The sequence below is a fragment of the Zalophus californianus genome, chromosome 7 (assembly GCF_009762305.2).
Source record: "Zalophus californianus isolate mZalCal1 chromosome 7, mZalCal1.pri.v2, whole genome shotgun sequence".
Lineage (NCBI taxonomy): Eukaryota > Metazoa > Chordata > Mammalia > Carnivora > Otariidae > Zalophus > Zalophus californianus.
Genome location: NC_045601.1, coordinates 103,410,457 through 103,482,015, shown reverse-complemented (window position 1 = coordinate 103,482,015; position 71,559 = coordinate 103,410,457). Strand labels below are relative to the sequence as shown.

Below are 71,559 nucleotides of genomic sequence, written 5' to 3'. Positions count from 1 at the left end.
AACAAAGCCGGGGCTGCTGTTTTGTTTTAGGAAGGAAGATACTTGAGCATATTTGAGCGTTAATGGGATGACCTATTGTGGAAGGAGAGATTGATGAGGCAAGAAGTGGGAAATCTAAAGGAATGCCATCCTTGAGAAAGCCTGAGGAGAAGGGATAGAGCTCCTGGGAAGGGACACATTTTGACAGGAAGACAGACACTTCCTCTAACATGATAGGAGGGAAGGAGGAGAAAGTGGGAGTGCCTGCAGGATGGAGGGGGGTGGTGTTTGTGGGGCTGGAGGTGAGAAGTGGACAGAGTTCTCATCTGATGGGTTCTATTTTCTCTGTAAATGTGAAGTAAGGATGGTAATATGAGGGGTGGGGGGAAGTTACATCAGTGGTTTGAAGAGAACAAATGTACTGTCATTTGTCATCCAGGATTATGGAAAAAAGGAGCTTGCCAGTGAATCACAGCAGGATTGACCCACTGCATGGACGGGCTGTGGGATTCTGTATTCATTATTTTAAAGTAAAAGTACCATATTTTATATTTTATCAATTCTAAGTTGCACCTCTGAAATTGAGATATATTCTAGTATTGTTCTGTGGGGTTGTATAAAGTTTCAGGACATGAGAGACTCCATTTTGAAACTCCATTTTCCTTTCCCACGAATGAACTCTTAAGCTGGGCCAGAAACAGCAATCGTTTCAAAAGTAGCTGCTCATAAAGTTTCAACAAAGCAACTGGCATTCTGATCAAATGAGGACAGTGAAGTTAACTAATACATAGCAGGGAGAGTTTTGTTTGATAGCACCAATAAATTCATCATTAAGGTAGTAATCAAAAGTGTCTCAACTGGTCGGTACCAAATTAGCAACTCTTTTTCCTCTTCTCTTCTTTATCTAATTCATGTAATTACCCTACCCTTCTTTTTCAGAAAAACCTCATGCTCTTCCCTGCATGAGTGGGACACTTTTCCAGTTACTCTGGAATCTGTGCTCCCCCAAATATAATTCTGAGATGCCAAATAAAGACTTTTTTTTATTCTTTGTCAGTTTTGCCTCCTTTTCTTGGCTGACAGTCCCATAGTCTTATATCATTGTTTAGAGTTTAACTTTGTTTTTTCTTAGTGGGCCATAAAACAATGGGTATCTTACAATCAGTGGCATCTTAGAGTCAGTGACATATGGCAATTCTATCCCTGCCAGGTTCATCTGTTTGTGTGCAGACATGGAGAAGGCATTTCTTTCCGGGTTGGGTTTCAAAGACAAGATGAATAGGTAACAGCATGACCCTAGTTGTCAATCCCGAAGAGCTCACTTGGGGAATGTGATTGCAACGGGACTGTGAGCATTATTTCCTGAGGGACTCCGCTCTTCAGTACTGGAAGTATTTGATCTGAAGTTTGGTCTACAAGGCCAATCTCTAAGATGTTTTGCCAGGTTAAGACTTTATTATAAAATTCTCTTGTAAGCTTAACTATCATAAAACAACAGTCCAGGGGCACCTGGGTGGCTCAGTAGCTTGAGTGTCCAACTCTTGATTTCAGCTCAGGTCAGGACCTCAGAGTTGTGGTATCAAGCCCCACATCTGGCTCTGTGCTCAGCATGGGGTCTGCTTCTCTCCTTCTCCCTCTCCCTCTGTTTCTCCCCCCGCTCTCTCTCTCTTTCTCTCTCTCTCTCTCTCTCTAAAATAAATAAATAAATAATTTTAAAAAAAACACACACACACACACACACACCCCACCAACAACAACAGTCTAGATTTCCTTTACCAAGGTGTCCAATATTGGATGTTCAGCAAATTATATCCTAAGTGGAGGGTGGTTATTCAAGACAGAGTCCAGCGAGCATATGTTGCTATTCATTAAATATTTGTTAATTATCTGCTGTATCTCAAGCAGTCTGTTTTGGGGGAAATAAAAATAAGCAAAATCTGGGTTTCTGATGTAAAGGAGCTCACAGTCTGCTATAAGAGAGAAGAAACAGAGTTGTTACCAGAGGTATTCATTCATCCAATCACTTGGGTAACATATTTTTTGAACTCCTACCAAGTGCCAGGCACCATTCTAGGTGCTAGAAATATAGCAGTGATAAAACTGACAAGGTTCCTGCCCCCACAGTCCTTAGCTTCTAGTGGGGGAAGATAATAAACCAATAGTGTTCTAATAAGCACGATAATGTTGACTGGTGATATATATGAGGAAAATAAATGGAATCTAACAGAGAATGGGGTGCTACTTAAGATAGGGGGTTAGGGGTATCAACTAAATTACTTTGGTTATGAGTAATAGAAAACCTAACAGTGGCATAAGTCTTAGGTGACTTAATTATTTTAAAAAGCCAGATGTTATTAATTTCAGTAATTTAGTGGTGTCATTAAGGACCAAGGCTTTTTCTATCCTTCTATTTCCCCTCCTTAACATGCTGGAATTCTCCTCAGCCTCATAGTTGCAAGATGGCTGCCATAGCTGTAGACATTACATCTTCTTATGGTTCCCAAAGCCAGAGAGAGAAAGAGTTGGGGGAAAGGAGGGAAGATAACTTCCCCCCGCCACCAGAGTATCTCCCTCATTGTATCAGGAGAAAATTCTTCCTAGAACACTGTCATCTCCCAGTGGACTTTCCCTTGAAATCCACTGAACACAGTCACCTGCCCACATTTAATTCAGTGACCAGGAAAGAAGACCTGTATTGCCACAACCTGTTCAAAATAGTTATGAATCATCAAATGTAGATTTTGGGTAAGAAAGAAGACAGAATGACCTTGGGCAGGTAAATAATGACTGCCAGATCAGGGAATGCTTCTCTGAGGAGATGACATGTGAACTGAAACCTACATGATGAAGCGGCACTGGTCTTGTGTACCACAGACCATGGTGGTGCGAAGGAGGGAACTGGGCAGGGATGGTTGGTCATGGAAGGTCCAGCAGTGGAGGAGACATGTGAGGACAAGCGTGAGTCAGCCAGGTGAAGCTGTGGGTGGGGATGGGCGGGGGCCTTTCAGGCTGTAGAAGAGGCCAATGGAATGGAAAATGGATATGAACCAATTTGTAAGCTAGAGCAAGATGAACAAGATGGGCTAGGTCACAACCCTGGTGAAGATGACTTCAGAAGGGAAGATTCAGATTCCAACATTGCAAAATCAGCGATAAAGTGTGTGCAAGAGGAAGGGTACTCAGTTTCACCTCAGGCTCTGGAGGAGACTTCCTCAAGAAAGAGCCAGTGGGGTTGAATCCTGACTGAGGACAAGGAGTTAGCCAGCAACCAGAGGTGGGAAAGTTGTCCTAGGCATGGGACGCAGCTTGCATGGAGGCTTGGACACTTGAAAGAACACAATGAAAACACTCAGTAGGGCATTATCAGCATGTAACATGTGCGTCAGGGCACGACGGGTGAGGAGGCTCTGCTTTATTTAGTTTAGGCCAGTACTTACCTTTTAAAAAGTTGAGAGTCCCAGGTAAGAATGCCCGAGCTGGTTTTCTCAGTTTGCAGTGGGAGGTTGGGCTTGGATGATCTCCAAGAACACTACCAGCTTTTACATTCCTGGTCTCTAGTAGATGCTTGATAAACGTTTACTGAATAAATGAACTATGAACAAGCTTCATTCTTTCCTGCTGCCCAAACTTTGCTCATCCATATAAACGGCTGTGTCCTGGCCCAGCCCTGCAGGATCCATGAAGTGGTCCCGACCACCAGCCTCCATCCACTTTCCCCTGCATTGGACTAACTGTTTCAGCTCCTAACAAAGGAGACCTTGCCCATTTTCACATGTATGTTTCTTCTCTTTCCAAATAGACTGTGAGCTCTGAGAGGTCAGGGTCATATTTCATGTAAATCAACATATCTGCCACTCTACGGTACATTGGGAACATTGTATATATAGAACAAAAATATTGAATTTTCCCATTTGATGGATGGACTTGAGTGGATTTCAGCCTCAAAGGGGATTCTCAAATTTCTTGCCACTCCCTAGAAGATCAAGAACTAGCTAAGAAGCAAAAGAGGATGAAAGAGCGCTGGGATTAAAAATAAGGTGTGTCTGTCACAACGTTATAAGAACTTCTTAGTGAGGGTTTTGAAAAACGCCACTCCATAAATAATCATAAGTGTGGTTTTTGAAACATGGGACTTTTTGGAGAGCTAAAAAGCCCATGAATGCTTAAAAAAAATTTAGAAAGGAATTTCGAGTGTTTCAAAGTTAGAAAAATACTTCACTGCCCATGTTTCCTTCCAAGAGCCTTGGTCCTCGTGTCAGTCAGTAGAGGCTGGGTTATGCTGAGGTAACAAATAGCTCCCAAATTTCAATGACTAAGAACAATAAGGATTAATTTTGGCTCATGCCCATCACAGACCAGCAAGGCCCTCTGCTTCTTACAGTCATTCAGGGATCCAGGCTACCATTTTGAATTGCCGGTCACCATAGCAGAACAGCTTGCATGCCCCCATCCACCCATAGAGAGGTTACGAATTGCAATGCTACCTCGTGCCTGGATGTAGGGACAACCGGGAACGATCAGAGACCCATACTATCATAATCCTAGTGACCCAAAAGCCAGTCAAAGACAGAGCTGCAGGCATAGATACTTGTGTTTTCCATACCCCATTTTCAGGTGTAGGCAGATTCATAAGGGTATTCGTAGGTACGGCCAAGTACCACAGATCCTGTGCCACCACTGTAGTTTTGGCCCCCCTTGCCAGAAAGGGAAGCCTTTGCTATTTGTGAGAGTCTATGTGTGGCTCACCTAGTGCATGACTCATCCATTCTCTGGCACTGGGCCCTTCCCACTGCAGGAGTTACTCCCATGCCGGACTCGTCCGTCGGGCTGCAGCACTCCTGTATGTGGGGCTGGCTGCTGGCATGGGGGCCAGGCCCAGCCTGGATGCCTCAGCTTGAGAATCTGCCGTTCAGGGCTACATTGGCTGCTCAGAGCTACAGGAGCCCAGCCTGCTGATTTGTTGCAAGATACCATGAAGGAGAGCCACTGACACCAGGGACTGTGCTGTCAGCTAGCCACAGTGAGTACTCTCACATCCTCCTTCTCCTTCCAGTGACTTCCTTTGGAGAGGAAATTCAGAGATGAGCAACCCATTATGATTCTACAGTTGCGAGGCTTTGTAATTTGGGGTTTCGTTAATAACATCCACAGTGAATAAATAATGAAAAGGAATTTGGTAATTTGGAGGCACTTTATGTAATTCAGTAAGATCTCTAGCTGGGTATGAAAATATTGTGTTTTTATTACCCTCTGCTCCTCTGATCCCATCCAGGTATCAGAGTCCAGGAAATTGGAATCTTTAAAGAAATGGTTATTTTTTCTGATGACTTAAAAATGATTAAGTGCAAATACAGAAGCAAATTAACTGTTTTTAAATCATTATTTCCCCTCATCAACCTTTGTCATGTTTTATCTATAATTTGGACTTATTATTAGGCATCACCAGCTTTAAAGTCTCCCTGAAAACAGAGGAATATGTTTACACCTTCATAAAAAAAAGTCCTGCACTTCCAACAACTAACCGATGGCATTAAGAATTTGATCCTGAACCTTATTTTCCTCAGATCAGACTTTCTCAGGAGGAACGTAGCCTTTGGGGAGATTTCTCTCGGTTCATAAGCTTGTTGGCATTGTGTCCGTCTTCCCAATGGGGAGAGGATCCCCAAACACTTCTGTTGGCATCGATTTTCACAGCATTCCTTAAAATACTGCTGTGGTGGATGCTTTATTCTTCTTCTTCCTTTCCCTGAAGGATTATTGATCGCTATTTCTTTTTTTTTTTTTTTAAGATTTGATTTATTTATTTGACAGAGAGAAAGAGAGACAGTGAGAGCAGAAACAAGCAGGGGGAGTGGGAGAGGGAGAAGCAGGCTTCCTGTGGAGCAGGGAGCCCAATGCGGGACTCAATTCCAGAACCCTGGGATCATGACTTGAGCCGAAGGCAGCCGCTTAATGACTGAGCTACCCAGGCGCCCTGATCGCTGTTTCTTGAGTGTAAATTTTGAGAGTTTAGTTTTGCTTAAAAACTTTTATCCTGGGGGTGCCTGGGTGGCTCAGTTGTTAAGCATCTGCTTTTGGCTCAGGTCATGGTCCCAGGGTCCTGGGATCGAGTCCCACATCAGGCTCCCTGCTCAGTGGGGAGCCTGCTTCTCCCTCTGCCTGACGCTCCCCTGCTGCGCTCTCTCTCTCTCTGACAAATAAATAAATCAAATCTTAAAAAAAAAAAAAAGCTGATCATTTAGGGGCACCTGGGTGGCTCAGATGGTTAAGCGTCTGCCTTCGGCTCAGGTCATGATCCTGGGGTCCTGGGATCGAGTCCCACATAGGGCTCCCTGCTCCTTGGGAGCCTGCTTCTCCCTGTTTCTCTCTCTCTCTCTGTCTCTCATGAATAAATAAGTAAAATCTTAAAAAAAAAAAAAACACTTTTATCCTGGGGCACCTGGGTGGCTCAGTCGGTTAAGCAGCTGCCTTCGGCTCAGGTCATGATCCTGGGGTCCTGGGATCGCATCCCACATCAGGCTCTCTGCTCAGCGGGGAGCCTGCTTCTCCCCTCCTTCCCCACTCATGCTCTCTGTCGCCATCTCTGTCTCTCTCTCTCAAATCAATCAATCAATCTTAAAAAAAACCAACAAACTTTTATCCTTTGAATTTTGACGAAGTGTGTTTTTCCCCTCCTACAGGAAACTCACAGATGGAAGAGTGAGGCTTGAGTTTATCTCACATTATCTTTGGTTTACTGTATTCAATTTCCTCTTTCAGAGTTCATTTCTATTCTTAGAGTTTGGAAACATCAACTTATTTGTAGCTCAGAGAAATGATTTCGAGTACTTTGCTGAGCAAATAATTAGCCTTAAAAGACTGCAAAATGTGTACTTTATGCCTGGAGGGCTTGTATCCTAAAAGGGTACTAGCCCAAATCCCGTTCCAAATGTATTTGCATGATATAGAGTTAGAGCATCAGTCTTTTTGCAAAATGAATGAAAATTTGTAAATAAAAACCAAGACTCTTATTCAAAGATACTGAGATCAGGGGACAGTGTCAAGCCTGGTGACAGCTTGGTCTTTCTAAAATTGGACCTGGGAGTAGGGACATGGGGTCTGGGGTGGAAGTGGTTTGTCCTGGGTCTGGGCCATAATGGGTTGCAGTGTCTATGGCAAATAATATTTCTAAACGTGTCTAAAAAAATAATAGAACTGACTAAAAGTCACTCTCCCTTTTATGATCTGCATGTTCCAGTGATTCTAAACCACCTCACTGATAAAATACTTAGTTCTCACCCTGGGGCAGAGCACTCCCCCTTCCACCCCCACCAGCCCCTCCTGCCTTGGTACTGCACCTGCATTATGCAAGATTGGACTTCATTCACCAGTGGAAAAACAGTCTGCTTTAGAACACACTGGCTAGTTCCACAAAACCATAGTTTTTTTTTTTTTATTAAAGATTTTTATTTATTTATTTGACAGAGAGAGACACAGTGAGAGAGGGAACACAAGCAGGGGGAGTGGGAGAGGGAGAAGCAGGCTTCCCGCCGAGCAGGGAGCCTGATGTGGGGCTCGATCCCAGGACCCTGGGACCATGACCCGAGCTGAAGGCAGACGCTTAATGACTGAGCCCCCCAGGCGCCCCTCCACAAAACCATAGTTTAGCATGTGGTCTAATTATCTTTAATCCCATAATCTTGGGTATTCATGGTTTCTGTGTATTTTTTAAAAAATGTGTTTCTCTTAACATAATCTTGATCTCTCAAGCCTTCTGTGTGTTTTTTTTTAAAATGTATTTCTCTTAACATAATCTTGATCTCGAAAGCCAATAGACTCTGGTTTTATTTTTAGTTAGGGTTAAGTCTGTAGAATCATGCTGCCTTTGCGTATTATTCTTGAATCTTTTGATTGCAATGAACAAGCTCCTAAATCACATGACCTTAAGTCCCAAAGGTGATTTTATTATAAAGATTCTAGGGTATCTCATAGAACCCAGGGCATGAAATAACAGGGTTCTGAGCATCACCAGGACTCTTTTAAAAAAACTTTTTTCCTTCTTGGTGTATCTGCTTCATTTTGTACTGTCCTTTTCATAGTTGGCTTCTTCTCAGTTACATATCACTGGGCGTTGGTCTCAATTCTGTGTACTAGTATCACCTGGAGAGTTTTTAAAAACTCATTCATCCCTAAATGTTAACAATTAATGCGATCTAGGTGAAGGGGTGTGTGTAGGTGTTCACTGCACAATTCTTTCAACTTTTCAATAGTCATGAAATTATTCAAAATAAAATAAAAAGTTCTTGGAGAAATATTAGTGTCTGACCCTTACTGCCAGAAATTCTGCTTCAATGGGTCTAGACTGGGTTTCAGACATTGGCAATTTTTTTTCAAAGCTCCTTTGGGAATTCAAAGTCAGAAATTCCTGCTATGGGCTGCTATCTTTGTCAGCTTCTCTAGAGGGGAGTGACTCCCATTTCTTTTCTCCTATGGAAGTTTGACAATCCCTGGGGTGAGGACTGGTCAGCCCAGCTGGGGTCAGCTCTGGCCAAGCCCATCCTCAAAACGGCTGCACACACAGTAAACGTGAGAGATGTAAGCAGTTTCCAGACCCACATGGGTGCTGTAGGGGCCAGCTAGGCAAAATTATTAATACTCATAATAGGTGTCCAGTGTACTCTTCCAGAAGATATGCAAATTGAGTTCTGAATGGTTAAATTTGAGAACATCTGGCTATTGAGAAGTCAAAGCCTTTATTTCCTATTATAGCTATTTTTCTTTTTTAAAAAAGATTTATTTATTTACTCGGGGGAGCAGGGACAAAGGAGGAAGGAGAGAGAATCTCAAGCAGACTCTATACTGAGTGTGGAGCCCGACTCAGGTCTCAATCTCACAACCCTGAGTTCATGACCTAAGCAGAAACCAAGACTCAGATTCTTAACCAACTGAGCCACCCAGGTGCCCCTCTATTATAGCTATTTTTTCAAATTATGTCTTTTTTTAAAAGAATGGAATGATGGAGAATGATTCTGTTCTTTTGAAAGCTTTGTATAGTAAAATAAAAATTAAATCCATTTAATAACAAAACAAAAACTCTGTCCATATCAAAGCAGGCCTTATAAGTTGTTATGCTCTAAATAATGTACATGAATAAATACCATTAATGAAGATCCCTTCTAGAAATAATGTTCCACTTGCAGCAAGTATACATTTTCATGTTTCCATAAAGAAATTCTCTAAATCGGTTAGCAGGCTCTGAGTCACACCTCCCTCCACAACTGTTTTGCAGGACATTCTGTCTCAGTCTTGTCTTTGAAGGGGCTGCCTCTTGAAGGGTCCAGCAAGAATTCTGAGAGTCTGAGCAGTCTCAAATTTTCTCGCAGCTGAAAGAGATTGGTGCTATCACTTCCATGCAAGCTTTGGGGTGCAGACCTTTTGTGATGGTCCCTAATGCTGTGGTTCTTGGATTTTAGTGCTCCATGCCCCTGAGTCACCCATGGAAGGTCCTGTCATCTCCAGGGGCATTGGGTTGCTGATGACCAGGGAGTTTGTGCTCTGGGCATGGGGAGGGTGGCAGTAATTGGTGAAGGAAAGCAGGAGATGAACAAAGCTAATGCAAAATGGCTAAATGATGCCATGTTTCCAGCTGCTCCCAAAAAGAAGACTGGGCTTCCTGTAGCAAGAACTGGACTTTAGGGGAGAGAAAGACTCTGATTCTGAAGGAATCAGAGCAGGAAGAGAGAGGAGGAAGAACACATGAAGACAGAGGAGCAGTTCTCCATGTCCCTGGGAAGTTGCAGAGACTGGGCTTGATCTGGGTAGTTTTTGACCATTGAGAAAATAATCAGTGTGATCCCTGTGGACCTGGCTGCCAGAGAAGAGAGTGCAGCACAGATGTTTCAGTGTGGGCAATGCGGGGCTGAACACTGAGGCCCAAAGACCAGCAGTGATTGTCCAGCTCAGCAGAAGCTAGCATGGTTGGAGGCTTATCCTAGCATGCCTTTATTCCAATGCTAGGATATCATCCCTGGGAAGAAAGGAAGAGGAAAAGAAGGAGCAAATAATGAATTGATCAAAAGAGACCCAGTTTAAACTGAAAATCAATGAGTTTACCCTGTATAGGCAAATTTTCCACCATTGGCTCAAATAGGGTTCCAGTGCTGATTAAATTCAGTAATAGTGCAAAACACAGTTACATCTGTGCCAACCTAGTTTCATGACTGCTAAATGTGTGCTGCTACACATAATCATCTCGGTCTTTGTGTACTTGTCCTTCCTCAGTGGATTTATCCAGAAGGTCTTGCTTCCCTCCAAAATGCTGGCTGTGCCCGAGATGCTCTGCCTCATTCAGCTGAGCCCACCGTGTCTTGGTTCTCTTTGTCCACTGCCCTTTTTCCAGTATCTCATCCGTGAAAGCCATTTCAAAACTTACTTGGTGCTAAAGTCTCTTCTGCCCAATGACGGCATTATAAACAAATCCCACTTTGAATAGAAACACTGATACCTGGACTATTTACTCATTCATTGAATCATCCCAAATGAGAATAAAATAAGAATATTTTTAGGCATTCAAAGATTAAGAGAGTTTGCCTTTCAGAGATCTTCATGAAAAGAAGTTTAAAAAGGTACATTCCAGCAAGAAGTAAAGTGAAAAGAAAAGGCACGTAATACAAGAAAGCATGTAAAATATAAGGAACCAAAAGAGAAAGGACTTTTTTCCTAAACATAGAACTGAACCAGGATAAAATATCTTTTCAGGTTTAGGTGTTAAATGGCTCCTGGTTTTCATACTGTTTTTTTTTTTTTAATTTTTATTTTTGAATATCTGCTTAAGGACATTTTTCTTTCTATTTATATTAGAAAATAATTATTCATGACTCTTCCATACATATGAGTTGTGAATAATACTTTCAAATATATGTAATATAAATGAGAGAGTACCAAGTGTCAAATGTGAGGCAACTAAAGAGCACCAACAAATCATGAACCTTTTTCATCTGAGATAACTATTTTCAATGTGAAATAGTAATCTGAAACTCCAACTTGTGATCTGGTTAAAAATATGCATATTTTACTGTAATGTTTAAGGCACTGAGCCAAGGAATCCACATTTTTAATCCCTCTGCTGCCATGTTGATCAGAGTAAGGGTGCTCTTTAAAATTTCTCACTTTAATATTCTCATTTTATGACAAGAAAACGGAATTATTACTCATCCATGAGCATAATCATAGGATTTGTACTATATAAAATTCAAATTTAATACTCTATTATAGACACCCACAGTTCAGAAATCATTCTTAGGTGATGAGACCGTTACACATTTTAATCTTCTAACAGTTATTTTAGTACGATTAATTATTATGCACTTTTATGCTGGGCTTGCTCACTTCTGAGTCTTCACTCATGTGTATACGAGAGCTCGGGGAGGCTTTTGCAGAAGCACAGAGCATTATGGCTCCATGCGTTCCACAGCCGTGAGACTAGCAGGGCTTTTATTGGGGAAAAAAAAAAAAAGTCCCGAAGTCTATTGAAAGCTGAAAGATGATAGAAGTAGGAGAAAATTTGCGTTAATGGAAATACACAAATCTTGAGACAAATTTTTCCCTGTAAGTACTACCTAAATATTTAGCCCAGTTATCTCAATTATTTTGCTCCTCCTATACTTCCTCTTGATTAATGTCATCAAAATTCACCCAGATGCTTAGCCTAGAAACATCAACGTCATGTTTTTCTCTGCTATATTTTTCACATTTGCTTTCTTTCCTAAATTTTACTTACTCTTCTAAACCGAATTTTTAACAGTATTCACTTCTTTGCTCCTTCTTCTTGCTCTTTTGGTCATTGGGTCTTTTGAATCCATCCGAATGCCATTGCCATGGTTCTGGTCTTGACGATTGTTCACCTGGATTAAGGAATGGACTCTCCACTGGCTTCCTGGCCCTCATCTCTGCTTTTGCTCCTATCCTCTGTGCTGTTGGTAGAATAATTTTCTTAAATGAAATTGGATCCTGTCATTAAAGGATTTCATGGCTCTTCATCATCCATGGAAGAATCCCCTTGCTTTACTGGGCTACATAACCCACATCACTTTGGCATCAACGCAGTTTTAGCTGATCAACTACATATATTGCTTTCCCATTGAACACCTGATGTTCCACCGTTGTGACCCTCCTGGTCATCCCGAACACTGATTTATCCTTCCTGCTTCAGACCTGCCATTTCTCTGTCTGGAATACTGTTTTTCCCTGCCTCCCACAAGATCCACACCTAAAGTCACCTTGTTTGTGGTGGTCTCCTAAATTCCCATAGGGAGAGTTTATGACTTTTTGCCATAGTTTATGACTTTTGCCATAAAGCTTATTTTGTATACCTCAAGGGGAATACTTATGACCTTAATTTATAGCATTTATATTTTCTATCTTCCTTAATTACACTTTAGATCCATGAAGACTTTGTCTTGTCTGTCTTCATAACTGTCTCTGGAGCCTAAGTTGTACTTGCACGAAACTGGTCCAAGATAAAAGGTTTCTGAATGAATGAATGAATGAAGAAATGAGACTCAGAAAAGTTAATATCTTGCCAAATTTCATAAAACAAATCATGATAAAATTGGAGGAAGAACATAGATCTTTTGACTTTCAACTTATTTCATGCTCTTTCTGCCACAATGTTAAAAAGTTTATTTTTTCCAATTATAAATCTAATTATTTGTAGAAAATGTATTCTATATGTATGTGTATGTATACTCTATATATAGAGAAAGAAGAGTATGTGGAAAATTATTCTGTCCTTTTTTTGTAGTTGCTAATACTTTGGTGTCCTTCCAGTGTTTTTATTTATGTTTCCTAAAAAAAAAAACCAACTTAGAAATTAGAAAAACTTTGGTAAAGATGAAAGTAAAAAATCATCCACATGCCCATCTCCAGAAACACCTGCTGTTAATATGTTGCTATACTTGGTTCCGGTCTACTCACTCCCTCCTTTTAAACCACTCCTTTGTTTTGGTAAGAATAATATATGCTTATGGTAAAACAATTCAAAGAGAGCAGAAAATTAAAAATGCAGGAAACGATGCCCAATTCTGACACCAGAAAAAGCCATTGTTAATGATTAAATAGTATTCCAGACACCCAACTGGCTGAGCCAGGCACCCCCATGAATTTCTTGATATTTTGATTTTAGGGGTTTTATCTTAATCTGTTATTTTACCATTTCTTTTTTTGTTTTTGTTTTTTTTTTAAGATTTTATTTATTTGACAGAGAGAGACACAGAGAGAGAGGGAACACAAGCAGGGGGAGTGGGAGAGAGAGAAGCAGGTTCCCTGCCGAGCAGGGAGCTCGATGTGGGGCTCGATCCCAGGACCCTCGGATCATGACCTGAGCCGAAGGCAGACGCTCAACGACTGAGCCACCCAGGCGCCCCTTATCATTTCTTTTTGAAGCTGATGTGTAATTAAAAAAATCATAGCTTGAACTGATTGTGTGTGTGTGTGTGTAAGAGAGAGAGGGAGAGAGAGACAAATCCCATCAGTCACAATTTCCCTTCTCCATATATAGTCTATTGCTAACATCCAATTTGAAAATTTCTCCTGTTAAAACAGAAGAAATAAAAGAATTCTCACATTTTGCTTCTCTCTATATTTCTGGGTACTAATGAGATTTCTGAAGATTTTTTTTCCACTCTAGTTTGACTAAAAGGGGAAGAGAAAAGAAAGATAAAGTTTAGGAGCTGTGCTCTGCTTCTACATTCTACTCCATTTCAAAATTTTCTACTTCTTTGAGAGTTTTTGAAGTTGTTCCCTTAAGTTCTGCCCCTTTTCTCATTTTTTTGCAATTAGTGAAGTTTTTGCTATTTTTTCAATATTTTGTCAGCGTTGGGGGAAACATTCTATGATTCATTTCCAATCAAACATCTTAACTGAGAAATCCCACCACTGTTTTTCTATAGATGTGCATATTTTTTTAAAAAAGATTTTATTTATTTTTCAACAGAGAGAGGGACAGCGAGAGAAGGGAACACAAGCAGGGGGAGGTTGAGAGGAAGAAGCTGGCTTCCCGCGGATCAGGGAGCCTGATGCGGGGCTCCATCCCAAGACCCTGGGGTCATGACCTGAGCTGAAGGCAGATGCTTAATGACTGAGCCACCCAGACGCCCTGATGTGCATATTTTTAAGAGAGCACCTTATTGACTAATTTTCCCATTAATATTATATAGTGTTATAATTATAATATTTAATATATTAATAAATATATATGTAATACTGTGACCTCATACTAATATATTATCAAAGCTCTTCATGAATGTTTTTTAATGTTTATATAGATTTATCATATATATAGATTTATCATAGATTTTTATATAATTTCTCATAATTTTATATAGATTTATCACAGATTTATATAAGATTTATCATAATTTCCTATTCCTTTCATTATTGTTTGACATTTACGCTGCTTCCATACTCTTTTTCTGCTGCTATATATACAAATCTGCCATCAGCAAATTTGCATAGCATTTTCCTGTATAAGTTATTTCCATACAATAGAGTCCCAGAAGTGTTGCAGTGCTTATCTGGGATGACTAAATCACAAAACCATTTGTATTCATTTTCACATCACTGCAAGTCAGCTTATCTTATTAATTAACTGTTCCTTCTTGTCAGTCAAATGAATTCTGAAGGACTAAGACCTAGGAAAGGAGGCCCTTGATGTGGGACAGGTTGCTTCAGAGTGAGGAGCTTTGTCCAAGGAGGGAGATTCTAGACTGGAGCCAAAAGTGAGACCTGAACATCTGGGCACAGCAGCGGACATGACTCAGGAAAAAGACAGAAGGAATTCTAAGGGCAATTCTGCTTAGTTAGTTAAGGTTATTTAAATTTTGATCTCTTTCATGTATCTATCTATCTATCTATCTATCTATCTATCTATCTATCTATTTTTCCCCCCTGGAGATGGTGATCAGCCTTTCAGTCTTTTTACATCTTCAGGACAAGGAGAATGGGACAGCATGATGTAGTTAAAAGAACCTGCCCAGCTCATAAAATTTTATGATGTCAAGATGAAAGTTACGCGTGAAACTGTTCTGAAAGAATTAACCCCATACAAAGATCAGCTCTTTAACCTATCAGAAAAGCCATATGACATACCAAAACAAAAAAAAAATCACAGACCTGGGTTCAAATCCCAAATATGCCACTTAGTACCCGTGAAGTTTGGCGGGGTCAATTTTTAGTCCCTTAATTTTGGAACATCGTGAAAGTCACTTCAGTCTCACAGAACTACCTGATGGCATTAAAAGAGTTAATGCGGACATAAGCCCAGACGCAGAGTAAATAGACAATAACTATTTGTTTTATTCTCTTCTTCCCTTCCATGATGTCTGCATTCAGGTGGGAGGGATGGAGTTGTTGATTGACTAGAGGTAAAACAGCCGGGTGGGGAAATGACAGACACAATGGGATCATCCACCCCTGGATACATCCAAAGTGTATTCCCACTGTTTGTTTGGGAACTTTGATAGTATTTTGCAGATCTCACTGGGAGCCTCAGCAATTTGCTACAAAACCCAATTACTAGCTGCAGACTGTCAGCGGACAGAGCTGGGGATTGAAATACTCCTGAGTGGCTGATAAAGTTCTGTCTGGAGTTTTGTTTATTTTGTTTGTGATTGTCATGAATCGTGTTCCAATACTTTTGTGTTTTCCTAATCAAGATTTCAGGGTTCCAGTTGTAGAGTTTTTCTCCAAAATCACCCTATAAAATTGCTCTGGTCTCTCTCGCTTACGTGTGTGAGTGTGTGTTTAAATTAAGCCCTGTTTGTTTCTGATGGGGCCATCCACAGAACACGTCCCAGCATGCAGCTCCCCTGCTTGTTTTCTGCCTGCTTTGTCTTTCATGAGTGAGCTGTGCCTGTTGCCAGTCAACCACGTGGCTTTGGGGTGGAGGAATCTGACATAGAGAGAGGAAGAGCTATGTCGAAATTAAATTGTTAACGAAGATGAGAATCGTTAGGTGAAATCTGGCACTTTGGAATTCTTGCTCTCATGCTGATTTGAGTAGCTTTGACTTCTAGAGTCTGCAGGTCTCTAGGGAGCAAAGTCCATCCAAGTTCCCAGACCCTTGGAGCTGCTTTAGAAGCCTCATTAGGCTGTGGCTTCCCTGAGGTGGTGAGCAGACAGGGAAAGAAGTTATCCTTGTGGTTGTTTAATTTCGAGCTGTTAGGACATCACTTGGAAACTGGGAGCTCATTTTGTGTTTGTTGAATAAACACATACATGAACATCTTAGGCACCTTTTTCAGATTTGGAAAGCAGACAGCAGAGAATGGGAAAACATATTCTAGTTTGGATGTTTGGAAATAGGATGTCTGCAGATCTAGCCACAGTCCCCGTATACTCTACTGTTCACCGCCTCCTTCTTCTTCTTTATAAAGGAGAAGGGACATGGTTTCTTCCCTGAAAATAATTGTAACATTTTGTATTTGGCACATTTTACTTTGTGAAATGTCAGCGCTGATGTAATTGCTTCATGTTTTTTTGGTGTGAGTCGCATGAGGTAACTTTTTTTCAGGTTGTATGTTCTTGAGAGATAAGCCTTTCCTGAAATGGATGTCTGTAATGATTTTTTTTTTTTTTTTGGCTTGGGATACACGAAACCAACATTTTTGAACATTTGTTTGAGAGAGAAGAGTTACACTCTGGCTACCCTTGCATTGCAGAAAGGTGTGGGGTGAGCAGGCAAGGGAGATCTGAACCATTCAAGACCTGAGGCTTTTCAAAAGAAAATGGGAAGGAGGTGGGTGGCGTGGGGGTTGGGGGCGGGGGTCAAAGATTGGACTCCTGCTGCTGTCTTGACACTATACTTTTGGCTTCTTCCAAACTTTTTGCTTTCAAGGGACTGGAGAAAGAACTAATGATTATGGCTTAATGTCAACAAGTCTGGAAGAAAATTGATTTTATTTAAGTCCACTTAAAGAGCAGTTTTATAAGCAAAATACCAACAAAGCCAACTTTAGAAAATGTTTCTTCCAGTTAAAAGAACTAAGAAAAAGTTCAAAACGCACCTAGAGTCCCACTGTTGTTGAAACTTGCACAAAGATAGCATTCCAGAGTTGCGGTCCTCAGTTCGTCTATGACAAGCTAGTCCTAGATAGCAAAGAAGTTGCTAGAAAATTCTGGGCTCCAAAATTTTAATAGTAGCATAACTATCAAAAAAGTCCCTACTGTAAAGTCTGTGAAGGTCATTACCACATAAAGCACAAAGTCCTCATTTTGCCATGCATAAAAAACAATTTTAATAATAATCAAAATGCACTTTGATAAAATTAAAACAACTACGTTTAAAATTTAAAACAACAGGACAATAAAATATTTTTTTCAATATGACACCTTAAACTTTTTAAGCAAACAAAGATTTCATATTGATCCATCCATCTGATCTAATCATTCAACTTCTTCCCAGCCCCTTTTAAAAAATCTATTTGAGGGGCGCCTGGGTGGCTCAGTCGGTTAAGTGACCGCCTTCGGCTCAGGTCATGATCCCAGGGTCCTGGGATCGAGCCCCGTATCGGGCTCCCTGCTCAGCAGAGAGCCTGCTTTTCCCTTTCCCTCTGCTTGCCCCTCTCTCTGCCTACCTGTGTTCTCTATCTGTCAAATAAATAAATAAATAATATTAAAAAAAATCTATTTGAGTATCTGGGCAGAGCAGGGCTAACCCTTCAAAAGTTTGTTGTCTTCTATCATTCCTTAAATCTTTTTTTAAAAGTAGTTTTAAAGAGAAAACATTCTGTATGATGAGAATTTTAATGTAAAATTAATGTAATTCAGAAAAACATGGACTCATGCTCAGATTTTATGAAAATTATGTCAACAAATTCATCAGTGGCTTTAATTTCTAATTTTGATGATTTTACCCAAAGCAGTAACTGCATTGGTGATGATTGTGGTAAGTCACTTTGGTGATTTTCATACTGGATTTTTATCCATTTGAAAGATATAAGTTGGAAACAAGGAAGCCAACGTAACTGAAATATACTTGAAACTGTGTGTCTATCTGGGTTGCTACTAAATACATTTGAAAGTGATGAGCAACAAAGTAATCCTTGTGCTTAAAGAACCATGGACCTCCAGAAAACCCTATTAACAACAGGCTGAAACAGGCAATGTAAAATATTTTAAATAGTCATTGGATTTCAGTGAGGTAAATATTTCACTGCAGGAAATATGGTTAAAAAGACATTTTGCCTAGTCTTTAAAATAATGGTATTGTCTGCTGTAGAATTATGCATGATTGGGAGAAATGCTACTCCTATTTGGCTAAAAATGGTCAAATAGCAAATATCGACCATTGCAAAAGCTCCTGGCCTTTGTTGACGACACCAAGTCCTCTGAACCCTTCCATGTACAAGCAAAGAAACATCAAATACCGTTCAAAGAGGATTTCACTCAAAATGAAAAATATTAAAATTATTAAAATTTAATACTAAAAAATTCAACTTACATGAGACGTCTACAGAGCGTGGACCTGATATAAATCGTCAGCTCTTCCTGACCTCCTCCCCTCCCTCCCTCCTTTCCTCTTTCTATAATGAGCATATTGTGGACCCACCACGTGTCCAGCAATGTTCTAGGTGCCAAGGAACCATTTCAGTTTTGACATCAGTTTGGGCAGAAATCACAATGGCAGGACTTGGCTAAGATCAGTTTTGAAGTTTGCTTCCTACCTATGAAAATACAGCTCCGGTGTCAGGTGGGAGTGAGGATCACGGGCCAAGCCTGGAGCTTACTCTCCTTCCCAAGATGTTTCTGGGCTGAGTTTGCACATAGGAACCCAGCTCACCTTCTACCATAGCCACCCACACGTTTCTCAGGCCTGCCTAGCCCAGGGAGTGAACCATCATTCTGGTTGCCTGAACACGGGCTATTATTCATTGCAGGCAAGCAGGCAGCTTCCTTTAGAGGGATTCCCACAGGAGGTATCCCATTGCCTGCGCTTCCCGGGGCCAACTGTTACTCACACCTGCAGCCTCCCCGTGATCGATGGGAGGCCACAGGGATGCCACCTGCGAGGCAGAGAAGTCTGCGTTGACGAAGGACAGAACCTAGGCTTACAGGTTGACTGGGTCTGCAGGGAGAAGTTTCAAAAAGCTTCAGATTGGAGACACTTTGCTTTTCATTAATTTTTCTAGAAGCAAGAAAGGCAGCTGCGTGGAAGACGATGACTCACTTGCTTTGGCTGTACTGCTTCGTGTTTCTTTTGCCCACAGAGTCTTGCAGGATGTTATGCCAGGTAAGAAAAGGGAGGTGGGAGGAGAAGCCTGGTAGGAAAGCAATGGGAGCGAAAACCCGTCTGTGAGGCAGCTCCTACTTATCTGTGCTCAAGTGCAGGGAGAATGCAGTGGTCCAGCCAGAAGAAGTTGCAACGACAGGTATCCAAAACCCACTTTGGCTAATAGCCTCAAACTACTTTCGCTTTGATTTTTCCCTAAGAGTTCCTGAGATGCGACGAGACTCAAATGATTTGAGGTTGATAAACTCCTTTTTTTTTTCTTCTCATATCCTTTGATGGTGAAGCTTGTCATTGCTCATAACCAGGGGAATGCTACTTCCATGGAGGCACATGAAAATGTGGGGGTGGTGAGGGGGTGTCACAGTGACTGGGAGATACTTAACAGCAGTTAGTGGGCAGGACCTAGGAACCGTCTGGCTCAATGAAGCATTGTCCCACCCAAAATGAGATCTCTTTGAGAATCCTGAGCGTGAACACAATGGATGGGCCGGAAGGAGGAATGAGCCCCTCAGATAGTCAATGGTTAATCAAGGTTTAACTGGGATGAAGTTTGTAGCAATGTACTGGTTGTAAATTTTGTTGGGGCAGTGAGCCCTATGACGCTCTCTAGAATATTTTCCCTCATACCATAAGTCATTTTAATGTCCTTAACAGTTACTTACTTAAAATAAGGTGTGGAGGGTCATTGAGATAGATAGATGGAGAGAGAGACATCAAACTACTTTGATATTCTTGGGAATATCAAATTATTATTATTATTGGACTACAAGATCTGGAAGGGAGCTTTGAGATCAACTGGTGAAGCACCATCTCTTACATGAGAGGGAAACTGAGGCCCATGTCGTGGAATGTGATTTTCTTGAGGTTACATACTGATCCAGCCACAGGACCACCAAGGCAGGACCCCTGTTTCTTTAGATTCTGTTTCTTGTTCTTTCCATTATATTATGTGCCTTCTTGGCAGAAGCCTCCTTAGGAAAGAATGACTTTGGAAATTCTTTGTAGGAGTTTCCAAATGATACTTACTTTACATTTTAAGCAGTGTGCCACTGACCGGGAGTTTTCTCTATGATGCCCCTTCTCCCCAGCACTGAGCTGGTGCCTTGCTTTTGGGACAGGCTAAAGACTCCTTCAGAAAGACTTCCAGAAAGCATCCCAACCCCACAACTTGGTTCTCCTTCCCCTCTTCATTTCCTCATCCATATTTTCCCACAAGACAGAACGTGGAGAGTAGACAGGGCCTGGGATGTTGGTTTTATTTTCTTGGTTATTGGGGACCACCTTACAAACACTCCATACTTTTCTTCTCAACGTACAAGTTGCTGGATGCTGAGCTTCTGGGTGCTACCCCTCTCCTGACCTCCCTTCTCACTCAGGCCGCTTCTCAGGTTTAGCAGATTACAGGTTTCCAAAGGGTCTTTTTCATAGTATTCTGCAGAAGATTGCAGATGTCTGAAGCTGAAGGGGCTCATATTGGAGGCCACCCTAGAAGTGAAATGAACAGGAGGAGTTGGATGTGGATGTGCTTTGGCAAGTTAATTGGGAGGAAGTGAATCAGGTCCTTCACTTAAGAAGACAGAGTTTCCAGAATTCCTTGTAAATAGCACACCATGGTCTTCTGCCCACATATCTGATTAATATAATGTGACTTCATGGGGTTCTGTTTAATGGGCCAACGGTTATCCAGAGTTGTTCACTTTGAAGTGCTTTAATTGTGGTGTATTAGGGACCATGGCCCTCTCAGAATGGGTTTAGGGCATCACTTCCCCACACCCTACGTCCTTGCACGTGGGCTGACTTGGTGGAAAGGAAAGGACAGTGTCATAGGATTGAGAAGAGCTGTGTTCTAGACCCAGGTCTAAGAAGAACCCCTTGCGTGGCCTCAGGTAAGTCACCTCTTCTATCAAAGACTCACCTTCCTTACCTTTAAAATAAAAAGGTCTTTCAAAATGCAAAAAATTACATTTTATTATTCTTGTTGGGTCAAAAGCCTTTAAGTCTTCCAGGTATATAATAAGGCTTGGATCTCTAGACTGTGAAACGAGAAGTCATTTTACATCAGGGCTTTCAAGGACATTGTATTTCACGAATCCTCGGTGATACCTTCTTCCCCTTGAACAGACCCTAAATGCTCAATTCAGATTTTCCATAAATTCTTATTGGTAGAGAAAATGGAAGATTCAGGCTTATTTCTTGATAACATAGAGAGAAACAATATTTTGAAGGGGAAAGGGACATGAACTCCACATGTTACTCACATAGCTAAGTCACTGAGTTTCTAGGTTCTTCCCTGGTGGTTTAGATCTTGGAATGCAAGTTGGAGAATTGGACCATGGCTCTTCCTAGCCACTAGAGAGCAAACTTCTGGCACAAAAACAGGACATTTCAGTCTCCTTTTCATTCTCTCTTCGCACACACACAAACACATACATGTATGCACATGTATATACATACATGTTTATGTACACATACACACATATGTGTGAGACACAGAACTAGCAACGTAGGGGGATATAAAAGACACAACACACAACCCATGTTCTTAAGGAACATACAATTTAACTGAAAAGATAATATATGCATATAAAAATGGTTAGATAGTAAATAGCAAGTAAGTGAGTATGTGCATGTATAAGAAGCATTGAATGAGTGCTATAGTGGTATATATAATAAATCTTACAGGAGCCAGAGAGAGAGAAGGATGTATCATTTAGAACTGGATCAGGAAAGACTTCTTGGAAGGGACAAACTTGAGCTTTGTATGTCATAGATATTCAGTAAGTCCCTATTCAGAGAGTAATAATGCGAGCTAAGTCTTAAATACCACTTCCAATATTCCAGGCCCCATTCTAAGTGTTTTTCATAGGATGATCTCATTTATTCTTCATTAAAGTGCTCTGAGGTATCACACAATTATAATACTATCATTCTTACCCTACTTTACAGATAATGGAACTGAGGCCTGGAGAGATGAACTTTTCCAAGGTCTCAAGTAGTGGTATTGGGATTTGAACCCAGGTAGTCTGTTCCCAGAGTATACCCCTTGACTACAATGTGTGACTGCCTCTCAGTGAAGGTTCCAGTCTGATATGAATGGGTGGGATGAAGAGGGGTTTTTACTCAGGAGAGATGGGAAGTGCTCATGATAGGGGGAAGCCTAGATTTGGAGGGGGTTTCCTTAAAGAACAGGAATACAAAATTACAAATACAAAATTAAGGGAAAAGTGATTGTCTACTTAAATTGAGGAAAGTAATTACAATAAATTTCAAATTTTACAACAAATTTAGAAATGCTAAAGAGTTTTACATTCAGCAATTACTCAGCATTATTCAGTAATAAACCCAGTAAAATCACAGTATTTTTATTCATAAACTGCCCACATCTTTTTCTCTACATTTTTGGCTCCATACTTGCATGTCAATAATTTTATAATATTTTTTTTCTGTAGAGAAAATAGAAAGATTATTCAGTTTTTCCTCCAGCATTGCTGATCAAATTTGTTTTTTATTATTGCTAGTTTAGAAAAATATCTTTCAGCTTCTCCTTTCATTATTAGTAATGCCATGTAAATATGTAAGACTGTTGTCAACTTTGGGAAAGCATCTAACAAGTTTCTTTCAAATATGAGCTACAAGGTGTCCCAGAACACTTAGAATTTTCTAGTTCTGTGACTCATTGTAAATACTATATTTTTAAGAATTGTAAATATTCTAAAAACGAATGCCACTTACATGTCGATGTCCCCATTGTAATGTGGAAATGACTGCAAATTTCATAACTATATCCTATTAAATTCAAACTAGATGGATCCCCAATTCAACCTTTACTTGTCCAGATTCCATAAATACCTACAGCCTCTCTGGTGATATCCATCCAAAATGAGGGAGAGTGTGAAGGAAGGCAAAGTGGAGTGGCAAAAAATAGTGGTCCGAACAGAAGATGGTTAAACTGTTTGGCTTTGAAAATTTAATAAAATATACAATTGTGTGAACACATTGCTGGACCCTCTGTCAGTGTTTTGAAAGGGCCCATACAAGCAAGGGATTCCAAAGCTTAGCCTCCATTAGCTTCCACGTAATTCCACCTCTGCTCTCGGTGTATTTCTTGGATAGAATTCTGGTCCTTCTTGCTGGAGAGGAAGGAGGGATCCTGCTGAGTCGCAGCAGGAGAGAAAACTGTCCAGACTGATGACAAAATGATGACGTACTTCATGGTCTCGGCTGTTGGTGGTGGCCTGGCATCAGAGATGATCTGGATGTGGTCATTAGTCTGTGACTAAAGTGGATCTTTGGGCTGGCATTGCAACAGTTAGTTTTCATGTGGATTTTGATTTTCCCTTTCTAGGTTGCCAACAAAAGCAAGGAGAAGATCTCTGCCAGGCCACATGGTATGTTGGCAGTGGTTAGTAATCAAATGGAAGTTTTTGTTTATTTATTAGGACAGAGAGCCATGCTCAGCCCTCTCTTGATGGTATGACAGATGGGACTCCCTGATGGCTCGCATTTGGACTCTTTAGTTTTAGTTTTCTCATATTAAATTGTACCTTTGGCCCCTGCTCCCCTCTCCTCCCAGGACCCTCTGCGTCATCCTGGCCAGAGAGTTCTTTGCCATGAACTCTTTCAATTGAGCCAGGCCAGCCTGGAGCAGTGGCCAGAGCAGGGCTGTGAGAACTCATGGATGATAGAACTCATTACGAAGTTCTGGAGCTGAGAGCTTTCTCAAAGAACATGGGGTGCACTGGCTTCCATACTGTGTTCTGGGGAGCTGGAGGACTCTGAGGGAGTTGTGGGGTATGCGAGACCTTGTGCACTGAACGTGGGCTCTCCCTTGTCACTTCAACTGGGGAAGTTCCACTTTTATTTGTTTTATACGTTTGAGTTCTGGATAAGAGTTTGTTGGAGACAACAGGTGTTTGTCACTGAAATAGATGACGATCACTGATCTCTTGCAATCTTCCTCCACTTTGTGAAGAAAATACATCTGATGTCCACGGGGTTTATGTGTCCTCCTTATGCTGACACCTTGGTGATTGGCCCCTTCAGTGCAGAGCCCTGAGCTCTCCATCTGATGCTGGTACCTTTTATTTCCCCAGGTGTATGTGATGGTGTCTGTGTAGACAATTCCCACTGCAGCCAACCTTGCCCTCCTGACACTCAGGGGAATACGGGATTTTTATGCAGGCAAAAGAAATGGCACAAGATCACTGAAACCTGCCGGACTCTTAATGCCTTCAACATCTTTGAGGTAGTATCCTTTTTCTCACACAGAGGGGAGCCCCAAATTAGCAAAGCCTAGCATGGTCAATAAGAGAGAGGGGGAGCATGAAGCAGGGCTGGTAGGTGAGTGCTTTTTAACATGAATAAACACCTACTCATTTTCTCTCTCTGCATGAGAATGGAAGTCCTAAATTTGGGCATCTGAAAGTCTGTGCTCTGGGCTCCCACATGCTTCATGACACAAAGGAACCTGATCCTCAGCTCAGAGCTACAAGAGCTGTCGAGAATGATCATGGCCTACTTCTCCATCTTTGCTCTTAGCTCTTTACTACAAAGCCTCGGTCCTCAAGTACCCTTCTCTGACCAGCAGCATGGGCCACCCTGAGAACTTTTATTTGTTTATTTTTTAAAAAAAGATTGTATTTATTTATTTATTTATTTGACAGAGAGAGAGAGCAAGAGAACACAAGCAGGGGGAGCGGCAGGCAGAGGGAGAGGGAGAGGGAGAAGCAGGCTCCCCACTGAGCAGGGAGCCCAAGGCGGGGCTGGATCCCAGGACTCCGGGATCATGACCCGAGCTGAAAGCAGATGCTTAACGACTGAGCCACCGAGGTGCCCCTACCCTGAGAACTTTTAGATATGCAGGCCCCACCCCCCAGACCTGCTGAATCTGAAGCTGCAGGTTATCGAGATCCCCAGGTGATTTCTGTGTTCAGTAAAGCATGAGGAGCAAGCTGACCTAAAGGGAAGGACTTCATTATCCAACAAATGAACCTACTTCCATACATACTTAAGTAATGACACATTTTAAAAAAATCAAATTTTGATAAATAAAATCAGGTGAAATATTATTTCTTCTCTTTTTGTTTCTTTCACTCCTCTTCTCCTAGGGGCTTCACCTTTCTGAAGTTCAGCTCGATTCCTTCAGAGAAGTCAGCGCTTTTGCATCTCTTTTGTCCTAGGGAACATTCCCCATTTGGTGGTTTTGGGGGTGACCGGGGGAGTGCCAGTGGATGCTGTACCTGAAGTCCCCGACCAGACTTCAAAAGACTGCCCACCCCAGGGTGTCCATCACCGGGCCCCCCCTAATTTGAGGAATCTGGGCAAAGATACACATAGAGACCCATGTACCATATGTTTTAATATCTAAATGCTTTAAATCAAGCTTCCAGACTGCTAAGTAAAATATGTTCTGCTGGTCTCCCAACAGATTCTATCCTGCACCTTCAGGGTGGTGGAAAGCCAAGGTCACATGCTCATAACCCTGAAAACCAGTGTCCCTTGGCCATCTCTCAGGCCTAGTGGTGAGCATACTGGTGGCATGCTCCATCCTTGGTAGCATAGACTTTGGGAAGAGGCCCATGCAGGCCCCGGAAGTGGGCTTGGGGTTGCTGAGCAGGGAATTTGAGTGTCTAGATGCTGGGACATGAGTTCAGAGTGGGCATATCCTCTAGGCCCCACAGTCTCTTCGTCTTGTGAGGGAGCAGGCAAAAGGAGGCCAAAAAAGGGTCCTCTAAAGTAAGGGTTGGCAATTTTTTTTTCCTGTAAAGGGCCAAATGGTTAATATTTTAGTCCTTGTGGGTCATAGGGTCTCTCTTGCGAGTATTCAACTCTGCCACTGTGGCAAGAAAGCCGCCATGGACAATACTTCAATAATGAGCAGCCTGGGTCCCAATAAAACTTTATTTACAAATACAGGCAGCCAGTCGGGGGCCATGTTTGCCCCCTGCTCTGAAGTGTGGGACCCAGAGCCTGAATCTGTGGCACAACCTGTTTATCACTATTTTCAGTCACTCTTTTGATTCATCCAAATCTGGTTCAGAATGTCTATGTTTAAAATATGCTTAGTAAAAATAAGCTTAAATGACATTAGAAATTTATCAGATGTCCAGGACATACATACGGTGTATATACACAGAAGCACTCTGAAGTGCTATGGTAGAGATAGCATTTGTTCTCTGCAGGGGGAGGGTTTAGGTGCAGTCAGTTGGCAACCTGGACCTTCGGTTTTCTGTTCACCTACCTTGGTATGGGGCAAGTTATCCCACAGCAAATTGTAAAATTGAAAAACATTTTGCAATGTACAATTGCATGATAAGGCTATGCCACATTTTATTAAAGGTACTTTCATATTCAAAGCAAAAGTAACCTAATACAAACTTTCTTTTTGCCCTTTCTTAGACAAATTCATATTCGGTTCAACCATTTGGAGGAAATACAATAGTAAAAGAGTATGCCAGAAAGTCTGAGACCATCACAGACATGCTGATGCAAAAGTGTCCGGAGGATTTGTCCTGTGTACTCAGAAACATTCAGCAGTCTCCCCGGATCCCGGGAAACATCGCTGTCATTGTGCAGCTCCTACACAACATATCCACGGTGCTATTGACAGGTGTTGATGAGGCGAAGATGCAGGTGAGTGACCTTGATTCGGTAGAATGACATTTTGGTGCAAAGGAATGCAGGTTCGCTGGAGTATTCTGTGGGCTTTTCGGGGTCTTTCACATCAGTGTCTGTGATGCCTTGGGTAGCAAATGCTCAGTAAATGTTCACCATAGAATAAGCAAGGGAAAATGGAAAAGGTGAACACAATCAATATGCGTTTAGAGACAGAACTTAATGGGTGCTGGGTCCGACACGGGAATCTTTTCCAATGTACATTTCAGCTACTGAACACCTATAAGAACCATTCTGGTTCCTGCAGAGAGAGTCTTTTCCTACTCTCACTTTTGAGTCAGAACAGGCTGCTAAAATGGAAAATAGCCGCATGCAAAGAAAACAGCCACACGTGTTTGCTGCAGAAGTGTGAAGTGGACCTGGATTCACTTCTTTTATTTTTGATCTTTGAGGCAGAGGAGAAAAAGGAGGTTCAGCCTCTGGTGTCACATTTCGGTTTGCTACGTTCCTGTCCAGGGTCCTGCATACAGTTGGGACTTAATAGATGTTCGTTGCATGATGGGTCCTCTGAGCAGGGTAGACAAGTGGCTGGCTTCACCCTGGTGTGAAGGGAAACCGATGATGTCAGTGAGCTTGGGGAAAGCTGCCCACTTGCCTGCCTCACAGGGAGATGCTTCATACATGACATGAGGGCAATTCCTTCCTCGCTCTATTCTCCGGCTCAAACTTCCATACCCTGGGGATTTCATTACGATGCTGATTCTGATTCACTAGCTCTGGGGTGGGCCCCGAGATTCCATACTTCTTTTTTTTTTTTTTAAGATTTATTTGTTTGAGAGAGAGAGAGAGAGCATGAGTGGGAGGGGCAGAGGGTGAGAGAGTCTTAAGCAGGCTCCATGCCCAACAAGGAGCCCCACACGGGGCGCGATCCCACGACCCTGAGATCATGACTCAAGCCGAAACCAAGAGTCGGAAGCCCAACCGACTCGGCGCCCCGAGATTTCATACTTCTAAGAAGTTCCCAGGGGATGTCTATGTGGCTGGCTGGAGGACCACACTTTATAAAAGTGAATCCTGACTGTCCTGGCAGATTTGGGTAGTGGCTCAGTACTAATGCTGTTTTTTCACTGGCAGAGTTACAGCATCATGGCCAACCACATTCTTAACAGCAAAAGCATCTCAAACTGGACCTTCATCCCTGAAAGAAACAGCAGCTGTGTCTTGCTACACTCGGTCAATTCCTTTGCAAGAAAGTTATTTATAAATAAGTATCCCATTGACATATCAGACGTCTTCATTCATACTACGGGCACCACCATATCCCGAGACAACGCTGGGAAGAATTTCACTTTTTCAATGAGAATTAACGACATGGGCAGTGAGGTCACTGGGAGGGTGCTGATCGGTAGAGATGAACTTCAGAAGGTGCCTGCTCCTTCCCAGGCCATCAGCATTGCATTTCCGACTCTTGGGGCCATCCTAGAAGCCAGTCTTTTGGAGAACGTCACCGTCAATGGGCTCGTCTTGTCTGTCATTTTGCCCAAGGAACTTAAAAGAATCTCACTGATTTTTGAAAAGATCAGCAAGTCGGAGGAGAGGAGGACACAGTGTGTTGGCTGGCACTCCCTGGAGAGCAGATGGGACCAGCAGGCCTGTCAAATAATTCAAGAAAACTCCCAGCAAGCTGTTTGCAAATGTAGGCCAAGCAAGTTGTTTACCTCCTTCTCCATTCTTATGTCACCCCACATCTTGGAGAGCCCGATCCTGATTCATATCACGTACATAGGCCTGGGCATCTCGATTTGCAGCTTGATCCTTTGCTTGATCATCGAGGCCTTGGTCTGGGGCCAAGTGACGAAGACAGAGATCTCGTACTTACGCCACGTGTGCATCACCAACATCGCGGCCACCTTGCTGATGGCTGACGTGTGGTTCATTGTGGCTTCCTATCTTAGTGGTCCCGTGACACACCACAATGGATGTGTGGCAGCAACATTTTTTGTTCATTTCTTTTACCTTTCTGTGTTTTTCTGGATGCTTGCCAAGGCACTCCTTATCCTGTATGGAATCCTGATTGTTTTCCATACACTGCCCAAATCAGTCCTGGTGGCCGCTCTCTTTTCAGTTGGCTACGGGTGCCCTTTGCTCATTGCTGCTGTCACAGTTGCTGCCACTGAGCCCAGCAAAGGCTACCTACGACCTGAGGCCTGCTGGCTCAACTGGGACATGACCAAGGCCCTCCTGGCCTTCGTGGTCCCAGCCCTCGCCATCGTGGTCGTAAACCTGATCACAGTCACACTGGTGATTGTCAAGACCCAGCGCGCCACCGTTGGCAGTTCCATGTTCCAAGAGGTGAGAGCCATTGTGAGAATCAGTAAGAATATCGCCATCCTGACACCGCTGCTGGGACTGACCTGGGGATTCGGGATAGCCACCGTCATCGATGACAGCAACCTGGCCTTCCACATTATCTTCTCCTTGCTCAATGCATTCCAGGTAAGTCTAGATGCTACTGACCAGGTAGTAAGTGGGAGAATTCAGGAAGAAGCTTTGTTATCGGAACTTCTGCAGTCATATTTCTTTATAAAAGACAATATATTCGGGGTAGCATATTGAGTCAGGAAATAAGCTATTTTTCCCCAGAAAGGCCTGGGTTCAAATCTTGCCTCTCTCACTTACTAATGTGTAAGGATCTCTTAAGATACTTGCTTAACTTTTCTGAGCCACATTTTTCTCACTTATAAAATGGGTATAATACTGCCCACCTTATAAGGGTGTTAGGAAAATGAAATAAAACACCGAATAGGAAGCACCAAGTACCAAAATGACCTAAAGATCATAAACAGCACAACAGTAAGGCTGAGCTCCTACTGTTTAGAAATTAAACATCACCACTTCCCCTAAATCCAGATACCTAACTGGAGGTATTAAAATGTGCATCTTTATTATATTTCTTTCCATTTAGAATTTTTAATTCCCATTGGAAACCATCTTATTTTAACGAGGCAAGTCATACAGAGTGATATTAAAGAGTTTCTCTTCTCTCACCTCTATGAATTAAGCAATGTTCACAGTTTCATGTGTCTTCTTGCCAAGTTTTTATGCTTATATACAAATATATTTTGACATATTATAGGGGTTAAAAATATACATTATTATGCACCTTACTTTTTCACTTAAAAATACATAGTAGCTTTCTATGAGGTTACTATGTATAAATATGTCTCTTTAGTGACTGTATAGTATTTCATATTCAATAATTCCTTACTGAAATTTGTTTGTTTTTCATTTTTTTTCTGTCATTGTGTACCAATGAGCCAAAGTTTATTCTACTGAATATTAAATATGTAGATAGGAACTGATTGATAAGAAAGCTTTGATTTTTCTAATGACCTTTAAAATAATCCTTTTTTCTGAATGTAGGCTTATTTGAAAATAAATGTTTTACCTGATGGATAATAGAGATTTGAAGTCAAATATTTTCTCCTTTTTCTCTTTCAAAAATGAAGCATACATAATTTCGTTTTACAATAAGCATTTTGACGCCTTCGCAAACAAGGTTAATAATAATAGGGGTGCCTCATCTTTTGAATCTCTGTTTTTATGCATTTCTATAGGAAAAAGATGAAGTGTATCCAACATTTTTTGTATAGCTTTTACCCGTGTTTATGCAGCTAGTCACAGATAGGGCTGGGATAACCACCTAGTGTTCTCAAATTTCTGTTCAGTGTGTCCCATGGCTGTCAGGAGCCCTTAAGGAGTTCATGTATCTACTCCTCTGCATTTCCCTTTCCTCGCCTCCCCCGGGGGCCATCTTGACTGTGAGTTTTGTTCTGGACTAGGCTGTGTGCATTTGCATTTTGTTACCATGAGCTCCTTTACCTGTGGTGACAGAATTAATTTGTAATTTCAATTCAGTTTCTGCCTTGACTCCTGCCAAGGAGGGTGGAGCTCATCTAAATGCTGGTACTAATGGAGGTGAGAAGCTGAGAGCGGGGTGTGGGTGAAGGGTCGACACTGGGGCAGGCCATAGGCACTGGTGTGCTGGAGCTGGTGTGTACTGGTTCAAGAGAAATGACTTCTATTTTCAGGAGTTTTGCCAACTGACCTCATTAAAAATTAAATATGTAAGCTTGTAATTAAATAAAACAAAGGTTTTGTGTAAGGTCCTACATCCTCAAAAGGCATTACTTACTAATTATTTGTCTACATTTTCCTATGCTCCTGAGGTTATTTGCATCTGTTGTATCTGTACGGTGGAAACACTGTATAATGATGTGTCCGCCGCTTCCTCCACGTTTGGTGATGTTGCATTGCTAGATTCAAGCCAGCCAGTGTGGGAGTATTTAACCATGGAGACTGGCAAGTGCTACAAATTAGGAGAGCTGGTTATTGCTATTTGCCAGCATGTCAGTGGGCCAGGGACACCCAGTGTGGGAGGAGAGAAAGGAGAGCCATCCATCTGCTGAGGTGGGGGACACAATCAAGCAAGAGGAAGGAAGCGGGACGAGCAGAATCTTAGGATGAACCGAGATGAGGGGCGCTGATGGAGCAGACAGAGAAGAGAGACCCCTGAACACACGGCGAGGTCCAGAAGATGTAGGAGAAAGACTTTTCTGGAGGTTTCCCGGTCCTAGCCCTGTTCCACTGGTTTTAAAGCTCAAACATCCCCCCCTTCCGCCCCCCCCTTTGCTAGGGAACTATTAGTATGTAGTCAGTTGCTGACTTGACTGCTTACTTTGTAACCCACAACTCCTGGTTGGTATCCTCTCTTGTATTTACTGAGAGTAACTGTAGGCTGGGTAAGATTTTGGGGACCCCCTCATAGCTGTTTTGGTGGGAGAAAAGTAAATGTCTCAGTCCATTTGGGCTGCTATAACAAAAACACCAGGGATTGGGTGGCTTTTAAATAAACAAATTTATTTCTCACAGTTCTGGAGGCTGGCAAGTCCAAGGTCAAGGCACACACAAATGCGGTGTTTGGAGAGAGCCCGCTTCCGGCCTCATGGACAGATAGCCATCCTCTTGCTATAACATCACATAGCAGGACGGGCAAGGGAGGTTTCTGGGGTCTCTTTTAGAAAAGCACTAATCCCTTTCATGAGAGCTCCACTCTCATGATCTAATTACCTCCCAAAAGCATGCCTCCAAATACCTTCACATTGGGTGCTAGGATTTAACAGATGAATTTTGGCGGGGGGATACGAACATTTCCTTCCATAACAGTAAAGCATATATTTTAAAAATTTGGAGAATACCTTGAGATTTATTTGCTCAAATTGTGCTTTATCTACCAAAAGAAATGCAAAGAAGCTGCTACCAGTGAATTTTTATCAATCAGATACTAAACCCTTGATTAATAATTTATCCACATTTTCTGAATGATGCTTTGTGTAACTTTTCCCAAGGTGGGACCAATGAAAAGTGGAATATTTCCCTGTTACATATTTATGACTGTACAAATGCAGGTTGCATAATAAAGCCATTAAACACACACACAGATGTAGACACAGGCACACACACAAATAAATACACAGAGACATCACATTTACTGATGATTTTGTGTCAAGCATTATGCTAAATTTTGCAGATATGAATATACTTAGCTTAGCCTTGAGAAATTGAAAATCTTATAAGGAGAGAAATTCCTCTTCATCCTTTAGCCAGAGGAATGTATTTTTTGGAGGAAACAGGCTAAAATTATGGTTCCTAGATATTTAAAAAATTTAATTCTTAGGCAAAATTCATGGAGATTCTGATTTAAAAATGTATTCCTAGTACTGAAACCAGGCCTGGATGTATTTGTCCCAAACATCTTTATACAAATGACACTTTATAACCTAATGGACCTTGCTATCTATGACATTTTCTTGGTAGACACAGCGACAGATTTCACTAGTTATCTTGTAGGCTAAGAGTGTCACACAGAAAAGCAATCCCAAAGAAGCTCTCCAAGCTTTGGAGTGCTTGCTGGACTGGCTGAATGGATAGGTATATTTAGTATGTTTGGGGGGAATGGATGAGTTTTATGGCCAGCACCAGTCTCTGTGAAATCCTCCACTTCTCAGGTAAGCTTTTCTTACAAATAGAGGTAGCAGTGGGTTTGGTGTTGTTCCTGCTGAGGACCACAGGGGTGCAACATCTTTATGATGCCATTTACATGAAACCCATGTGTCTTAATAGACCTCTGCCTGGGTAAGGGTTCACATTCGATTATGAAATCGAAGCAGCTTAACAAGGTGATGCCTTGTTAACCAAAGGTCATTATCTCATTTCTCTTCTCAGGTGAGCCAGGACCTGAGTAACCACACCTTCAGGAGAAACTGTCTAATGAATGTTGCAATCTATCACATTTTGAAAGTTGAATCTCTGAGTTTCTTTCTCCTTGTCTGAAAATGGGACAAATACTTTTCCTTCCTTCTTCCAGGGTGGTTTTGGGCCAATTCAAAGGGACTGTATCTATATAGGAACAGCTTCCTTTTGACTTTAATGGGGTCTGTGTTTGGATGGATGGTAAGGGATCTGAGAGCTAAGGAATTCCCTCCATGTCCTCATATTTGGAGCATCTGTTTCTGAGCACATGTTATGTGCTTAGCAGCTCAGTCTGTTTTGGGTCTTAGTCTTCTGAGGGTCCATGCAATTGATTTTTCTTTGCAAGTTTTATAACAATCTTTGGCTGTGGATGGGGAAGGAGGTTGAGAGTGTTAACAGAAGCTGAGCATAGCCACTTTTGCTTTTTTTTTTTTTTTTCCTGTGGAAGTTTCTTTCCTTATAGTTTGTCCAAGGATAGCAAGGTTGCTGTCCATGGTTAAACATCTCCTCTAGCTCTTGCTCAGACTATTATATTCTGGTGAGATATACATTGTGGTGAGCTCCTGATAAATGCAAAACACTTTTATTTTGCCCAATTTAAAAAGAAAATCCCATCATCTGGTATGGATCATGGACCTTGGTCTGTTTGATTTACTGAGGTATCCCAAGTGTGTGGCACATGCAAGATGCTCAGTCAAAATTCGTCAAATGGATGAATCTAGGTGTTGTGACCTTAAGAGAGTCAAAGATTTAATAAATTGTTTTTATTTTAGGTGTTTGTTTTTTTTTTTTTTTTTTTTTTTTTTTTACCAGAATAAGAACTGATGAGTACTGGTATTTAAAATGACTCTTCTTCCCTCTTCTGTCTTTCTCAGGGCTTCTTCATCTTGGTGTTTGGAACAATCCTGGATCCCAAGGTATTGTAAATTCTTCTTCTTCTTCTTCTTTTTCATTATCAGTACTTGGCCCTGAAATCCTCACTTGTAAAGACCACTTATTGAGCATCTTTGACCTCAATCATTTGTGCAGACACTTGCACACAGCATCACTCTTCTTTATGATGCAAGTAAAATCGACCCTCTGGCAAACTCCTACGGAGCTAAGCATTTTATGTATGTCAGCTCTAATCCTTAAAACAATCTTGGGTATTTTTATTTTCAGTTTTATGGATGTGGACACTGAGACTCAGAGTGATTAAACTTGCCCATGAGCTCTACAGAAACCCATTCTAACAAGTTGAAGGAGAAAGAGGATTTATTAAGTCTCACAATATCATCTTCGGGAAGGTCTCTCTGGCTTGGAGGCTCAGAGGCTACGCGCCAGGAACAATTCCCAATCTAGAGCACAGAACTAGACCGAGTGCTCCTCCCACTTCCCTGGGCACAGACAGCACAACTCATTCTCAGGCCCATGTCAGGCAGCAGATGCTGAGCTAGAATTGCTGTTCCTGTTTGTCCTGGAGGTCACTTCCACCTAGCCTGTGGGGTCCACTGGCACCTGCTTCTTTGCACTGTCATGACTGATTGGCTGAGTCCAGGTCACATGGCTGCACCTCCGCAGCAAGGGAGGTTGGGACAGTGAGTTCCACCTTAAAGAGCAGGAGACTCAGGGAAGGGAATTTTCCAATTGCAGATTGAGTGTGTATAGGTGGTGAAACGAAACATGCATGAAATATCAAACGTTTCCTCAGGCTTCTGAGCTCACCCTCTTTCCTTTGTACTGTGCTGCCTCCTAGAGTGAGCAAAGTAAACAACTCTCTCAAATGTAGTTGCAAACACCTTCACTGCAGGGTTGATTTTTAATTAATTCTATTATTAAGTTAATAGCTGAGGTTTATGAAAGAGGCATTTCACACTGGTCCTTCCTTTATCTTGTTATTAGAACACCATATTGACCTAATAAAAATTATTTAGAGGTGGTAGAGTATTGGTGTTTCAGTCTTTCTATTTCTGTGTACTAATTCTGCGCCACTGGGAGAGTTCCTTAATTCTCAGGAACCCAGATCCTCCAAACGGAAAGCAGAGATAATGATGATTTTCCTGCCTCTTCTGCTAGATCCTGGTAAAGAACAAATGTGATTTTGCAAGTGAAAAAACACAGAGCATTTAAGGTAGTACACAGTTGTATACCATATGATTATTTTTTTATTAATCATAATACCACAACTAGCATTTATTGTCAAAGCATCAGCAGCAGAATTATTATTAATTTACCAAGTGTCATGAGATGTGCAAAGAACTCTAAGACATAGAACTTTCTATCAAGATCAAAACCTCTTACATTTAACATTATAGTGTAAAAGGTCAAGATTCAAAGATGTCACAGGACCATATATGATTAATTGACATAAAGTTGTTTATGCCAGTAATCCTCACATTTTTTTTTAGGATCAGTAAAAAGCAGTGAACATATGTCCCCAGATGGGTTTATTATCAATTTACAAAGTATGTATTTTGCACATAATGAAACATAAAATTTAAAAAGGATGAGAAAGAAAGAAATGTAAATAGAAGGTCCAGGTTGTCTCCCCATATCCCCATGGACCCTTGAATGCACAGCCCCCAAGTCCCAGGGAGTGCTTCTCCCCCTTTGGATGTCATGTGTGACAAAGAATCCTGCATTTCCTGGGAAGCGTGAAGTCACTCTGAGCTGGAGGAGTTAGGTACCTCTTAGCTGTGAAGGCCTTGGAAGGTGAATGACATTTTATGAAGTAGAAGGGAAGATGGAATAGAAATAAGACAGCGCCTGCATTCAGCACAAGAGGTGTAGGGAAAATGACAGGCTGGTCTGGAGTCTGGACACATGAAGTCAAGTCTCAGTTCTTCTCAGGAGTCAACTGACTTTGGATGTCACTTCATCTCCTGATCTTACTGTCCTCAGTTGTAAAATGGAAATAATAGTATCTATTTTATAGGATTATTTCTTGAATAAAATGAGATGATAGGCATGAAAATTGCTTTGAAGAGTTTTTAAAAAATATATGAATATAAAACAAAATATAATTTAAGAAACAAAATGTATTTGATATATTAATAAATTATATATAAGCATGCCTTATTAACATTATATTAATATATATTATATATCATGTTAGTAAAATATACGATATATTATATATTACTTAATACATAAACATGCTTTATTAGTATATTATATCAATTTATATTATTATTGATTACATTAGCATTAATATACGATATAAAATTATATATGATATATTATTTAATATGTATTAAATATATTTACATTTCATATTTATATTTATGTGAAATCTAGTTAATATATATTTAGAAAACAAAATATAATTGTTATTTATTATTCTTATTTTCTTCATTCCACGGACTTTTGCTAGGTTGCATAGGATTCTTTTTTTTTTTTTTAACTATGGATCGGCCTCTAGAAAGGGTTGTTTTTTTTTTTAAGATTTTATTTATTTATGTGAGAGAGAGAGAGCATGAGCAGGGGTAGAAGGGCAGAAGGGCAGAGAGGCAGAGGGAGAGAGAGAGAGAGAAGCAGGCTCCCCACTGAGCAGGGAGCCCGACGCGGGGCTCCATCCTAGGACTCCGGGATCATGACCTGAGCCCAAGGCAGACACTTAACCGACTGAGCCACACAGGCGCCCCTAGAAAGGGGGTTTCAAATAACAGACAAGCTACGGGAAATGTCTAACTATTCAAGTGCTCCGAAAACCTACTCCCAAAGCAAAATCAAAGATTCCTCCAACTTGTGGCAAACTGTATTTCTTAGCCACGGGGTTCATGTTTAAGGCCTCTGAGTAGGAGCTCCTGTGCCAGCCTCATCTCCTTATGTCGCTCTCTCTCCCCACCTTCTCCTGAAGCACTCCTCCCAGTTACTGACCCCAACACCACCTACGGCCAGGGCCTGGCTGGTCACACACTCTCTTACCAGAGTGTTCGCCCGGCTTGAACACCTGTGTTGACTTCTCATAATCTTTTAATTCTTAACTCCTTTTTTTCTCTCTCCAGATAAGAGAAGCTTTAAAGAGTCGAGTAACTTCTGCAAAATGGGTCTCCAGAATATCTGAGGTAAAGCCTTCATACTCATTATTGCATGTGGAGGGTTGCTAAAACTGTCACCCCAACGCTCTGTGGTATGGGGTGTTTCCGAAGTGCCCCGTGAGTACCTCTTTGAGCTGTTCAGATTCTTTCTGGAGTAGTGGCACCACATCCAAGGAGAGGAAGGCAGACTTATATGCATTTAGAAGAGAGTGGCCAGGCAGGGGATGGGGGTGGGGGCTTGCTGCGGGGGGCAAACCTCAACCTAGGCAGCAGGAGAGCAAGCCCATGCCGAAGCACAGAAACGAGAGCAGAGAGAATCTGATCTTCCTGTGACAGCCTGCTCCTTCTCTCTGACTCCAGTTGGCTGAGCCACATACAAAGTGAGGAAGTCCAGGGAAACAAATTCTGCAGCTACACAAAGAACTTCCTAATAGCTTGATTTTCAAGAGGGGCTGGTTGCCACAGTTACTGGAGGTGTAAAGGAAGGCTGGGGCTGGCTCAGCGGTGTGGTAGAGAAGGCTCTACAGTCTAGTAGCATACATGCCCTTTCCTTGACCTTCACTCGCACAGTGCAGAAACCATGTATTGTTATGCCAAGCTTCGACCCCTCAGCTGTTCTGAGTGAGGGAAACATGGGAAAATGTTTGAATGGCAGCAAAAGGGACATCAGGGTTGGCCCAGGGGACGTTCCCAATCACAAGAGAAGTTTGGAGTGTTCCACGCCAACACTGGATGGGATCCATAGCCACAGTAGGGCCACACCCTGTGGCCCTGAGTGGCAGCACTGCCCCGCCCCGTATCCCTTGCCTTTCTAGTCTCTCTTTTGATTTCCTTCATCCCCCTTTTACCTTCCCTCCTTTCTCTTCCCTTTATTTTCCTAGGTCCTTTGGTGTTACTCCTACCCAAACTTGGTCCTTGGTCCCCAAACCTGGGGGATTGTTGACCCCTCCCTATCCTTTCCAGCTGAAACTTTAAAAAGCTACATTTTATTGAGAATAAACATCAATAGTGATTTAAAGCAGGGGATCTCAACCTTAGCCAAAGATTGCAGTCAAGTAGGCAGCTTCCAATCATGTTGCCTGAGTGCCACCCCTGGAGAGCCTTACTGGATTGGTCTGTGGTGTGTCCGGGAATTTTACAAGCTCCCGAGGTTGTTCTAATGTAGTTGAGGCTGGGACCCTCTCATCCACGCCTTCCTGAAGTACCTAGCATTGTACCTATTTGCTCTAACCAGCCTGCCTGGCGAAAGTACACCCCGCGCCCCCCAACCCAGCACCACACTGGTCTGCCTGGTGCTCTCTCAGAGGCTGGGCTCTTGCAATCCCTTCGGATTTAGCATGGCTCCTTTCTGATGGGATTTCCGTACCAATCCATCCAGCCACACAGAGCTACTCCGCCCTTCGGTGCGATCCAGAAATAGTCATTTGGCCCACTTCTCTTGGTGGTTTTTATATAAAAGAGATAAGTCAAGATTATACCCAGAACTTTATTATCAGTTTGTTGGTTGTTGGAGTCCGTGGTTTTCAATGTGGGCTGCACCTTAGAAACACCTAGAGAACTTTCAAAAAATACCACATACACCCAAGAAAATTTAAACCAGAAACTCTTGGGGTTAGGGCCTGTCACTTTTTAAAAAAATTTTTATTTATTTATTTTTAAAAGTCTCCAGTGATTCTGATGAGCTCCCAGGGCTATGAACCACGGGTCTAGGAACTGGGTAAATTTATGCTAACTTCTTGCAATCCTTCCTCTGCCCACTAGCTTTAGGCTCTTGCAAGTCAGTTCCTCCTCAGAGGAAGTAGGCTTATCATCTGTCTTCTCTCCTGCCTTGTAGACCTGGGCTCCCTGTGTAGCAAACTCCCACAGGCCAGACTGAACTCTGTCCCCTCGCAGTACCTGCCTGTGGGGTGTCAGTCCTGGCTCCCCATACCCAGGATACAAAATGTGCTTGTCTGCGTTCTTTCTACATCCAGTGTGGTGCGTTAGTCTATGCTCATGTGGGGATCATCCTACTGGCGAGTTAACGCATTACCTGTCCTAAGCAACATTTCCCGAAAAAAGGCTGTTTTAGACTCAGGTGCATTATAAAAGGATGACTGTAACGTGGAAGGTTCCAGCAGACCAGCTGAGGAGAGCTATTTGACGGCTAGGAGGCATTCTAGTGTTGCTCGGTCTCTCCACACCACTCACCTGCCTCCTCCCACCTTCCTCCCACACGAGGGACCCCACAGGCGAGAGAGCCAGGCCAGGTGCGGGTGGAGGAGTCCTCACACCAGCTGGTTCCTGTGTTGTCAGCAGTGCTAATATAAAGCAGGAGGGGCTGGAGTGAAAGGATAAAATCAATTGCTGTAGGTCACCATTCTCTATGTGCTTTGAATAATTGTGATAATCGAAAACAGACTAATGATGGTTAAGTGCAATTGTACTTTTGTCATCAACAGAACCTTTCTACTGATTTCTCTTGTCACCCCACCAAAGGGCCAAGCTAACAAACCCGGCCATACTCCTAACTTGGGAGGTGAGTGCGAAAGAAGGGGGTTCTCAAAGACATGCCATCTGTATGACCTTTCTTTTAAAAACAGCACAATGTGAGTCATAATTAGGAATGATTTCTTTCTTGATTGAAAGGATTCTTATACAATCCATTCTCATCTAGGTATGGTTAAAGTTATGTTCACACTTCTAATGGTTGCACTACTGAAATTTTTGTTGTTGCTGTAAAATAATGAGGCGTATCTGAGAATGGTAGTAAGTCAGCCTGAGTGCCTTTTAGGGGGGCAGTGAGCAGAGGTGCCAGTTCTCTGTGGCTGCCGCCCCCTTCCTTCCCTAGTCCCCCATCCCCAGGGCGTGAGACCAACAATAGCTGCACATATCCCACTGTGGCCCCTCTCTTTCCCTAGTGTGAAAAGATCAAGGAATTATCATAAACATTATCTGTGTGAGGCCTCAGGGATAATGTAGAAGTTCACTCACTTTTGAGGTAATGTCTGAGAGACAGAGACATAGAAACAGAGGGAAGGGGGAAACAGAAATACAGAGCCACTGAGGGGCGTGGTGACTCTGGGTTGTAAGAGAACCACCCAGATACGTGGACATGTGCAGACAAGTCTTCCAATCCTCCGTGTCCGTGTCTCTATAGATCTAGAGAGAGAAGATCAGACAGGGAGATGGAGACACCCACCACAGGATACCCACATTCACAGCGAGTCAGAGAGACGCAGAGAGAGGCCAAGGGTTACAGAGAGAAACCCAGAAAAATACAGAAAGAAACAGAGATGTATAGAGAGACTGAGGCTCACTCAGAAACACATAGAAAGTGACAGAGACAGAGCAGAGGGAGATGCAGAGAGAGGTGCTCAGAAATCCAGACAGAGCTTCCCTCCCCCAACCCCAGTACATCGGGGCTCCAGTAAGCCGTGTGTGGCTCGGTGTGGCCGAGACTTTCTGTGGCGGCCCAGGGCCTTGTACAAAGAAAGGGGTCTTTTCCAAGAGGAAAGGAAGTGGTCCAGCTTACAGAAAGACAAGGGTTGTAACTCAGTGTTTGTAGGCAACAGAAAACCAGCCTATTCCCTGGATTCCAGTGATTTAAGAGACTCCCATTTGCCCAGGGGACTCGACCCAAAGGGGCTTATTGTTCAAGAAAGAGTGAGCCCAGAATGCAGCTGTTGTGAGGCTTTGGGTTCTTGCCGCTTGTACATTAAAGTTGTGATTTTCTGTTCTTGACAAGGTCATACGTTCCAGGAATGGCAGAGCCCCAGGAAAAATGTGCTTCTTCCCGTCTTCTTGCCTCCGGGGAGTATGAAGGAAGGCTCCCATGCTGTGGTGCTGATGGAAGAATGCATGAAGTATGGGAAGGCTGGAAGGCCCCCCTGGCTAAGCTGTTCTTCTCTGCTAAACATTTCTCCCCAACAACTGTCAACATACATGTATATATGCCATGCCAGGCATCCACAAGGGAACAGAAAGACAAAATGAGCTGCAGCAGGACCTTGGTCCTGTTGGAGCCTCCAGCTCCATGCTGTTGGGTCATGTTTATCCTCAGGACAAGAGTCTGGTTCATCTTGGCCAAGGTGGCCTGGGATGTCACCTGGCTGGTTTCTGTGGGTTGCTAAGGGAGGGGCCCTCATGAATAGTCACCAACAGTTGGGCTGACTCTAAGTAGGTCATTGCTGGTTCTGTGTACAAAAGGAATCCAACTGCCAGCATAGTCCACCTGTCCAAATTTAAATGGATTACACAGTTAACCTGGCTTGGTCTTGGATGAAAGTTGGCCGTGAGCTAAGTGAAAAACATAGAGGTTTTGAACCAGAAAGATGCTCGTTGTAAGTTATGGAGTCTGGAGCCTGCAGTGATGGGTCATAGCTAATCCAGACCTAGAAACTCAAGTCTGCAGGCTTCCAGCTCTGGACTTGCTCCTCAAGACACGGAACCACTGAGGGACTCTGTCTACTCTGATGATGTAAGATTAACCCTCACCAACAATATGTTTTTTTGAAACCAGTGATGAGGAAGGGAGACTATCATATTTCAAGTACAGAGCTGCTCATTTTCTTAATCTTGTAGGTAAACAAATCGATGTTCAAACAAGGAGCCCCCCAATAGGAGAGCACTATAATAGGTAGAAGCTCCTTTGGGGGTGGGGGGAAGCTCCTTTATAAAGCAGGCACCCAGGCTGATGCATCAGAAGGAAATGAGTGGATAAAGGAAAAGGGGGCAGTGAATAGCCCCTAATTATCCTAGCAAGAAGCCAGTGTTAATGATGTTACATTACAAAAGGGAAAGTGAGACACACTTTGTGAATGAATGGGGTCTCTCTCTTTCTTTTTTACTGTAAAAAACCTTCTCTAAGTAAGGAAGATTGAAAAAGCAAAAAATATAAGAAGTCAATCAGAAGGTAGAAAAATACACCAACCTGCAGAGTAAGTCATCTTTCAAGTGGCATTGCTTATCTTGTGACAACAGTCACATTTTTCTCAAACGAAGTCAGAAAGGGATTTTAACTTGACATTTCCCTAGTTATTTCTGTCGAGTCTCTTCCAGGGAAGGGAGTGGGGTAGGCACAGTCCCGGTTTTCATAACTCAGAGATCTCAGTACAAAGAAATGGGACTTACCCAGAGTCAAGATATTTAAGTGAGGATGGAATCTCATGAAGCCAAATAGTTATAGGATTAGAAATCTGGAAAAACTTTAAAAAGGACTGGGTCCAATGGCCTCATTTTATAGATGGGAACTCTGGGCACAAACAAGAGAGAGAGATTGGTCTTTCATTTGTATGTGCATTAAGCAGGGAACAGTCCCATCTAGGATGAAAGCACGCTTACTCAGATGCAGAGCACCTCTTAGGATGGGTTGGCAGTAAAGGCACTCGGCCTTGGGATTATTATTAACCAAGAAAGGGCCCATGGATGCTAACAGAGAAACTCCAGAAGTTTTTGGAAATCCTTGAAGAAGTTGTGCCCTCTCTCCTGCTGCCCACAATTCAGTCTGTCCCCTCCTGAAAGATGTCAGTGAACCGCACGTTTAGGGTGACTATGGAAGACCCTGAATGGAGACATATTCAGTGCCCTGCTCACACCTCACCGAGGAAGTGACTTGGTCAGGTGGCTCAAGGAGAAACTGGTGCTACCAGTGTCTAAGGCTGATTCGTGGTTAGACACTTAAGACATGATTCTTGGGGAAGTTATTTAAATTCCTTAGACTTTCATTTTCTCTCCCGTACGTTGAAAAAAATAGAGTCTACCTCATAGGGTTGTTGCAAAGATTAAATGAATACGTGTAGGTAAAATACTTAGAATAGTATTTGGCCATCGAAATGTTAGCTGTCTTTGTTAAAGTACCTATGAATTCACGTACATACACAGACACCAGCAAACACACAGCCGTGGCCTTGTGCAGGAGTCTGGACATTGACACCCTCATGGAAGTTAGTTCATTGACTTCTAAATAAAAGAATTAAGCATTTGATTCAGTCTGTTCAACATCAGGGGGATCAGCCAGCAAAATCTGCTGAGCTTATCATTGGACAGTTCCCTCATTCAGTGTTACCATGGTTGTAATACAGAGTCCCCTGCCTGGGAAAGACTCTGGGGTTCTATTCAGGGCACACTGTCTGAGCTCTGCTTTGCTTTTCGCCTTCTCTGTGAAGTCTTCCCTGATGAGTCCATCCAGAAGTGCTGATGGTCCCCATCTGATTCCTATAATAGTTATAATCTGTGCCACTCACTTTATATTTATTGTGTTTTATTGTTTATTCACTTTTAATCTTTTGGTGTGCAAATATTTTCTTTCTCAGATAAGACTGTAAACCTTTGGGGATTGGGTTACTCGCTTGATTTGCTCACTATGTTACTCCCTTTTGTACGCCCGAAGTGCAGAGCAGGTGTGTTGCACAAAGAACATGTTCAATAAAAGCCTCTGATTACACAACCGCAGGATTGATGATACTGGCTTTTCCAGTTCCCAGATGACCCGGTACTCAACTAGCAACCTCAGGAGAAATGACCTATTTCCGCAAATGTGGCCTCCTTAGTCGTCATTATCATAAAGATGTAACAAAATCGCCTTTCCCTTATTTCTCCTTCATGTCAACACTTCCCCTGGTGATATTGAAGTGGCGGTTTTCCTTAGGTTCTGGGGCTCAGAGGAGGGTATGTAAATAGGAGACACTAGGATCCGGATGTGTGGGCTTTGGTGGTGAGAGAGGAAATCCAGCCGGGCTACCTTGTCAGAAATCAGACCATGTGAAGTTTCCTAATAACTGCGCCTTCTGTGTCTGAATTGCCCCCGGTCATGGCCCGAGGCTCAGTAAGAACTCTTGGCCCGGTTATTAAAAAATAAAACGAAAATCTCTTTGGCGTAAGGTAGGGATTAGATCACGATTTACCGATCCATTTGCTAGCCAGTTTTTCCCCAAGTTCAGCACCGACACAGGCAAAACTCTGATAGCCCTTAAAACTCAGCGTCCACAGTGGCCCGCCCACCTTTGCATTTTATCCCGTGTTCTAATTACACCGGTGCAGTAGATGCAACCCGGTCTCATGTGATTGAGATAAAGATGAGGAATTAAAGCACAAACAAGTGACTCATTATAATGGATTTACTCCAGACAGGAGAAACCTGTAATTTCTCTTAGGCGTGCTTGATGAACCCATCGTGGAGTGAATCACAGACTTACACAAGCCTTGAAACCCCGGGCGGTTTTACAGTTCTCAGATAGGCTTCTCACAACCAGTGGCTGGTTTGCACCGGGGCCTCTTGGATTTCCCTTTCAAAAATGGAGAAGAGGGATCACAGGGGCTGAAGGGGGGGACCATGGGAAATGCAAAAGCAGGCACCCGTGATGGTGGGGCACAGCGGCCGGACGCTCGGTGCCGACTCTCCCTCCGGGCTGCTAGCTTTCCTGCATGAGGTGAGTACACATGCCAGGACCAAACCTTCCTCCGACTGAAGACTGGGTTGGTATTGCATGTATTCCGGAATGGGGAAAATGTGTGATTTATGGTGGTATCCTCTGGAATGCTTGATTCTGCAGGAAGCTTTCCTGACACTATTTAGAAATTGGCTAGCTCAAGGTTAAAGTATGTCCTAGATCTCTTTTACATTTGTTTTTCTTTAAAAGGTCATTTGTCAGGATCTAACTGCTCCCTCCTAGGAGTGAAAATGCAAAGCACTTTGTCAGGCAATTGGACTCTTTTCTGATCCTGCCTTTGCTTGATAAAGTGGATAAACAAACCAGCTTTCAATTCCCTTCCTTTAGGCTGAACGTAAAGTTGTATATATATTTTGATAAAGCATTCGTTAGTCGTTTTTTCTTATAGTGGGGCTGACAAAACTGTCTTTATATCAACTTAAAAGGAAACATTTCCTCCAGTGACGGCTAAAACCTTTTTGCAAAGGCATCTACCCTTGTTTTGAGTGGTCTACGGTACACCATTTAATCACCCATATCCCTTGTCCTCTGAGGACAGTTGTGGCCTTTCAGATGTGTGCCGTAAGGTGCTCTTGGGTGTGTGTGTCAGCACTCCAGTGAGCTTTCTTCCTGGAGCCGAGCAATTGCCCAGTTCACCAATTACTTTAAAATCATGTAAGTCTCAAGATAGCTGGTGAGAGGCTAGATAGCTTCCAGCTCTGAAATTGTGCGATTCTTCAAACATAACAGTATTCGAACCAGACTGCTATTCTCAGAAAAGATACTGAGCTACAAAGAGATTGGTTGGAAACCATCTAAAATAGCCCAGGATAAGATGCTTCTGATTCTAATAGATCTTTCCTGTCTTTCTTTCCCCCAAGGCTCTTTATGAAACAGCTCTTCCATGGCAAGGGACAACTGGTAAGAGTGACTGAATCCATTCTGTTACTGAGGCCACGCAACACGCAAACAACTTGGTTAGCCGTCTGACTCAATAATCAGAGCTCTAATTACCCCAGCGGAGTAGACGGAACGGACGGTTATGAAATTCAGCTGAGGGGAACAAAACACACCCCAACATGTGGGTCAGCAGCCTCTAAGTTCCTCACCCTCAGTTAACCTTTCTGAACTGGGCCTTCCCATCAAAGGGATTGGCCAATGAATGTGAGGTGGGTTGCTGCCTAGAAGGTGAGCCAACAAGTGGAAGGGGCCCTCCCTCTCACATTGGGGTGAAGTTCATGGAGGGGAATACTTTGGGGCAGTGTCCACTTCGTGGGCAAACATCCTCGTCCAGCTCGCCTTGGGGTGTTCTGTGTGGAGGGGTTTGAGAGATCACGGCTTCCCATGCATTCCTTCCTTCCTGACTACGGTTACCGTTCCCAGGCTGTACCCTTTTTAATTTGCTTTGATAGCCCTGATGCTAGCCCTCGCACAGCGTGTCCGGGCAGGTGGGGAGTGCCTCGGTTCCATGACTCATATCCTACAACCCCATTCTAGCGCAGATCAGAAACAAGCTCTGGGACCCAGGCAGACTAATTCCAACTCATTCAGAAACCCAGCTCTTAGTACAAGGGAGGTGGGACAAATAGGAAATGGTTGTCCGAACAGCTGGGATCTTCTAGGTCTGTCCAAGAAAGTATCTTGTGAGTTCTGACCGTGGAGACAGGGCAGAAAGGATGCTCATGCTGCCATGCCCGGGGCAGACTCACTCATCTGACGTGGCATTGTCTCTTGCCGAACCTAGAAAGGACCTCACAATCTTTTGGCACAGAGGCTCCAGGTAGTATAACAAAGAGGTAGGCTGGGAGCATATCTACTTAAATCATCGGGTTCCAAAAGGATCTAGAGTAGCACATATGCTCGCCTTTCCCTCTGAGATAGAGAGGTTGCCTTGTGATTTTAAAACAAAAACTTCAGAAGTTGGTATCATTCTCTGTGAGGGCCATTCACTTATTCAACAGATGCTGACTGGGTAGCTATTATGTTTCTTACACTCTGCTGGGTGCTGGGGACAGAGAACTAGCCCTTCCTGTTCACCTCCTAATGACAACCTGTTTTTTTTTTTTTTTTTGGTCTACTCTGCTAGGTGCGGGCCAATTTCTCTCAGGTTCTGGGGCTGGAAGCACTAAGTCTTGTGCTCTGTTGACCCCTTATCATCAGGGCTTAGAGCACAGGCAGTGGTGTGGGAAGCATCCCTTGCTAAGAATTCCCTGGGGAGGGACATCCTGAGCGACATGACCTCTGGGACCCTAAAGTCTAGCTATATTGTCCTCCCAGCCTCAGGGGCCAGCAAAGGTTATTCTCTCTCTCTCTGAAGTCATCACTCTGTTAGAGCAGAGAGTCTGGCTTCCATTCGGTGGCCTAGAATTGCTGTTCATTATCAAGTGAAAGATGAAAGTGGATGGTAGTGGGCAATTCACACTTTTATGAGGACGCATGGAGGGAAAGAGAGGCAGGTTGGGGAAGCAGGGAGGAAGAATTTGGGATGCTACTTTTCTGGTACCTGAGAAGCTGCCAATTCCAGGTTGCTGGTTGCTTTTTTTTTTTTTTTTTTTTTTTTTTTTTTTTTTTTTTTTTTTTGGTTGCTTTTATCTCTGAAATAGGCCAGCTTTCAGGTACTTTGGGAACAAGACATAGGGCGTGTTTCTTTGTAAATGTCAGGGAACTATTTACCTAATCACCACAGAAGCCTCAGGCATGAGTTCTTCTGCATCTTGTTTTCTCTTCCTCTTTTTAATTATCCATTTCTGAGTCTGCTTTCCCCTTCCTGGGATCATCCTAGACATCTCAAGGTCATCTCATGGTCATCTCATCTCTGCTTGCCTTTCCTCACCTCTCCACCCAGAGCATCGTGTATCAGGATAATTCTGACTCTTCTCACTGTTAAAGATGACCTAGCCATTGCCTCCTTCTTTCAGGATTCCCTAAGGCCAGGTCTGTTACTCTCTGAGATGCTACTTTGTGTCCTGGTGAGTGACCTCCTGTGCAGTATTAGCATAGGGGCTGGCATGTGGCAGGTGCCCAACAAATGCACATGGAGCCTGAGTCTGGATACATTCACGTGTTCCACGATGATGGGCGGTCCTTGAGCAGTAGCCTTAAATCCCCCAGAGCGCTTTGGATAAGGTAAATTAGGTATAACCAGAGTGAAACAAGTCTTTTTACCACAAGGATTCCCAGGAACTCTGCTATCTGTCTGCATATATGTGAGGGGCTGGGGGTGGTGGTGCTGGGACACACGGTTTCTCCAACTGATCTGACCGTGTAACCCCTTAGTCTTTCACGAGACCAGTGTTCCACAGAAACCCACTTCAGGACACAATATCTTGGCCAACTGCAGTTGACACCAAACTCTGTATTGTTTGCCTTACTAAATAAAACAGGCAGATTTCCTGAAATCACAGAACATTTAAGTCAGTGTATACAAATGTCCTCAGGGTCAAGTTTTTCTTCCATTCTTTTAAAATTCAACTTTGGTGCCTGCTACAAACTTGGCAAATAAGTGGCGCGTAATATGTGTCAACCCTAGGTATACGTACCCCTTGTTGCAGCACTAGTCCGTCAGGATTACTGCTTACTGTTTTTATGATCCCCCACCAGGTACTAGGATCTTGATTTAAATAGCCAGGGACAGTTCTTCCCAACAAAGCATTTTTCTGCCACCATACCCCAGGGGTTTCGAGAAGTAGCGATTTTATGAAAACACACAGTTTTGTTGTTAAACTGAACACACTACAAAGCCAGAAGTCAGTGAAATGGTATTTTAAGGTAAAGGTTATTTAAGCATACTAGACATAGAATAACTCCAGATTCTCCATGGGGGAGAGGACCTGGCCTTGACTCCAGCACTCTTCACTAGGAACCAGTAGACCCCTGGGCCTGGCAAGTTGTCCTTGATTAGGTTCACATCTGAAAGCTGCCTCTTTCAGTTCTGTCCGTGTTTTTGTCGATGTTCTTTGGGACAATCCAGTCTTGTCACATGTATTTAGATTTTGTGTCCTTGTTCTTTTCTACATTCTTTCAAGAGGTCACTTAGTACATGCAGACACTGTGCTGGATATTGGAGAAATACTATCTATCTATATATTTTTTGTATTTATATTTATATATATATAGTTTTTTTTTTTTTTTTTTTTTTAGAGACGGAGTGCCAAGGGAGAGGGAGAGAGAGAATCTTAAGCTGGCTCCACGCCCAGTGTAGAGCCCAATGCGGGGCTCAGTCTCACAACCCTGAGATCATGACCTGAGCCAAAATCAAGAGTCAGACGCTTAACCAGTTGAGCTACGCAGGTGCCCAGAAATACTTTATATTTGCAGAAAATTTTCATTCAGCATTATGTAAAACTCAAAGTTCACTTTAATTATTAAGTCTTTATCAATGGTGAATCTAAGTATGTCTCTTCCATTCTGTCCTATAAAATATCAGCCTGTGATTATGAATTATGCTGGATATACTTTTTTTTATTTTTTAATTCCCCATTTCAGAGCTCTGAAGCTCTGGCTCATTGTGTGCTCTGCAGAACACTCTGGCTTTTGGCTTTAGCCATCTATATTGTGACGGGACAGATTCCATTCTACTCTTTCTGGTGAGAAGAGAAACAACCCATTTGGAGCTACCTTGAAAACATTTCTCCATCTGACCCATCACTGCCAATCAAACTAGGCAAAAATAAGAATGCTGTGCCTTCTCTTGGGTAACATTATTAAACATCCCCTCCTTCCCAATTGTAATAGTTGAAGGAACTTTACCATATAATTATCATACAAAATGGTAGATGGGTTACATACACCAGACTATAAGAACAAGAATGATGAAATAGCAAATTAATTAACCAAAACTCTCCAAACAGCTAATTGTGCTCAGTTCAAAGTTTGTGTTTCTTGAGGTCATGCTTATGATTTCATACTACATATAAATGATTGGCTAGTAAATTTTTTCTTAGGAAAAAAATGAATGTGTCATTATTTCATCATGTTCCATAAAGAGCATAATGATCTACAGAAAATGCCATGACTATTAGATCCTTTAGTCCCTGCACACTTTCGGGAGCTGTGGACTTACAGAGGCCCTAGCACTGCTCAGGAAAAAAGTATTGGACTTCCTAAATCACATCACATCACATCACATCACATCACATCACATCACATCACATCACATCACATCACATCACATCACATCACATCACATCACATCATTGTACAAACTGCCTGACTTTCTTCCAGCAAGATTAACTTTAAGTGAAGTTCTTGTATTGAAAACTGTGGACAGTAAAAGGCTTCCTTCTGAAGCCTTAGATAGCAGGCATCATTACTTTTAAGTGGCCTCCTGTTGGCTCGTCTTCACCCATTTTCATTGTACATTTCAAACTATTGCTCTCTAGGTGGAAGAGAATTGCATTTACCCTTAGTATTAGTCCTATTATTTGGCTCTGAATGTAAGTATCTTTTTTCCCTAATGCATGTACCTTGGGAAGAAGATTTTGTTAGAATTGTGAAAAATAATAAAGAGAAAGGACCAAAAGGACCACTTCAGTGGGAGAAGTGAATGATTTTCAACTTGATAATGAAAATGAATCTTCTAGTCTGTATTTCTATTTCTCAAATTGCAGGTTACAATCCATTAGAGGGCTGTGGATTCAATTTAGTGGGTGGCAACCGATTTCCAAAAGAATGTCAGATAGAGTGGAATGCAAGATAAAAATCACAAACACAGCAGAGTGTCTTGCTTATAGGTGGGAAGGATAAGTAATACGTAAAAGCTTTTGAAATATAAAAATCATATATTTTTCCAGTTTTGTATATGGATACCTGTATACATACATATATATGTCTGTACACAATGAGTCATGATATAAGATCTGTTTTATTACTGTGTCAGGATAAAAAATTTTTGAAAGCCACAGGTGTATATGTGAAACATACAGACATATCTAAGACAACTTATACTGGTTCTTCTGGTATTTCCTTTTGTGAGGACAGTTAAAAATCTATCCTAAATAATATTAATATTGCAAATTGCTTAGTGTGCCCATCCACCAATTTGCTGCATACTTGAGAACTTCTTTCCACCCACTCATGTAAGATCTTGAATTCCACACACATATCCCAGCAACTATGCCAATCCATTACCACACTTTGCCCATCATTCTGCCATGTTTCCTTTCCCTTGCTCAGACTTGCTCTACAAGAAGATAATATAAGTCAAAATACTTTCCCCCTGTTCATTGGTTAGGTACTCAAAGAATTTTAAGCTCAAAGACAATTTGGAAGCCTTCCTGTAAGTATCTTTGGCTCATCCTCTCATGTGAAGGCTCACTGGAGTCTTGAAAGTCCATCTTAGTCTTGACTCCACCCAGGAAAGTTCTGATCCCTGATCAGTGAGTTTTCTTTGCTCCCTGGCCACAGATTGCCTGGTGAGCCTAGATGGATCAGAGTTAGTTTGTCTCCATTAGAGCATAAAGGAATTTATGTTTGCTGAGGCTCAGTTTCTGCTTGGCCTTATTCACTAGCTGCAGTGTGTAGATGATCTCTCTTCTCACTATTGGTTTGACTTGTCTGCATTCCTCACTGGACATCCTTTATGGAAATGACAGCACCCTTTATTTCCCTACCCCCAGCATCTGGCACAGTTCCTGGCAAATAGGAGGCACTTGATAAAGGGTGGTTGGTAGAATGAATAATCATCCCACATTTTATGAGATGGATGAGAAAGAAAATAGGCTCAACAAAGGTCAAATAGTTCAATAGCATAAATATGATTAACAACTTAGCTCATGCTGAATCTAAAGTGTTGCATTTGTACTACCAGAAAATTGTTCTAAGGAACTTTGTTTCCAATAAATGGTCTTAGTTTCCACTATCCTGTAAGAAAAGTATGGTGGTGATGATCATGATGATGTTGATGAATTTCAACTATCGTAAAGATGCTTTCTTGGAGATTTGTCTTTGAAAGGTGGAACTATCAAGAAAAAAGGCTTTATCAAAAGAAAAATAATTGTAACTATGTGTGGTGACAGATGTTACCTAGACTTACTGATCATTTTACAAAAATACAAATATCGAATCATTATGTTGTACACTTGCAACTAATATAATGTTACATGTCAATTATATATTAAAAAAAGAAAAAGGCAAGAAACAGAGATGTGGCCAAAGAATAGTTATCTTCTCATGCTTCTAGTTTCTCTGTATAATAGTTGATCTATCTATAAGGGAGAGTCTCAGTGCTTGCTCCAGTAACAGACAATAGTGTATATTCATTTCATTTTAAGTTACTTGACCTCCTTTGCCCCTCTGTAGTTCTCAACTGGGAGCAATTTTCTCTCTCAGGGCACACTTGGCAATGTCTGGAGACATTTTTGGCTGTCACAGCTGGGGAGGAGGCTGTTCCTGGCATCTAGTGGGTTGAGGACAGAGATGTTACTGCACATCCTACAATTTACAGGACAGCCTCTGACAACAAAGAACTATCCAGCCCCAGATGTCAATAGTACCATTGCTGAGAGGTCCCGTTCTAGAACTTGGCTTTCCAGCTGCATCATCTGGCTCTACCACTTTTTATGAGTGACCTTGACTCATAGTTGTTCCACACTTTGTACCTTAGTTCTCCACTGATAAAATGAAGATGGTAATACTGTCGTAGGCCATCTGATCAAATGAGTTAATGCAAAGAAAGTGCTCAGAACAGTGATTTGCAAATAAAAGTTCTTGATAAATGTTACTATTAAAGAAAATTGTGGATCAAATAATCAGAAATGACTCATTGGTGAACATACATCATTCCTACTGCGTCCCTCATTCCTGTCTATTGTTTGTAGACAAGTTAACAGTTGAGAGAAAGTCTTCCCCTTTTTTTACATGTTAGCTGGCCTGAAAGTAGATATTGGGGTCCTTTCTTGGAGCAGGAGGTTTTGGTTTGGACATCTTTCCAGTAGGGTCACCAAGGGGTTGGTTAGTTGGCTAAGTTTTGTGTTGTCTGGCCTTATCACCTCCAGCTGGATCCACTTTCATTCTGTATTGCAGGTGAAGATCCTAATGTGTGAAAATGAAGTCCCAGGCAACCATGATTTGCTGTTTAATGTTATTTCTGGCCATAGAATGTTCTCACTATAGATCCAAGATCCACATAAAAGTAAGTTTGACCCATTCTCAGGTGGTCCCATGAGAAATCTGTCAGTTCTCCTAGATGGCTAAATTTATGATCAATAGCATAATCTTTAATAAAATTTCAAATGACTACAATTTTACTCCTGCTGATATATTTTTTAAAGGGAAAAAAGAAAAGTTGAGAGGTGGCTGGGCCCTGCAACAGTATATTTGCAGGGTGCAACAGAATGCAACAGTACAGTAGAAAAATCACTTTGCAAGCCACGGAGAATGTAGACAGGCAGCTGTTGGGAGGAGGAATACCAGCCTGGCAGTTAGCATTTCAGCTCTAGACCTTACTTTGCTTCTCCTTAGTTATGCAAGTTGTCTTGCTTCTTTGAGTTTTAATTTCCTTATCTATAACATAAAGGGTGTTTTTTTTTTCTTTTAGATATTTTATAGCCCTTTATAGCTACAAAAGAGTGTGATTCGATTCGATTCGATTCGATTCGATTCGATTCGATTCGATTCGATTCTATTCTATTCTATTCTATTCTATTCTATTCTATTCTATTCTATTCTATTCTATTCTATTCTATTCTATTCTATTCACCTAACGATTATTCCTAGTGTCTGCTCATTTCTTCCTCTCTGGGGATCTATGGTATCTGGTGGATCATATTAGCTCCATTTCAGTCACAGTTAATACAGAAGGAGACCAGCTTAGCAGTCTAACTGTTACATCTCTTTTCTCCCTGGGTACTTAAGCTTTCCTAAATATGTACCCAATCCACTAACCTGACCCTCAGGGGCCAACTGACCACTGGCAAGGTTCTAGCCCTCCTCAGAGGAGAGTTTTTTCTCTATCTATGCTCACCTCAATGCTTCTGTCTGCAAATTCCCGTGACATCACACGTGGACCTGGTGCAGTTTTCTTACGAGTCCTCAACACATTTTCTCTTCATCTCCACATGGAGCCTCTACGTTGAGATAAGAGAGGAGAGTCCCACAGTAAAGAGGACCTTTGGGAATTTATGTTTTACAGGATGGAGATAAACTTCAACATCCTGAAGGGAAACTCAAGACTGGAAGGATACAAGGTATGTGTCTACAGAAGAGTCTTCTTCCATATGGAGCCTGGGCAGAGTAAATGAAGGGCACGGTCATTGCCGAGCACGTCCCCAGACCACAAGCTTTCAATTGGAATAATAACAGTCTCTAACAAGTTCTCATTGTTTACCAGTATTGATAGACTCTCTTACAACTATACCATTATCCATGGCATAGTCAATGACCCAAGTTGGCAAACTATTCACATGCATTCTAGAGTAGAAGACAAGTGGTCACTTTAAGCCCCCAAAGGGAAATCTGTTTGAACTGATGAGCTAACAAGAGACAGAAGAGGGGACAGGGAAGAATTCATTCCTTCATGCGAAGATATTTTCAGAATGCTTAAATGTACGTAACACTCTGGTGCTGAGAAGTCTACTGAAGTGATGTAAGTAAGATAGGTATTGTGTTGGTGAGACAGGTCACTCAGAAACTCAGAGATAAACTATGGAGATAATCATTACTAGTAAGATAGTGAAATCACATGGTTCTTACCCAAATAGTAGAGATCACTGGATTCTGCACAGACATTGCCAAGTATATTTTTAGCAACAGATACATCTCTACATAGATGTGGAATTGAGAAAAGAGCAAGAGAGATGGCTAACCTTCAGTGAGCATTTATAGCAACACTGATTGAAGTGCTTAAAAGAATGCTCCCTCAGTGTTTGTAACAAGACTATGGCATCACCTCCAAACTGTATGGATGAAGAAATTGAGAAGCACTGAGCTTAAATAACTTGCAAAACCAGGGACAGTGGGTAGGTGGTAAAGAAAAATGCAAACTTACTTGTTTCCTTTCTCCATGAATGGAGTCATCTGCAGAGCTGTCCAAGCCATAAATATAGATGCCTCCTTTGACTTACAGACAATTAGTCACCACATCTTATTGATTTCAACACCTTACTAGCTTCCATTAGGATCCACTTCTTTTCATTCCATTACCACTATCCTAAGGCAGTTCTTCCTGGGAATACTTCGACAACTTCATTCTTGGGCTCCTTGCCTCAAGTCAATCCGCTCTACTCATGGACCAAATTAGGCCTGCCACCAGGTTTTAGAAATGAAGTTTTATTGGAACACAGCCATGCCCATTTATTTACATATTGTCTTTGATTGCCTTATGTCGCAAAGGCAGAGTTAAGTAGTTTTGATAAGGACCACATGGCCTACAATGCTGAAAATATTTACACTCTGTCTAGAGTGGTTATATTTAGCAAATAAAAATATGCAATGCCTCATTAAACTTAAATATCAGATAAACCATGAATGATATTGCATGGGTCATATGAACACTAGAAACTTATTCATTGTTTAACTGAATATTTTCAGTTGATCCCTGTTATTCAGGGATTCTGTATTTGTAAATTCTCCTGTTCATTGAAACTTATTTGTAAGCCCTAAATCACCGCTCACAGTGCTTTCTGGATCATTCACAGACAGAAGAAAAATTGAGTTAGCTAAGGTGCAAGTTCCCAGCCAAACAAGGTGGCTCTCTGCCTTCTTGTTTCAGCTGTCCTACTATAAACAAGTGTTCTTTTGGTGGCATTACTAATACCATACTTTTTGCATTTTGTGCTTTTGTTTTTGTGATTTTGCTGTTTAAAATGGCCCTCAGTGTAGTTCTGAAGCACTGTCTGGTGTTCCTAAGGAGACTGTGATGTGTCTTAAGGAGAAAATTCACATGTTAGATAAACTTTGTTCATATGCTGTTATGAGTTATGGTGCTATTGGCCATGAGTTCAATGTTAATGAATCAACAACATAAATAAAGTCTTTAAATAGAAACACACGTAAAATGAGCTCATATATTAATCAGTTGATAAAAATGTTGTGAGAATGATATGAGGAATTCTTAATCTCAGGAACAAACTGAGGGTTGCTGGAGTGGTGGGGGGTGGGAGGGATGGGGTGGCTGGGTGATAGACATTGGGGAGGGTGTGTGCTATGGTGAGCGCTGTGAATTGTGCAAGACTGATGAATCACGGATCTGTACTTTTGAAACAAATAATGCAATATATGTTAAGAAAAAAAAAAGAAGATAGCAGGAGGGGAAGAATGAAGGGGAGTAAGTCGGAGGGGGAGACGAACCATGAGAGACGATAGACTCTGAAAAACAAACTGAGGGTTCTAGAGGGGAGGGGGGTGGGGGGATGGGTTAGTCTGGTGATGGGTATTAAAGAGGGCACATTCTGCGTGGAGCACTGGGTGTTATGCACAAACAATGAATCATGGAACACTACATCAAGAACTAATGATGTAATGTATGGTGATTAACATAACAATAAAAAATAAAAAAAAATGTTGTGAGAAGAAGCTCCTAAGAACCTGCCTTGATTTGCCCTCATTTGGTGTTTGTGGAAGCAACTCCATAGACCGTAACTACTGCAAATAATGAGAATAGACTGTGTCTGAAAATAAAATTAGTATTTAACCGGGCTTTCTGTATTTTAACTGGCAACTCTATCTGGGCCTTTATAGAAAATTTTATTGCTTTCTGCTCTATGCTATTTTTTTTTTTTTTTGGGCAGGAGTTAGAGGTTTATTATCAGCCTATGTGAGACTAAATACTCTATGCTATTGTTAATTATCCTTCAAAAACCCAATCATATTTTCTGGTAACCCCTATATTTGCACAGAATTCAAAGTCCTTCATGTCTTGACTCCTGCTTTTCTCCCATCTTCATCTCTTTCCCCACTCCCCTCAGAGGCTCTAAACTAGCCTTTCTGTCTGACCTGCGACCTCTCCTCTCCATGTGGAGGCAGAGTGTGCAGTTCACTCTGCCTCCACATCAGCGCTGCAGTCTGCCTGGCATGCCTTACTTGGTGCTGAGGACACTGCTCAGTGTCACCTCCTTTGGGAAGCAAGCAATCCCCAAATCCCTAGAATGAGTCAGCTGCCTCATCAGAGCGCCGCAATGCTAATTAGGCCCCCTCCTCTCTCTTTTCCTTTTCAGAGAAATGCCGAGGACCTTGCATCCCTGCTTCCAATTGCAGCCGGCCCTGTGCTCAGCCCTTTCATGGAGAAATAAGGTTTACATGTCATCAAAACAAGTGGCAAAAATCAACTGAAACATGTACAAGCCTTTCTGTGGAAACACTCTTTAAGGTGACACATTTGCATATTATTGGCTTCCAGGGCTAATTTCCCAGGAGATGGTAGAGGCGTTTTCCTGTGTTCTGTTCGGTGCAACAATCTCAGATCTAGATTTGGGAAAATGGCAGAGTGGGTGAAATTTGTCTCTTCTCCTTCCTTCCTTACCCAAATTCTCAGACACTCTCCGCAGCATCTTTTCTTAAAAATAGATCTCTCTCCCTCTCAGCATCTTTTCTTAAAAATAGATCTGAAACTCATTCACCCACTGGTAAATGCTTTGAGGTTAAAGTTTGAGCTCTGAAGATGGATTTATGTGTACCTTTGTCTAATTAGTGAACTCTAAACTTCTTGAAATTGCAATTTAGTATTCTTTGAACTGCCAGCCTCCAAATCCACCCCCCCACACAAATTCCATGAGACTCCCCTTTCAAAAAATTAAAATAAGTAGACAGATTTTGATTTTAACATTTCTCCACATCTCTGGAGAAAACTGTCTTGTTATCACACTTGAGTTAAAACCACTGTCCTGAAAGCAATACGTCAGTATGCTGATCTCAGTGGGAATTTTGGTGGAACTTCTCATTTGTGTGTGACTCCATCTTACTCTTTCTGTCTTTCTTGGCATCTAAACCCCTTTTAGGACTACTGGCTTCTGTGTTTTCCCCACGTGGTATATTGGTGCCTTAGCTCCTTTACTCTGACATATGTTAGGTACTTAATCATTTTTGAACAATTTTTTTTTTTTAAGCAGGACTTCAATAGTGCATCACGCCTTTCTCTAGCAGCATCATCCATACCCGTGCACATTCTTGACTTTCAAGTGCCAGAGCCCGTGGAGAGTGTAGCTCAAGGAATCCGCAGGAACTGTCCAATTGATTATGCCTGCATACTCGATGTTGTGAAATCATCAGAAGCCACATCTGGAAACATTGCATTTATAGTGCAGTTACTAAGAAATATTTCTACAGATTTGTCTGATAATGTTACCCAAGAGAAAATGAAGGTATACTTTGATAATTTCGTTAAAAAAACTGACAGATTTCCTTTTTTTTTTTTTAAACCAAATCTTGCCTTTTAACAGTTTCAAATGTACTTTTCAGGGTCCAAAATATGACAGCCCCAACAACCGTAACAACAAGGATAGGCCTTTTATTTCATTTTTGCATATTGATTCACTCTAGTTTATGTAAGTTTTCAAGAAGTTAGCACATTTTTAACACATGTTTTTGTACAGACTTACTATTTTCAAGAAAATGTCCCAAAAAGGATGGCTGTGAGCAAGACTGTGTCTACTCCAGTGTTGCCCAAATTTCATTCTGTAGAATGTAATTATTTGGAGAAATGTTAATGGAGGCTCCGTTTCTAAAAGGGAGATCTGTACCTAGCAGATGTAGGAATTCTGGGTTAAACAACGTTAAGCAAGGTTTCCTTCTGGCAGGACTTTTTAAAGTTTTTCACGTGTTAATGAGGTTTGACCCTCTTTATAAAAGGGGGGGGTTATAGAAATACAGTATGCAGTATTTCTCAAACTTAGGTTTTTATAGAATCTACCCCCAATTCCCTCCATTAGACAATCATTAATATCTCATGAGAATCTTGGGTTATAAAGACTGCGTTTTGGAAATGCTGCCCTGGGGCCCATAATAAAGCAGGTAAACTTTACCTATGATTTTTATTTTATTTTAATCATTGTTTTACTTTACTTCCCTCTCTGAAGGACTCATCTCTCAGCATGAGATTCTAATAAACAGTGAATTTGAAGAGCAATATGTCAAATAAGATCCGATCACTTGATCTTCAGAAATTGCAGGTTTTAGAAATTGACTTTCTACAATAATGTGTAAATCCTTAGCATAATTTCCATTTTTTCTCCATTGCAGAGTTATAGTGAAGTGGCCAACCACATCCTTGACACAGCAGCCATTTCAAACTGGGCTTTCATTCCAGACAAAAATACCAGCTCGGATTTGTTGCAGTCAGTGAATCTGTTTGCAAGGCAACTCCGCCTCCGCAATGAATCTGAGAACCTTGCGGATGAACTCTTCATTCAGGCAAAAGGGCTTCGCATCAACCACAATACCTCAGAGGAAAAGTTCAATTTCTCCGCAAGCATGAACAGTACAACAGAGGGTATCTTAGGAATGATAGAAATTCCCAGGCAAGAGCTGTGGAACCTGCCACCAAATGCATCCCAAGCCATCAGCATAGCCTTTCCCACCTTGGGGGCCATACTGAAGGAAGTCCACTTGCAAAATGTGAGTCTTCCTAGACCTGTAAATGGTCTCGTTCTTTCAGTGATTTTGCCAGAAGGATTGAAGCAAGTCTTATTCACCTTCGAGAAGATCAACAAATCCCGGAGTGCCAGGGCACAGTGTGTTGGCTGGCACTCGAGGAAAAGGAGGTGGGATGAGAATGCCTGTGAAACCACGTTGGAGATCATGAACAAGGTGAAATGCTTGTGTAACTACACCAACATGGTGATGTCCTTTTCCATTCTAATGTCCCCCAAATCTATAGACAACAAAGTCCTGGACTACATCACCTGCATTGGGCTCAGCATCTCCATCTTTAGCCTGATTCTTTGCCTGATCATCGAAGCCGTGGTGTGGTCCCGGGTGGTTGTGACGGAGATATCATACATACGTCACGTGTGCATCGTGAACATAGCTGTGTCGCTCCTGATTGCTAACGTGTGGTTCATCATAAACTCTAACTTTCACAAAAAGGCCCAGAACTCCAACTGGTGTGTTGCACTGACATTTTTCAGCCACTTTTTCTACCTCTCTCTGTTTTTCTGGATGTTCTTCCAAGCACTGCTCATCATCTATGGAATATTGGTTGTTTTCCGTAGGATGATGAAATCCCGCATGATGGCCATTGGCTTTGCCGTTGGCTATGGTTGCCCGTTGGTCATTGCTTGCACCACAGTTGCTGTCACAGTGCCAGAGAAAGGCTACATGAGACCCGATGCCTGTTGGCTTAACTGGGACAATACCAAAGCCCTTTTAGCATTTGCCGTCCCAGCCTTAGTCATTGTGGCCGTGAATCTTGTGGTGGTTTTGGTTGTTGCTGTCAACACTCAGAGGCCCTCTATTGGCAGTTCTAAGTCTCAGGATCTGGCCATAATTATGAGGATCAGCAAAAATGTTGCCATCCTCACCCCACTGCTGGGACTGACCTGGGGTTTTGGAGTAGCTACACTTCTAGAAGGCACTTCCTTGGTATTCCATATAATCTTTGCCCTTCTCAATGCTTTCCAGGTAAGTACCGAGAGAGAGACTTATTTTATTCATTAATTTTATTAATTAGTATTTTATTTGTAAGATATTACTTTTATTTTATTTTATAATTTGCTATTCTGGCTATATGACAAAAAAATGGCTATGATTGAAAAATATAGAATACAAAATGTGCCTTTCATTTCTTTCCATGTCTTAGAGACATTCAGCTGTGGCATCTCTCACCCTATTGATTGTCAAGTTGGATTTAGCTGATCAGGCTGACTGGGTGGGAACCTCTTTCCTTCTCTCCTCAACTGATCCACCTGTGTCCCTCCTAAAGTTTCAGTGTCAGAAGAAGATGACCTTCACTTATAGAGGACCAGTCTTTGGTCAAAGATGTGTGAGTCTACACTCACATGGTATGCCTCAAAACAAAGAAGTTTTTATCCTTTCTCAAGCAATTTGGGAACTCAGTGAAATAATCATTTTCCATAGTATGACGAGACAGGACCTGCCTTTCTCTTTGAGTGTTAACCAGGTGGGAGTTCTCATGGCTCTTTCCTGTGAAATAAATCTCGGTTGTTCTTCATTGAAATGGATCTTTTTTTTTTTTTTTTAAAGATTTTATTTACTTATTTGAGAGAGAGAGTGAGAGAGAGAGCCCAAGAGGGGGTAGGGTTAGAGGGAGAAGCAAGCTCCCTGCTGAGCAGGGAGCCCGATGTGGGACTCGATCCCGGGACTACGGGATCATGACCTGAGCCGAAGGCAGTTGCTTAACCAACTAAGCCACCCAGGCGCCCCATTGAAATGGATCTTGCTGCATGTTGCCTGATCCTAGAAATGTCACTTTTCTCTGGGCCTCACCCATCTCCTTAGTAAGATAAAGATACGAATTTGAGATCATCTCTCTTTTCTTTTCTTTTCTTGTACTACCATACTTGGTTTGGCAAAATTATCCCTCTAATAGTTGCTCTACTCTATGTTGGCTACTGAACTTGCACTTTTGGGAAGCTGTCACTAGCCAGACTGCTTTCCATACCTATGAGTAATAGCAAGTTTGGCAGGTTCATATCCTTAATTGTGCTTTTAATCAGGGGTTGGCAAACTCCAGCCTGCTGCCTGTTTTTGTAAATAGTTTTCCTGGAATAAAGCCATACTCATTCGTTTACATTTTGCCTATGGTTGCTTTTGAGCTACAATGGCAAAGTTGAGCAGTTCTAACAGAAACTGTGTAGCCCGCAAAGCCAAAAATATTTATTATCTGGTTCTTCACACACACAAAAAATTTCCAACCACTGCTTTACATATATAAATATAACTGCTTAGTAAAGCAGGAATGTATTCCTATTAACGTGTCACTATTACTCTATTTAAAAATGTGGTACAAAATACAAAACAGACTTTTAAGAAATGTCAGCTCAGATCAATTATATATCTTACTCATACTTCTTTAATAACTATGGAGAACATTCATTTCACGCTTTGCCTTACATGGCTTTAAAGAGAAACATTTGACTTATGGTTGTTGTTGCTGGTTTTTTGTTTTGTTTTGTTTTGTTTTTTGATCAAAAGCTCTTGGACTGACATAAATCTCCCCGACTTTTGAAGTTACTTTGGTGACTAATGATCTCATTCTATTTTTTTTTTATTTTTTACTTTGCAACTTAATTAAACCCCAGAAAGTTTTATTCTGTTTCTTTTCCGAATCACCTCTTTTTCTCTTTTCTTGATAGAAAGAAAAATACTGAAACACTTTTAGTTAAATACACTCCAACTTTTCTCAGCAAGCTTTTCCTGTGACTCACATTTAAAAATTTCCGTCTTCTGATTAGCGTTTCTCTGCCATGAGACTATCCTTGGAAACCCGGCCTTCCTTCCACTCTCACAGCAAGATCCAGAATTTTCTTAAACTTCAACTTCCACCATTTAAAAAGATTGGCTATCGATTATTGTGACTTTATAGGTAACCAAATAATTTAAACTTGAAGAGACTCTGGTCTTTTAGATCTCTGTAGTTTTCTCTCTTTTATGCATAAACTTATTTCACCAGCTCAGAGACCCTGCTGTTTCATGACTTTTAACCCCCAACTGAAAGTAAACTATAATAATAGGCTTCACTTCTCAAGAAACCTTCCATGATTGTCACTTTGAGCTACAGGATTCCATGTCATGTTATGTCATGTTACTGTTATGATGAGTAAGAACAACTACTTAATATTTGGAAAGAAAGTAAACAGATGTGATAAGGTGGAGAAACACCATCCTACGTCTGCAGCCTTTCAATAAATATCAATAACTGTCATGCACAGGAATGAAGGTGACCCTCTTTCTTTGAGATACAGTCACAAAAAATACTTGCCAAAGCATTTTCTCTGAATCAGTAGAAGCTGAAGTTTCTAATATCCAATAACTGTCCTTGAAGATATCTAGAAGAGTGGTATTAAAATTACAGTTGGGATGTTGTCTGCCAAACCATCCCTCATACTTCTGTTGAATTTTGCCATAGGGGTTCTTCATCTTGCTGTTTGGAACCATTATGGACCACAAGGTAATTTGAATTTGTTTCTCTCATTGTAAAGATTTCCATGTGGCTCAGGGTAGCCGGGGGATGAAGCAGTTTTGATCAGAAAGCCTGGTCTATGGGGGTGGTGAGTTTATGGGGGTGCTTCAGGCATCAGCTGAGAGGAGGAAAGGAGAGAACTGTACTCTCTCATTTGTTGACTTAAGTCAACAGAAGGCTGTGTGTGAGTGTATCTAAAAGAATGAAAACCATACCGGAATTTTAATTTTAATTTTAATCCTAAATGTAATTATAATAGCCAGAACTTTAATTTTAATCCTAAATGGAATTATAACTACACCTCAACTTTTATCCAAGACTTATTATTGGCTAAGCACTATGCTAAGCCATCTGATGCTGCTTCTGCCAGGGGTAGTGGTCTCGAAGTTTCAAGACATGGGTTTGGGTTTGGGGGATGTTGTCATTTCTTCACTGTCATTGTTTCTTCAGATAAGAGATGCTTTGAAGATGAGGATGTCTTCACTGAAGGGGAGATCCAGGGCAGCAGAGGTAAGCCCTCCGTTTCAGTCTTAATACTGAAGGGTCAGTGTCCTCAGCAGAGTTATGCAGAGACAAATATTGTAGCTTAGTATTCAGAATTTGTTAGCAAAGAATTCTTAGGGTATACAGTCATTCCTTCATTTCTTCACTCAACAAATTTAGAGTATCCTGCTAAAGCTTAAGGTCAGTACAATATACGTCTCAAGAGAATTTTCTACCTTGGATGTATTTCAACTTGATATCTGGACCATTGAGATGGGACAACATGAAACCAGGATCCTAGACTCAGAAAACAGAGCTGGGAAATGAGAGATGAGTTAGAAATGAGATTCTAGGCCAACCTAGTTATTTCATAGGTAAGGAAATCAAGGCCCAGAGTACCTACCAGATTTGCCTGAAGCCACCCAGATAATCATGAGAATTCACATTCTCCTTGCTCAGAACTCTTTTCAGTAAACCCTATTCTTGGATTGAAGTATATGTATACATATTGATCTTGAAGATGACTTTGACCAAGCTATCCGTCTTTTAAGGTACCGACTGAAATTGCCATCATTGCCATATTAACACAGTCATTTACTCAACTAACAGTTTCTCAATAAAAACTACTTTCTTAAAAATCAACAAAACATTTTCTGAACACTTTGAGAGTCCGCATGTACGGTTAGCTAGTATTGGGCATGACTTTTGGTACCCTAGTTCATCAATGCTAAGATAGGCATTTTCTTTACCTTTTAACATTTCTGAAATTGGACTGTATCTTAAAATCAGTGTCATGTCATGATTTAATTGGCAAGTTTTTTCTTTCTTTTTCTTAGTGGAACATAAAAATAATGATGCAGGGGCACCTGGGTGGCTCAGTCGTTAAGCATCTGCCTTCGGCTCAGGTCACGATCCCAGGGTCCTGGAATCGAGCCCTGCATCGGGCTCCCTGCTCCACGGGAAGCCTGCTTTTCCCTCTCCCACTCCCCCTGCTTGTGTTCCCTCTCTCGCTGTGTCTCTCTCTGTCAAATAAATAAATAAATAAATAAATCTTTTAAAAAAAATAATGATGCAGCTAACAATGTTAGGTTCAATGAAATATAATTTAATTCTATGTAGCTGTGTCATTTTGAATGCTTCTTTTCGTGTTCCCATTTTTACGTGTTTATCTCTGGGCAGCCGTATACATAAATATAAATGCATTTTTTGTCAATGACATTACTTACTGACATCACTGTTACTTTTTTTTTTCCATTTAGAATGCATCTTTAAGCCCAACCAATGGATCTAAATTAATGAATCGTTGAAGATGAGATGTGAGTATTAAAAACTGAAGGAGAAGCTTCACTTTCAAGTTGTGACAAACTCCTTAATGCCCCTTGTGAGCACACTAGTGCCTATGGTGTGATGCAGGAGTGAGGTGGGAAGGGAACAGGTGGCTATATCTTTCAGAGATTAGAAACTTCTTTATTGCCCAGTGCATAAATGAAAATATGCACATCTTTAAAACCATGTCATCTCAGTGTGTATGTCCAAATCTTTTTTAAAAAAACTTTTGTTTAAATTCCAGTTAGTTAACATACAATGTAATATTAGTCTCAGGTGTACAATATAGTGATTCAAGACTTCCATACATCACCCAGTGCTCATCACAGGTGCACTCCTTCATCCCCATCACATATTTCACCCATCCCCCTGCCCACCTCCCTCTGGTCACCATCAGTTGGTTCTCTATAGTTAAAAGTCTGCTTCTTGGTTTGCCTCCCTCTCTCTTTTATCCACCTTTGTTCATTTGTTTTGTTTCTTAAATTCCACATATGGGTGAAATCATACGCTATTTGTCTTTCTCTGACTTATTCACTTAGCATAATACTCTCTAGCTCCATCCATGTCATTGAAAATGGCAAAATTTCATTCTTTTTTATGACATATATATATATATATATATGTATTATATATCACTTCTTTTTTATCCATTCATCAGTCAATGGAAACTTGAGCTGTTTCCATAATTGAGCTACCGTACATAATGCTGCTATAAACATTGGGGTGCAATATAAACCTTTGAGTTAGTATTTTTTATTCTTATATGACCAAATCTTAAGCATACTTTTCTTTCCTCAGTGAGAGGATGATGTCATCACATCTACACTGATAGGGGATACACCCTTGCTGTCTATAGCACTTACACACCCTAATTCCATCTTGTCAGTGAGTGGTGACACTTATAAGTGTCTCCTTGTTGAGAAGGAAGACTTAATTGATTGAAATCACAAAGCAACAAGCCTGTCTCTCCATAATGAAGTTGGAGCCCAGAATCATCCCTAAGGGGGTGTGGGTAGAATTGTAGCGAGTTAGCTAACAGCTAACCTCTGAGACATATTTCTACACATGAAATTAGGAGAAAACAAGTATTAGGCATCTGTGAAGGGGAGATTAGTACCAAAATGGCAGCCGGGAGCCTGAGAGGTAGTAGGGAGATGTGGGCAGGGGTGATCAATTTTAGTGTGGTTTTGTCTTGGAGAGTTTTCTTGGCCTTTGTACATGGATATAGATGAGTCTCAGAGTCAGGGCCAGGTAGCGAACAATGGGCAAAGCAGAGAGTTGAAAGAATCTCATGGAATCAAAGACATTCTGAGTTGGTAGAACTCTTGGGGGACCCGCTGTGTTAGAAACAGATCCTACAAACCTCATGTTGTGCTGTTGCGGGACATTGGTTCATGGTCCCGGGGCAAGGGAGGGAAAGGAAGAGGGCTTTGTCATACACACTGGCATGTGTGGGGTGCTGGGAAAACACCAGCATATTATTCTCAATTAATCATCCTCTCACATTTGGGTTTTTATATTAGATCTTTAAAAGCGGGGAGGAGGGATAGTGTAGTCCTTTCAAAGGGCTAACTCTCCCACCTCTGCCCATTTTCTAGTCCATAGAGCTCCTCCATAGTGGAACATCACTACAACATCTCTTGATGAGTCACTCATCAAGAGGTAATTCAGACGACCTGTGCAAGCTGACCTTTCCATTAAGGTCCCAGTTTGACCTGCTTTAGGAAGTTTGTCAGGTGGAGGAGACTCTGCCTCCTGGGGATACTAAATCTAGCCATTCTAGAGAAGAGAGGCAGGGTTGAAGTCTAATCTCCAGCTATTTGGGCGTACCTGGGTGGCTGTAATAAAAACTGGAGAAGACCGGTAGACCCAAGGATCTGGACTACACTCCTTACTGTGATTGGGGAGGCGCACAAAGCTTTGACAGGCACTTGCGGGAAAGTGTAGGAAGGAGGTGGGAGTGTACTACCAACTCCCCAAAGAAATCCTCACCAGGTGATTCTTCAGCTTCTATTTTTGAACCTGTGAGGTGGGGGATGAACTGAGGGTTGCATTTTTTTCAGCGTATCCTTCATAGGTGACCCTGTGCCTGCTGAATTTTCTCAGTAATTGTAGCTGTGCTTTTTACATCTGGATGCACGTGGAACCAGAAGGATCAGGAACAGCAGCTGACACCGGGGCAGACCATGTTAGGGGGGCTACAAGTTAGATATCAGGGATGGGAAATTCACTCTAAGTGAATGGAGACCTAGGAGCACCAGGGAGGTCTTTCAGCAGAGAGAGAGAGAAGGGCTCCGGCTGTGGATCAAGATCAGAATTACAGCTCAGCAACATGGGGTGTTTGGTAGCTCAAGGCAGGGCTAACCCACAAGGAAAAGGCAGTATTTCAGACCTTAAATCAGAGCACAGAATTGAAGACTGATGGGGTCTGAGGAGATAGGCAGAATTCCATTTGTGAGACAGGGGGCCGGAGCTCAGAATTGGACTTGCAGAGACTTGAGACCCTGAGCATGGGTGGAAGCTCCTCATATCCCAGTGACCTGAGGTTTGATCGCTGTTAGAAACAAGGTTTGGAAAGGTTTGTCAGGAGGTCTTGAGATCATGGAAGGACTGCAGAGATATGAAAACCCAGCAGTTTGCTTCCGGTATAGATTCTAATTGGGGGAATCCCATTCTGGAGACAGAGGAGGGAGGGAGAGAGAGGGCATACTTATTATGAAGTCACAGCTGCACAGCGCCCTCTGCTGTTCATATGAAGGGCGGGCCTTTACTCTGACGCAAACAGCCTGTTTTCCCCAGGCTTATTCCAGTGTCACCAGGAAGTCTCTTCAGTTCCTGTAAAATCCCTTCCACATATTTGTTTATGCCTGAACTCACCTCCAAGGATGCAGAACTCTTCATTCCACAGTGAGACATGAGACTGAGCAAATGCCACGAGAGGAGCAACACGGTTTTCTATGTAAGGTTGTAAGTTCAGAGGAGCAGTCATTCTAGAGGCCAAGCTTAGGCAGCCGAAGAGGGAGAGAGGGCTCTGAGCAATGAGTTTAGGGCTGAGGGAGCAGCATGGAGAAGGTAGAGGGCACAGAAAAAGGAAGATGGGAGAATAACCTTCCTAATGTGTGACTTTGAGGAAATAGCTCAATGCCTCTGTGCCTCTGTTTCTTCATCTGTGAAATGGGGCTAATAATCGTACATACCTCCCAGGATGGTTTCAGGATTCAATGAGCTAACATATTCAGAACTCATAAAATAATGCCTGGTTCAAATTAAGTTATCAGTAAATGCCAACTGTTCTTCCTGTTAACGTGTGTTCCAACCATTTTGCCTAGGCTGCTCCATTCCTCATGGGCGTTCTGTGTCCTGGACTGAGAGTGAAGCTCTGGGAGAGGGAGGCTGGAATGAGGGACAACGGAGCTTCCTCGGAAGACTTTCTCTTCCGGCCAGGAGTGACACCTAAGCTGTCAGGGGTGAAAATGCTTGCTGAGGGAAAAGTGAGAATGACGTTTGGTGACTGGGCTTGAAGGAGCTAGAACCACTGACTCTTTGGCCCATGACTTTCAGGAGCCTGGCTTCTTGGTCAACCTTGGCAAGATTAAGACAGCAAGCCATTTTCTCAGCTCCTGGACAAGCCTGGACCTGTTGGGGCTCTACTGGATGAGGTCTGCTTTCGCGCGCAAGGCCTGCCCTGTGGCTCCATAAACCCAGCCATTGTCACTGTGCATGGATCCTGCTTGCTTTGGGGGACAGGAGTTAGATCCAGTGTTAGGGGTAGGGGCGGGCATGGGAGTGGAGGGGGGGGTGGCAGCAGAAACACCAAATCTACTTTGGAGACAGTTAAGTCATGGTAGGTTTCCTAAAGATAGGGAACAGAATTAAGAGGGCTTTTAAATGTGTTTCTGATTTTAGTCTATTTTAGACCGCAAGTAAAATAATTTAGCTCCTAGGACTTTAGGTTCCTCATTTGTGAAACTTAAAAATATTCTTGTAGATATTATTATTATTATTATGTGTGTGTGTATGTGTGTATATGTGTATCTGTGGGTGTTTAAACCGCTATACATAAAAAAATCTTAGAAATAAAAAATAAAAACATTTACTTTTCACAATTTGCTCATGTGTGAGTTCATTAAAGGTGGATGGTCCCATTGGTACCACAACATTCTTGGGTACAACCCTTTTATCAATCTACCTCAACCCATTGGCCAGATACACAGGAGGCCCAGGAATGTAATCCTACCATGTACTTATAAGGTGAGGACCTGGAAATATTTGGCAAACAGCACTACTTTCGGGCATGCTCAGTGAAATTTCTATTGCCAGTTTGGTTTTAAGCAGCCAGCCAGTCGGTAGGGCTGAAAATGGCCGTGTGTGTGTTGGTGGGGGGGGGGGGCAATTTGATCAAAGCAGAAGTTATAAAGGCCATTCACCCCTTTTTCACAACACACACACACAAGTACCTCTTTGCAGGCCTGCTTTCAGAACCTTTAGTGTTGGTAGTTTAGAAACAAGATAAGGATTGGTTTCAAATCAAATAGTAATTATTTTAGTGATGAAAATTTTGAGTCAACTTGACATAGTACGCCTTTCATAAAATTAAAATAAATTATTTATATTGAGGGACATGAATCTAACTTCTATATTTGTAAAAATTTCCTGAGCATTAATTTATTGGCCCATATTTCCTTTTTGACTCTAGCCAAATGAGTTATGAAAACAAGTTTTACTTCTCTCAACCCCCTGAGATTTAGAAATCCCAGAGCATCATGTAATTCCAAGCCAAATAATTGCCTTTAGTTTGGTAGATTTACTTGGTATTGTATCAAGGTCAAATTAATAATTTCCTATGATAATAGCATTTAGTTTCCTTTCTTTTCCATATTTTCCCAAGCTCTCCATCTTTTTAGTGCATATTAGGGGAACCATCATGCTGAGTAGTCAGTTCTGCAATAGGAGAACACAAGCATTTTTAAAAACCATCACACTATGCAAACAGGTAATAAAACCTGCAGAACTTATGGGAAAAATGGCATTAGGTACATCCAGGCATGAATCTTAGGCAGAAATATCAGCCCTGATGAGCTCAGCTTAAAGACAAATTTTCTCCTAGGAACTTTTCCCTTCTGGTAATTCTCATCTCTGAACACAACTCAGTGACTCAATGGTTCTACTCCCATTAAGAAATCATTTTTTTTCTATTTTTTTTTTTGGTTGTTTTAGAGAGAGAAGGAGGGGTGGGTACCGGGCAGAGGGAGAGCAGAGCCTGATATTGGGCTCAGTCTCACAACCCTGAGATCATGACCTGAGCCAAAATCAAGAGCTGAGCACTTAACCAACTGGGTCGCCCAGCGCCCAGAGAAATCCACTTTTCAACTGCATTATGTGGCCAGGTGATATTTTATCATCTCTTCCCAACTTCCCAAATCCCATTTATTCCATTTAGAGGTGTGGCTGGAAGTTTGCATGACAAACAGAAGGGGTGGCTTTTATTTGGTGTCCACTTTGCCATCCCAGCTCTTCAAAAGGTAACAATCTGCTCTGGGAGTGGGACTTGGTTTCCAGACAGATGCAGGATCCCTGGGACACAGTCAAGGAGTGGAAACACTGAAAGAGACAAGCAGAGAATGGAACTTATATCCCTCAACTTCCCCTGGGAGGGTGCCTGCTAAGAACAAAGAGCCCTCAGTGCAGGACCTGAGGACCAGCAGAGGAAAGATTTTAGCTCATAAAACACATGAAGAATGTTGAAACACAGTAAGCAGGAGACCATCAAGGGGCACAAGACATTTTAAGACAGTGGATGGAACTTTGGTTCAGACACAGGAATGGGCTCTGACATGCAGGGAGTAAGGACTGTAAACATCTCAGCCTTTGGGCCTGGGGATTTTGGGGGCTTGGCTCTGTAATACCCCTCATACATACGCAGGGTGGGCCAGTGGAAAGAAGACAGGTTTTGAACAGTCAGATGTGTGTTTCAATTCTGTCCTTTCTACGTTCTACGGGGTGACTTGGACAGGCAATTTAGCCACTAGGGGTCTCCATAAAATGCTCATCCATGAAATCGGGGCAATCTAAACCACATCTTATGGTCCGGTGCAGAGTGCAGAAGGTGATGTCTATAAATGCACCTTCCTCCATGTCTAACAGATGGGAGACACTTGAGAAAAGTTAGTTCCCCTTTCCTATCCCTCTGTTTGTCTGGGGATGGGAGTGTGAGTACTCTGCTTTCCTCTGAAGGTGTTTTTGGCTCTGTGTGGCAGGCGGGGCACGCGTGGGGACTGGAGAGGGAAATCGAGGGCTTACATACTAGGACTTTCACTGGGCTCAAGAGCAATAGCCGGAGGAGGGCTTCATATGTCCTTCTCATGGGTTGGCCTGGTCACAGGATAGGAATGGGGACAGGGTTTGAGAGCGAGTGATTTGCCTCAGGAACGACAATTAAAACTGGATCTGGAGTCTGGCGCAAGAGAGCGAAGGCCTGTGTATAGGATAACAATAATTCTCAGAGCAATGGAGAAGATAAATTCCGTTCTTGAACAACTTAGTCACTTAATTCCACAATTCAAAGCAAGCTTCGTGGAAGATCAGTGGTGCGGGCTCTGCCGTGCTAAAACTAATGAGTGTACAGAGGGTTCCTTGGGGAGAGACGACTGGACACTCCCATTACAGTTAAGAAGACAAACCATTGAGATGGGTAATGTGAGCTGTGCACAGAGCCATCGACATCCTGGGCTCAGTTTCTCTGTCTACAAAATGGTAGTGAAAGCATGAGCCCTTCCCACATGCTGTTATGGGCCAGTTGTGTCCCCTAAAAATTCCTATGTTCAAGTCCTAACCCCCAGTTCCTCAGTATGTGACTGTACTTGGAGACAAGTCCTTTCTAGAGGTGATTATGTTAAAATGAGGTCATAAAGGTGGGCCCAAACCAACATGATCGGTGTCCCTATAAGAAGAAAACCTCAGGACACTGGTAAGTACAGAGGGAAGACCATGTGGGGATGCAGAGAGAAGGCAGCCGCTGCAAGTCAGGGAGAGAGGCCTCAGATGAAACTGGCCCAGCAACACCTTGATCTCAGACTT

General features: G+C 42.0%; 2 protein-coding genes across 3 annotated transcripts; both read left to right on the top strand.

Moving 5' to 3' along the window:
* The first annotated feature begins 19,151 nt into the window (after positions 1–19,151).
* On the top strand, positions 19,152–43,560 carry ADGRF2 (adhesion G protein-coupled receptor F2). Its single transcript, XM_027602951.2, has 8 exons — positions 19,152–19,246; positions 23,592–23,634; positions 24,340–24,491; positions 26,645–26,878; positions 27,995–29,356; positions 34,048–34,089; positions 37,159–37,218; positions 40,919–43,560. Exons 1-8 carry the CDS (start codon positions 19,175–19,177, stop codon positions 40,991–40,993), a joined length of 2,040 nt encoding a protein of 679 aa, XP_027458752.1. The 5' UTR covers positions 19,152–19,174; the 3' UTR covers positions 40,994–43,560.
* A 924-nt stretch (positions 43,561–44,484) lies between these two features.
* On the top strand, positions 44,485–68,531 carry ADGRF4 (adhesion G protein-coupled receptor F4). Of its 2 annotated transcripts, none has more exons than XM_027602992.2 (11): positions 44,485–44,600; positions 45,482–45,521; positions 52,623–52,731; positions 53,731–53,785; positions 56,753–56,904; positions 57,644–57,895; positions 58,773–60,152; positions 62,620–62,661; positions 63,124–63,183; positions 64,416–64,472; positions 68,044–68,531. In XM_027602992.2, exons 3-10 carry the CDS (start codon positions 52,645–52,647, stop codon positions 64,461–64,463), a joined length of 2,076 nt encoding a protein of 691 aa, XP_027458793.1. In that variant the 5' UTR covers positions 44,485–44,600; positions 45,482–45,521; positions 52,623–52,644; the 3' UTR covers positions 64,464–64,472; positions 68,044–68,531. The 2 variants fall into 2 exon arrangements, with proteins under 2 accessions (XP_027458793.1, XP_027458792.1); XM_027602991.2 differs by having other exon boundaries at positions 67,812–68,531.
* The last annotated feature ends 3,028 nt before the right edge of the window (positions 68,532–71,559 follow it).

What these genes read in the sequence shown, in the direction of transcription:
- ADGRF4 (XM_027602992.2), top strand. Translation starts at nt 52,645, where the DNA reads ATGAAGTCCCAGGCAACCATGATTTGCTGTTTAATGTTATTTCTGGCC. An exon ending in CAAGACTGGAAGGATACAAG is followed by an intron (nt 53,786 to 56,752) that starts GTATGTGTCTAC and finishes TTTCCTTTTCAG; the next exon opens with AGAAATGCCGAGGACCTTGC. An exon ending in GGAGATCCAGGGCAGCAGAG is followed by an intron (nt 63,184 to 64,415) that starts GTAAGCCCTCCG and finishes TTTTCCATTTAG; the next exon opens with AATGCATCTTTAAGCCCAAC.
- ADGRF2 (XM_027602951.2), top strand. Translation starts at nt 19,175, where the DNA reads ATGACTCACTTGCTTTGGCTGTACTGCTTCGTGTTTCTTTTGCCCACA. An exon ending in CTTGCAGGATGTTATGCCAG is followed by an intron (nt 19,247 to 23,591) that starts GTAAGAAAAGGG and finishes TTCCCTTTCTAG; the next exon opens with GTTGCCAACAAAAGCAAGGA. An exon ending in ATGCCTTCAACATCTTTGAG is followed by an intron (nt 24,492 to 26,644) that starts GTAGTATCCTTT and finishes GCCCTTTCTTAG; the next exon opens with ACAAATTCATATTCGGTTCA.